Source organism: Hordeum vulgare, chromosome 5H, assembly GCF_904849725.1.
Source record: "Hordeum vulgare subsp. vulgare chromosome 5H, MorexV3_pseudomolecules_assembly, whole genome shotgun sequence".
Taxonomy (NCBI): domain Eukaryota; kingdom Viridiplantae; phylum Streptophyta; class Magnoliopsida; order Poales; family Poaceae; genus Hordeum; species Hordeum vulgare.
In genome coordinates, this window is record NC_058522.1 from 587,517,291 (window position 1) to 587,589,379 (window position 72,089).

Below are 72,089 nucleotides of genomic sequence, written 5' to 3' on the forward strand. Positions count from 1 at the left end.
TTTAAGCATCCTGATAGAAGTGCTGTGATCAGCACTACTAGTGGGGATAGCTTCTGCCCGCTTAGTGACGTAATCATCAGCAACTAGGATATGAGTATACCCATTGGATTTGGGAAAAGGTCCCATATAATCAAAGCCCCAGACATCAAATGGTTCAATGACAAGTGAATAGTTCATAGGCATTTCCTGACGTTTGCTAATATTACCTATTCTTTGACATTCGTCACAAGACAAGCCTAACTTACGGGTATCCTTCAAGAGAGTGGGCCAATAGAACCCTGATTGCAATACCTTGTGTGCAGTTCTATCTCCCGCATGGTGTCCTCCGTAGGCCTCGGAGTGACATTCTGTAGGATATGTCCTTATTCATGTTCAGGTACACAACGTCTAATAACACCATCTACTCCTTCCTTATAAAGGTGAGGATCATCCCAAAAGTAATGTCTCAAGTCAAAGAAGAATTTCTTCTTTTGCTGGTATGTGAAACTAGGTGGTATATATTTGGCAACGATATAGTTTGCATAATCAGCATACCACGGTGCAGTACGTGAAGCATTGATGACATTCAATTGCTCATCGGGAAAGCTATCATCAATAGGTTGTGGGTCATCAAGAACGTTCTCCAACCTAGATAAGTTATCTGCTACTGGGTTATCAACACCCTTCCTATCAACAACGTGCAAATCAAATTCTTGTAGCAAGAGAACCCATCTGATAAGTCTAGGTTTAGCGTCCTTCTTCTCCATGAGGTACTTAATAGCAGCATGATCAGTGTGAATAGTGACTTTGGAATCAACTATGTAAGACCTGAACTTTTCACATGCAAACACGACTGCTAAAAATTCCTTCTCCGTAGTGGCACAGTTTCTCTGGACACTGTCTAGAGTTTTACTAGCATAGTGAATAACATTCAACTTCTTATCGACTCTTTGCCCTAGAACAACACCAACAGCATAATCACTAGCATCACGCATGATTTCAAAAGGTAAGTTCCAATCAGATGGTTGAACAATATGTGCAGTTATCAAAGCCCTCTTAAGTATTTCGAAGGCTTCCTCACAATCATCGTCAAAGACAAAAGGAATATCCTTTTGTAAGAGATTGGTAAGAAGCCTAGAAATCTTAGAGAAGTCTTTAATGAACCTTCTATAGAAACCAGCATGACCAAGGAAACTTCTTATACCTTTGATATCTGTGGGGTATGGTATTTTCTCGATTGCATCAACCTTAGCCTTATCGACTTCAATACCTCTTTCAGAAATTTTATGTCCTAAGACGATGCCTTCATTAACCATAAAGTGGCACTTCTCCCAATTCAAGACAAGATTGGTGTCTTTACATCTCTGCAAGACTCGATCGAGGTTGCTGAGGCAATCATCAAAGGAAGACCCGTAAACGGAGAAGTCATCCATGAAAACCTCGATAATATTTTCAGAAAATTCAGAGAATATAGCCATCATACATTTTTGAAAGGTAGCAGGTGCATTGCATAAGCCAAAAGGCATACGTCTATAAGCAAAGGTACCGAAAGGGCAGGTGAAAGTGGTTTTCTCCTGAGCAGATTGTGCAACTGGTATTTGGGAGAAACCAGAATAACCGTCTAGAAAGCAGAAGTGTGTGTGTTTAGACAGCCTTTCTAGCATTTGGTCGATAAAAGGCAAAGGGTAATGATATTTCCTAGTGGCTTTATTCAATTTCCTAAAATCGATCACCATCCTATAGCCAGTAATAATCCTCTGTGGGATCAATTCATCCTTATCATTAGGGACAACGGTAATGCCTCCCTTCTTAGGGACGCATTGCACCGGACTCACCCAATCGCTATGAGCAACAAGATAGATAATACCCGCTTCCAGGAGCTTTAGTATTTCTTTTCTTACTACTTCTTTCATCTTAGGATTCAATCTCCTTTGATGATCAGCAACTGGTTTGAAGTCAGGATCAGTTTTAATCTTGTGCTGGCATAGAGTAGGACTAATGCCCTTAAGATCATCAAGAGTATATCCAATAGCAGCACGATGCTTCCTCAGAGTTTTTAGCAACTTCTTTTCTTCATGCTCTGAGAGGCTAGCACTAATTATGATAGGATATATATATTTTTCATCAAGATAAGCATACTTAAGAGTATCAGGCGACTGTTTAAGCTCGAACACATGATCACCCTTTGGTGGGGGTGGATCCCCAAGCAGTTCAAGACACAAGTTATTCTTAAGGATAGGATATTATTCTAAGACAACTCTATCTATTTCATCCCTTTCATCCATATGCATATCATTTTCATGCTCAAGCAAGTATTTCTCTAAGGGATCAGTAGGAGGCACGGAAATAGAAGCTAAGGCAATATTTTCATCCCTACTAGGCAACTCTTTTCATGAGGTTGTCTACCAAACTTGGAGAAATTGAACTCATGTGACACACCTTCAAAGCCAACAATGACAGTTTGCTTCTCACAATCAATATGAGCATTGACATTATTGAGGAAGGGTCTGCCAAATATGATGGGACAAAAGCTATCTTGTGCGGTAGAAAGAACGAGGAAATCAGCAGGATACTTCGTTTTACCACACAAGACTTCAACATCCCTAACAATTCCCAGGGGGCAGATAGTATCTCTATTGGCAAGCTGAATAGTGTCATCAATAAGCTCTATCTCAATAGGTGCAATCTCGTCTTTGATTTCATCATATAAGGATTGAGTTATTGCACTAACACTAGCACCCACGTCACATAAACCATGATAGCAATGATCTCCTATCTTAACAGAAACAACAAGCGTGCCAACAACATGCCTATGTTTGTCTCTAGCGTGAGGTTTAGCGATTCTAGCACCATCTTCACAGAAGTGAATATTATGTCCCTCAACATCGTCGGACAGAAGATCTTTGATAATAACAATGCTAGGTTCAACTCTAATTTGCTCAGGGGGTGTAGGTGTTCTAATATAGCCTCTACGTATCACAGTTGAAGCTTTAGAATGATCCTTTATCCTAATAGGGAAAGGTGGTTTCTCAATGTAAGCACTCGGAACCACAGGATCATTATAGGCAATGACTTTCTCTTCAATTGGAGTGGGTTTAACTACATTGACTTCTAAAGGAGGATGATATTTAAACCACTTCTCTTTGGGGAGATCAATATGAGCAGCAAAGGATTCACACAGTGAAGCTACTATCTCAGAGTCAAGTCCATACTTAGCGCTAAAGTCACAAAAAGTATTTGTCTCAACAAAGGATTTAACGCAATCAAATGTGAAATTCATACCTGAATCCTTACCTTCTTCAAGCTCCCAATCTTCAGAGTTGCGTTTAATTCTCTCCAATAAATTCCATTTGAAGTCAATATCTCTCTTCATAAAAGAACCGGTACAAGAAGTGTCAAGCATGGTGCGATCATCATGAGAAAGCCGAGCATAGAAGTTCTGAATGATAATTTCTCTCGAGAGCTCATGATTGGGGCTTGAATATAACATTGATTTAAGCCTCCCCCAAGATTGAGCGATGCTTTCTCTGTCACGAGTCCAAAAATTATAAATATAATTCCGATCACGATGTACTAAATGCATAGGATAAAACTTTTGATGAAATTCCAATTTCAACCGATTGTAGTCCCATGATCCAGTATCATCACATAGCTTATACCATGTCAACGCCTTATCCTTCAAAGATAAAGGAAAGAACTTCTTCTTGACCTCATCCCCGGGCAAACTTGCAAGCTTAAATAAACCACAAACTTCATCTACATAGATTAGATGCAAGTCTGGATGTGATGTTCCATCTCCTGTAAAAGGATTAGCCAGCAATTTCTCAAGCATACCCGAAGGAAATTCAAAGCAAATATTTTTAGTAGGTGCAGCAGGTTGAGGAGCAACTCTTATGCTTCCGTTCGAGGTGAAGATACACCGAACAAACCCTCAAAGGATTAGTATCCATAGTGACAAGTGACAATAAATTTCAGCACACTATATGAGTGTTTCCTTACCAAGTTCCACTTACCAAAGGCGCTTCACTCCCCGGCAATGACGACAGAAAAGAGTCTTGATGACCCACAAGTATAGGGGATCAATCATAGTCCTTTAGATAAGTAAGAGTGTCAAATCCAACGAGGAGCAGAAGGATCTGACAAGTGGTTTTCAGCAAGGTAAAATCTGCAGGCACTGAAATTGTCGGTAACAAGTGATTGTGTGGTGAGACGATTCATAGCAAGCAACAAGTAACAAAAGTAGCAACGGTGCAGCAAAGTGGCCCAATCCCTTTTGTAGCAAGGGACAAGCCTGTACAAAGTCTTATAGGAGGAAAAACGCTCCCGAGGACACACGTGAATTTCTGTCATGCTAGTTTTCATCATGTTCATATGATTTGCGTTCGTTACTTTGATAGTTTGATATGTGGGTGGACCGGCGCTTGAGTACTTTCCTTACTTGGACAAACATCCCACTTATAATTAACCCCTCTCGCAAGCATCTGCAACTACGAAAGAAGAATTAAGACAAAGTCTAACCATAGCATTAAACTAGTGGATCCAAATCAACCCCTTACGAAGAAACACATAAACTAGGGTTTAAGCTTCTGTCACTCTAGCAACCCATCATCTACTTACTACTTCCCAATGCCTTCCTCTAGGCCCAAATAATGGTGAAGTGTTATGTAGTCAACGTTCACATAACACCACTAGAGGAAAAACAACATACAACACATCAAATTACCGAACGAATACCAAATTCACATGACTACTATTAGCATGACTTATCCCATGTCCTCAGGAACAAAAGTAACTACTCACAAAGCATAATCATATTCATGACCAGAGAGGTAATGAGTAGCATCAAGGATCTGAACATAAACTCTTCCACCAAGTAATCCAATTAGCATCAACTACAAAGAGTAATCAACACTACTAGCAACCTTACAAGTACTAATCGGAGTCGCGAGACGGAGATTGGTTACAAGAGATGAACTAGGGTTTGGAGATGAGATGGTGCTGATGAAGATGTTGATGGTGACGAGTCCCCTCCGATGAGAGGAGTGTTGGTGATGACGATGGCGACGATTTCCCCCTCTGGGAGGGAAGTTTCGCCGGCAAGATCATCCTGCCGGAGCTTTAGATTGGTTCTGCTCAAGTTCCGCCTCGTGGCGGCAACGAATCCACGAAAAAGCTCCTCCCTGATTTTTTTTCCTGGACGAAACCCTTCATATAGCAGAAGAGGGGGGCCAGTGGGCCAGCAGGCTGCCCACAAGCCCCCTTGGCGCGGCCAGGGGGTGGCCGCGCTAAGCAGGCTTGTGGCCACCTGCTTGCGCCCCTCTGGCGCTTCTTCGGCCAAGTATTTTTTATAAATCCAAAAAAAATCCTCGTTGATTTTTACGGGGTTTGGAGTTGCGTAGAATAGGTATCTAAATTTTGCTCCTTTTTCAAGCCAGAATTCCAGTTGCCGGGATTCCCCCTCTTCATGTAAACCTTGCAAAATAAGAGAGAAAAGGCATAAGTATTGTACCGTGAAGTGAAATAATAGCCCAAGAAGCGATAGATATCAACATGAAAACATGATGTAAAATGGACGTATCAACATGCAAGTCGTGATTCCTATTACAAGAACATGATCAATCTCATACATCACATATATATCATCACATCCTTTTGGCCACATCACATCACATACCATACCCTGCAAAAACAACTTAGATGTCCTCTGATTGTTGTTGCAAGTTTTATGTGGCTGCTATGGGTTTCTCGCAAGAACGTTCTTACCTACGCCACAACCACAACTGTGATATGCCAATTTCTATTTACCCTTCATAAGGACCCTCTTCATTGAATCCAATCCAACTAAAGTGGGAGAGACTGACCCCTGCTAGCCACCTTATGCAACAAGTGCATGTCGGGCGGTGGAACCAGTCTTACGTAAGAGTACGTGTAAAGTTGGTCCGGGCCGCTTCATCCCACGATGCTGCCGAATCAAGATAAGACTAGTAACGGTAAGCATATTGACCAAATCGTCCCCCACAACTTACTTGTGTTTTACTCGTGCATAGAATCTACGCATAGACCTAGCTCGGATGCCACTGTTGGGGATCCTAGTAATAATTCAATTTTTTTCCTATGTCACACCAAGATCAAACTAGGAGAAACCAGCAACGAGAGAGGTAGAGCATCTTCATACCGTTGAAGATCGCAAAGCGGAAGCGTTACTATGAACAAAGTCGATGGAGTCGTACTCGCGACGATCCGATTAAAACACCGAACGTTCGGTGTCTTCGCGTTTAACACACCTACAGCCCGGGGACGTCTCCTCCTTCTTGATCCAGCAAGGAGGGAGGAGAAATTGAGGGAGAACTCCGGCAACCCGACGGTGTGGTGGCGATGGAGTTTGCAGTTCTCCGGCAGGGCTTTGCAAGCACCGCGGAGGAGGAGAGGTGGAGAGGTAGGGTTGCACCGAGGGAGAGAGATTCGGCTGTGTGCAGACCTCCCAAAACCTCCACTATATATAGGTGGGAGGGAGAGGGGGTACGTCCATCCTAGGGAAACCCTAGGTGGTGCGGCAGCCCTAGAAGGAGGAGGGGGCGGCGCCCTAGGGGGTGGCTTGCCACCCAAGGCAGCCCCCACGCCCTAGGGTTTGACTCCTATGCGCCTTGGGCCTCCTCCCTTGCTCGCACCAGCCCACCAGGGGCTGGTTCCCTTCCCCTTTCAGCCCATGTAGCCCTCCGGGACGGGTGGACCCTCCCGGTGTTCCCCCGGAACCCTTTCGGTGGTCCCGGTACAATACCGATAAACCCCGAAACTTTTCCGGTGGCCGGAAACGTACTTCCCATATATAAATCTTCACCTACGGACTATTTCAGAACTCCTCGTGACGTCCGGGATCTCATCCGGGACTCCGAACAACCTTCCGTAACCACATATATAATTCTCATAACAACTCTAGCGTCACCGAACCTTAAGTGTGTGGATCCTACGGGTTCGGGAACCATGCAAACATGACCGAGACATCTCTCCGATCAATAACCAACAGCGGGATCTGGATACCCATCTTGGCTCCCACATGATCTCATCGGATGAACCACTATGTCGAGGATTCACTCAATCCTGTATGCAATTCCCTTTGTCTACCGGTATGATACTTGCCCGAGATTCGATCGTCAGTATCCCTATACCTTGTTCAATCTCGTTACCAGCAAGTCTCTTTACTTGTTCCGTAAAACATCATCCCGTGGCTAACTCCTTAGTCACATTGATCTCATTACGATGATGCATTACTGGGTGGGCCTAGAGATACCTCTCCGTCACATGAAGTGACAAATCCGAGTCTCGATTCGTACCAACCCAACAGACATTTTCGGAGATACCTGTAGTGCACCTTTATAATCACCCAGTTACGTTGTGATGTTTGATACACCAAAATCACTCCTGCGGTATCTGGGAGTTGCACAGTCTCATGGTCTAAGGAAATGATACTTGACATTACAAAAGCTATAGCAGACGAACTACACGATCTTGTGCTATGCTTAGGATTGGGTCTTGTCCATCACATCATTCTCCTAATGATGTGATCCCGTTATCAATGACATCCAGTGTCCATGATCAGGAAACCATGACCATCTATTGTTCAACGAGCTAGCTGATACGTCTCCATCGTATCTACTTTTCTAAACTATTTTGCCCTTGTTTTGGACTCTAATTTGCATGATTTGAATGGAACTAACCTGGACTCACGCTGTTTTGAGCAGAATTGCCTTGGTGTTATTTTTGTGCAGAAATCAAAGTTCTCCAAACTTCTTGAAAATTTACGGGGAGCATTTTTGGAAAATATGAAAAATACCTGCGCCAAGATCCACCTGAGGGGGTGGGCTAGTGGGCCACAAGCTCTGCCTCCGCCACCCCCTGGTGGCGGTGGGCAAGATTGTGGGGCCCACACGGCTCTGCCGCCCCCAACCTCAGCTCTATAAGTTCACTTTCGTCCCAGAAAAAATAAAAAGAGAATATTTTGTCGCGTTTGCGATACGGAGGCGCCACCACAACCTGTTCTTCATCTGGAAGGCAGATCTGGAGTCCGTTTTGGGCTCCGGAGAGGGGAAATCGTCGCCATCGTCATCATCAACCTTCTTCCCTCTCCAATTCCATGAAGCTCTTCGTCGTTCGTGAGTAATCTATTCGTAGGCTCGCTGGGCGGTGATGAGTAGGATGAGATCTATCATGTAATCGAGTTAGTTTTGATGGGGATTGATCCCTAGTATCCACTATGTTCTGAGATTGATGTTGCTACTACTTTGCCATGCTTAATGCTTGTAACTAGGGCCCGAGTGCCATGATTTCAGATCTGAAATTATTATGTTGTCACCAATATATGTGTGTTTTAGATCCGATCTTGCAAGTTGTAGTTACCTACTATGTGCTATGATCCGGCAACCCCGGAGTGACAATAATCGGAACCACTCCCGGTGATGACCATAGTTTGAGGAGTTCATGTGTTCACCAAGTGCTAATGCGTTGGTCCAGTTCTTTATTAAAAGGAGAACCTTAATATCCCGTAGTTTCCTTTTGGACCCCACTGCCACGGGAGGGATGGACAATAGATGTCATGCAAGTTCTTTTCCCTAAGCACGTATGACGACACACGGAATGCATGCCTACATCACATTGACGAACGGGAGCTAGCCACATATCTCTCCGTGTTATAACTGTTGCATGATGAATATCATCAAAACAAATCACCGACCCATTGCCTACGAGTTTGTCCTACTTCTGCTGTTACTTGTCTTGCTCTGCTGTTACTACTGTTGCTGCTGCTGTTACTTGTCTTGCTCTGCTGCTGTTACTTGTCTTGCTCTGCTGCTGTTACTTGTCTTGCTCTGCTGTTACTACTGTTGCTGCTGCTGTTACTTGTCTTGCTCTGCTGCTACTATTGCTACTACCGTCGCTTGCTACTGTTTCTACTTGCTACTGTTGTTCCTTGCCACTGCCGTTACTTGCTACTTTGCTGTTACTACTTTGCTTGCAGATACTAATCTTTCAGGTGCCGTTGAATCACACAAATTCAGCTGCTAATACTCGAGAGTATTCTCTCACCTCCTGTTTGGCGAATCAACAAATTTGGGTTGAATACTCTACCCTCGAAAACTGCTGCGAACCCACGCGCTGGTGGGCCGTCAACAACATTCTTCTAGTTTCATTGCTGGGGAGTGCTAGTAGCATTCTTCTGGTACCGTTGCAAGGGAAGGTTTGTTGTCACAGAATCAACATTCGTCTAGCTATTGCGAGAGAGTGCCAGTCACTAGCCAACTAGAGGCTCACTAGGGACATGTTGTGGTCTATGTATTCACACATATATTACGGTTTCTGGTTAATACAATTATAGCATGAACAATAAACAATTATAATGAACAAGGAAATATAATAATAACCACTTTATTATTGCCTCTAGGACATATTTCCAATAGTCTGTACATGCTAGGCTCGACAAGTCAATCTAAGTGTTTCACGTGTGTAAATTTGGCTTACACCCATTGTATGCGAACGTTAGAATCTATCACACCCGATCATCACGTGGTGCTTCGAAACAACGATCCTTCACAATGGTGCACACTTAGGAGGACACATTTCTTAAAATTTTAGTGAGGGATCATCTTATTTATGCTACCGTCGTTCTAAGCAAATAAGATGTAAAAACATGATAAACATCACATGCAAATCATAAAGTGATATGATATGGCCAATATCATCTTGCGCCTTTGATCTCCATCTTCGGGGCGCGGCATGATCACCATCGTCACCGGCACGACACCATGATCTCCATCATCATGTCTTCGTGAAGTTGTCTCGCCAACTATTACTTCTACTACTATGGCTAACGGTTAGCAATAAAGTAAAGTAAGCATATGGCGTTTTTGATTGACATGGAGGTCATACAATAAATTAAGACAACTCCTATAGCTCCTGCCGGTTGTCATACTCATCGACATGCAAGTCGTGATTCCTATTACAAGAACATGATCAATCTCATACATCACATATATTTCCTCACATTCTTTTGGCCATATCACATCACATAACATACCCTCCAAAAACAAGTTAGACGTCCTCTAATTGTTGTTGCAAGTTTTACGTGGCTGCTATGGGTGTGACGCCCTCGGTTTAATCGTACGCTAATCATACACGCAAATCCGTACAATCAAACCCAAGGACTCACGGGAAGATATCACAACACAACTCTAGACACAAATAAAATAATACAAGCTGCATATTACAAGCCAGGGGCCTCGAGGGCTAGAATACAGAAGCTCGATAAAAACATGAGTCAGCGAAAGCAACAATATCTGAGTATAGGAATAAAACATGGGGTACCTTAGAGAAGGCTAGCACAAAAGATACAACGATCGAATGAGGTGAGGCCTCCTGCCTGGGAACCTCCTAACTACTCGTGGGCTTCAGCGACCTCCACGAAGAAGACACCATCGGGACGGCAGGCGTCGGCGGGAAAACTCCATCTCCTGGGCTCCATCATCTGGTCGCAGCAACGGATCAAGGGGACAAAGGGGGAGCAAAGCAGCAGTGAGTACTCATCCAAAGTACTCGCAAGACTTACATCAGAACTATGCTAAATGCACCAGTATCAAAGAAAGGGTTTTATATGTGGACTGACTGGAGCAATGCGAGAACAGGGAGAGAAGGTCTAGTCCTATCGAAGACTAGCATCTTCAGGGTCTTGCAGCAATAGATGAGAGTAGAACAGGGGTAAAACATTAATAGTCATATTGTTGCAGCAATATTAAAGTGAGGTCACGCCTAAAGATCCTCCCTCGACTCCCTGCGAGGAAGCAATCCCGAGGCAAACTAAATCCAGTTAAGTAACAATTGTAGTTGTATAAGATCAGGGCACAACTCCAAGTCGTCCTGTAACCGTGGACACGACTATCCGAATAGTTATTTTTCATCCCTGCAGGGGTGCACCACATGTCCCGTCACGCTCGATAACACTCTGGCCGGACATACTTTTCTGGGTCCTGCCCGGCCTCGGAATATCGACACGTCGCAGCCCCACCTAAGACTAATCAGAGAGCTTAGCCCGCCGGTCTAAATCCTAAGCGCAAAGGGTTCATGGGCCCAGTTCCCCTCCGCGCTCCTGCACGATGCGAGGGCGGCCGACGTCAGTCCTAGCATCCCTTAATCACAAGCGCAATGCATCTCGGGACCACTCGGACGCGCGCCACTACGATTGCTGACATCTGAAAAGCTTCGGCTGATACCGCGATGCCGAGTACCCATAATTCTTCCCGCGTAGCCGGTTAGTGCGAAAAGGTCTCCGACCAACCCAGATCAAATACCAAAATCCATTAACATTTGAATTAGGCCAACAACACAGTCTCACGGGAATCCACCCGTCTTACAACTAATCACCAAAGGTCCCAGTAACAAGGTCGAGTAACTGTGTGGTTGTAACATCGGGGGGAATCCGAGGTATCACCCTCGTTGGATTCCGAACGATGTACCCGTCAAGGTGGGCTTAGAGGAATCACCCTCGAGGGTCCCACACTTGAGGGGTTGCACGACAGAGGCGTCATCGGGAATGATGAAAGAGGAATCACCCTCGATAACCACGACCGACTAGCTATACTACAGAGATATCATCAGGAGTACTTAGCGAGGTGTCACCCTCGGTACTCGATAGTATCTCTATAGCGTCGAACAACTAAGGGGGGGTGTATGTGATGTGTAGGGTCTGGCTCGTCGATCAGAGATCGAGATTTGAAAACAAGCGGGGCAACTGAACTACGGGGTCAGAGGGGATGACTACTCCACCTATACTAAGCAGATTAAAAGGTACACGACTGAAAGTAGCAGTTCATCAAAAACAGGCTATGCATCAGATATAGGAGCTAACTATAACAGTAGCAAAAATACCAATGCAAGCAGTAGGAAGGAAGACATAGGCGATATAGGAATGGTCAAGGGGGGTTTGATTGCCTTGCTGCTCTGCGGCAAAGGACTGATCGGCAGGGTCGTAGATGTACCCGGCAACAGCGCCAGTCTCGGGGTCTACCGGTAAGAAGAGGGGGAAGAAACAATAAATAATAGCAACGGTGCAACACAAAACATGACATGGCAAGATGCAAGCTAGACATGAGCTAACGCAGCAACATCCGTCATAGACGGGTCGGAAGAATATCTGACGATATTTTCCGGGTCTCGGGCTACTACCGATCATACTGGAAACGATGGAAAAGTTCTATGTTTGCTAAGCAAGGGACGCGTGACAGACGAACGGGCCGTGTATCCGGGTCCGTCTCGTTCTGCTGATCAACTTTCATGTTGAAAATATTTTGATGTGACTTACGGATTATTTAATATTAACTTTTAAAGTTTTATTCAATAATTAGGAATTAAAAACAGATTTAAATAATTTAATAAAAAGCTATTATGACATCAGCATGATGTCATGCTGACATCAACAGTTGACTGGTCAACTGACCAGCGGGTCCCGAACGTCATAGGCACAAGTTTTAATTAAGATTAAATATTAATTAATCAGATTAATTTAGTGGGGGACCCACGTGTCATACTCTACTTATTCTAATTATCCAATTAATTAATTTAATTAATATATCTATTTTTTTATTTAATAAAAACATTAACATTATTTTTATTTTTATATTTTAATTTTCACTTTTCTTTAAAAGAGGTTGTGGGCCCCCCTGTCATGGACAGCGGGGTGCGTTGGCCCCACCGGTAAGTGGCTTTAGGCCAAAAACATATTTTTATTCACAGATTCATAACCATACAAATATCGTATTCCTCCACATACCTATATACGCAAATACATACATAAATACGGGCATCAAATACATACATACATACATACGGAATACATCACTTGTTTTTATTTCTTTTTTTAACTCTCACAACTCTCACCTCTTTGTTAACACAGAGAACTTCACAGAGAGAGAGAGAGCTACATCTCCACGAACTCCTACATGAACCTAACGGCGCCGGATCGGAGACCCGTTTTCCGGAACGGAACCGGGACAGTGGGGGGAACACGATGGTGGGAGGAGCCCGAGGTAGGGCTCACCAACGTTGATGAGACAGCCGGTGAAGCCGGAGTTCGCGGGAAGGCGGAGGTGACGGTGGTGATGGCGCGGTGGTGACGGTGACGATGAGGACGGTCGGTGAGGAAGAGGCCCTCCCGGAGGGGGGGCGTTGAAGGAGGGGGTCGGCCGAGGTGAGGCCGGTCGGATCCGGCGAGGTTGAGGTCCTCCCTGCCCGGTCCCTCCTGGACCGAGTGGAAGGAAGGCCGACGGGGGGGTTGGGGCCGAGAGGGAGGTGGCCAGCCGGTGGTGAGGGAGGAAGTGGGGATGGCCGGCGGGAGGCCGGTAGGCCGACGGGATGGGATGTGGGGGCGAGGTGGGAGGCAGGGGCGTGGTGGGTCGACAGTTAGCAGGGGAGGGCTGGTCGGCGGGGCTCCCTGCCGATCTGGGAGGCGAGGTGGGGGTGGTGTCGTGGGAGGGTCTCGACCAGGGAGCAGGAGACCCGTGGGGGGGTGGCTGGCCGAGAGGGAACGAGAGGTGGGTTCTGTGTGGAGGGGGAGACGAGAGAGAGAGAGGTGTCGGTGGGGTGGGTGTGCACCGACGGAGAGAGAGAGGAGATCGGTGGGGAGGGGGCCCCACGAGGGGTCTCGCGCGGGGGGGGGGGGGGGGGGGGGGGGCTCGTGGGCGCTGGGTGGGGTGGCGGCGCAAGTGGGAGGGGAGGGAGCGAGGCACGGGGGCTCCCTCGCCCTAGGGTTCTAGCGGCGTGGGGTGGGCTGGCTCGGCTGGGCCACTTTGGCCCACTCGGCCAGGGGGGGTTTCCTTTTCTTTTCTTTTTTTTGTCTTGTTTTGTTTTGTTTTTGTTTTTCTATTATTTCCTTTTTCTAATTTCCTTTTTTTTCTTTTTAATTTCTTTTCTTTTATTTCTTTTATTATTATTATTTTTAATACTTTCTTTCTATACATATCTTCCTTTAATAGTTAATATGAATTTATAAATATACTTTTCTTTTGTTTTCAATTTGTGAATCCGGATAGAAATTCAATGCGGGTCAACGACGGTAATTCTCGATGATGTGGCATCATTAGCGGGTGATCACTGTAACTTAATTACAATATTTACTCTAGCAAAAGTCGAGGATGTCACAATTCTGTTGGAATTATGCCCTAGAGGCAATAATAAATATAGTTATTATTATAATTCCTGTATCAAGATAATCGTTTATTATCCATGCTATAATTGTATTAAATGAAGACTTATATACATGTGTGGATACATAGATAAAACACTGTCCCTAGCAAGCCTCTAGTTGGCTAGCCAGTTGATCAAAGATAGTCAGGGTCTTCTGATTATGGACAAGGTGTTGTTGCTTGATAACTGGATCACGTCATTAGGAGAATCACATGATGGACTAGACCCAAACTAATAGACGTAGCATATTGATCGTGTCATTTTGTTGCTACTGTTTTCTGCGTGTCAAGTATTTGTTCCTATGACCATGAGATCATATAACTCACTGACACCGGAGGGATGCTTTGTGTGTATCAAACGTCGCAACGTAACTGGGTGACTATAAAGATGCTCTACAGGTATCTCCGAAGGTGTTCGTTGAGTTAGTATGGATCGAGACTGGGATTTGTCACTCCGTGTAACGGAGAGGTATCTCGGGGACCACTCGGTAATACAACATCACACACAAGCCTTGCAAGCAATGTGACTTAGTGTAAGTTGCGGGATCTTGTATTACGGAACGAGTAAAGAGACTTGCCGGTAAACGAGATTGAAATAGGTATGCGGATACTGACGATCGAATCTCGGGCAAGTAACATACCGAAGGACAAAGGGAATGACATACGGGATTATATGAATCCTTGGCACTGAGGTTCAAACGATAAGATCTTCGTAGAATATGTAGGATCCAATATGGGCATCCAGGTCCCGCTATTGGATATTGACCGAGGAGTCACTCGGGTCATGTCTACATAGTTCTCGAACCCGCAGGGTCTGCACACTTAAGGTTTGACGTTGTTTTATGCGTATTTGAGTTATATGGTTGGTTACCGAATGTTGTTCGGAGTCCCGGATGAGATCACGGACGTCCCGAGGGTTTCCGGAATGGTCCGGAAATGAAGATTGATATATAGGATTACCTCATTTGATTACCGGAAGGTTTTCGGAGTTACCGGGAATGTACCGGGAATGACGAATGGGTTCCGGGTGTTCACCGGGGGGGGGGGGGGGGGGCAACCCACCCCGGGGAAGCCCATAGGCCTTGGGGGTGGCGCACCAGCCCATAGTGGGCTGGCGGGACAGCCCAAGAAGGCCCTATGCGCCATAGGAAGAAAATCAAAGAGAAAAGAAAAAAAAGGGAGGTGGGAAAAGGGGGAAGGACTCCTCCTTCCAAACCTAGTTGGACTCGGTTTGGAAGGGGAGGGTTGCCCCCCTTGGCTCGGCCGAACCCCTTGGGGGTCCTTGAACCCCAAGGCAAGGCTCCCCCTCTTCCCCCTATATATACGGAAGTTTTAGGGCTGATTTGACACAACTTTGCCACGGCAGCCCGACCACATATCTCCACGGTTTTACCTCTAGATCGCGTTTCTGCGGAGCTCGGGCGGAGCCCTGCTGAGATTAGATCACCACCAACCTCCGGAGCGCCGTCACGCTGCCGGAGAACTCATCTACCTCTCCTTCTCTCTTGCTGGATCAAGAAGGCCGAGATCATCGTCGAGCTGTACGTGTGCTGAACGCGGAGGTGCCGTCCGTTCGGCACTAGATCGTGGGACTGATCGCGGGACGGTTCGCGGGGCGGATCGAGGGACGTGAGGACGTTCCACTACATCAACCGCGTTCACTAATGCTTCTGCTGTGCGATCTACAAGGGTACGTAGATCGAATATCCCCTCTCGTAGATGGACATCATCATGATAGGTCTTCGTATGCGTAGGAAATTTTTTGTTTCCCATGCGACGGTCCCCAACAAATTCTCCCCTACTAACAAGAATTCTCGTCCCGAGAATTAAGGGGTAGAGGGAAAGAGCCCGGGGTATTCATCACGAAGATGATCCTCGCGTTCCCAAGTGGCTTCATCTTCAAAGTGATTTGACCACTGCACCTTAAGGAACTTGTGACCTTGCGACGAGTCTTACGTTCAGCTTGGTCGAGAACGCGGAACGGATGCTCTCTATAAGAGAGGTCTTGTTGTAGCTCAAGCATATCATGATCCACTGCTCGAATAGGGTCCTTGAAGCAGCGACGGAGCTGAGAAACATGGAAGACATCGTGAACCTGAGAAAGGTTCACCGGCAGTTCCAATTGATAAGCCACTCTTCCACGCCTTTCGAGAATAGTGAAAGGACCAATATAACGAGGAGCTAACTTGCCCTTGATTCCGAAACGGTGTGCACCTCTCATTGGTGTGACACGAAGATAAGCCTTTTCGCCAGGTTGATAGACCATATCTTGATGATGACGGTCATACTGCCTCTTCTGACGAGACTGAGCAGCCTTCGGATTCTCATGAATAATGCGGACTTGATCTTCGTGTTGGAAATATGCCCTAGAGGCAATAATAATTAGTTATTATTATATTTATTTGTTCATGATAATCGTTTATTATCCATGCTATAATTGTATTGATTGGAAACACAGTGCATGTGTGGATACATAGACAAAACACTGTCCCTAGTAAGCCTCTAGTTGACTAGCTCGTTGATCAAAGATGATCAAGGTTTGCTGACCATAGGCAAGTGTTGTCACTTGATAACGGGATCACATCATTAGGAGAATCATGTGATGCACTAGACCCAAACTAATAGACGTAGCATGTTGATCATGTCATTTTATTGCTACTGTTTTCTGCGTGTCAAGTATTTGGTCCTATGACCATGAGATCATATAACTCACTGACACCTGAGGAATGCTTTTTGTGTATCAAACGTCGCAATGTAACTGGGTGACTATAAAGATGCTCTACAGGTATCTCCAAAGGTGTTCGTTGAGTTAGTATGGATCGAGACTGGGATTTGTCACTCCGTGTGACAGAGAGGTATCTCGGGGCCCACTCGGTAATACAACATCACACACAAGCCTTGCAAGCAATGTGACTTAGTGTAAGTTGCGGGATCTTGTATTACGGAATGAGTAAAGAGACTTGCCGGTAAACGAGATTGAAATAGGTATGCGGATACTGACGATCGAATCTCGGGCAAGTAACATACCGAAGGACAAAGGGAGTTACATACGGGATTATATGAATCCTTGGCACTGAGGTTCAAACGATAAGATCTTCGTAGAATATGTAGAATCCAATATGGGCATCCAGGTCCCGCTATTGGATATTCACCGAGTCACTCGGGTCATGTCTACATAGTTCTCGAACCCGCAGGGTCTACACACTTAAGGTTCGACGTTGTTTTATGCGTATTTGAGTTATATGGTTGGTTACCGAATGTTGTTTGGAGTCCCGGATGAGGTCACGGACGTCACGAGGGTTTCCGGAATGGTCCGGAAACGAAGATTGATATATAGGATGACCTCATTTGATTACCGGAAGGTTTTCGGAGTTACCGGGAATGTACCGGGAATGACGAATGGGTTCCGGGTGTTCACCGGGGGGGGGGCAACCCACCCCGGGGAAGCCCATAGTCCTTGGGGGTGGCGCACCAGCCCTTGGTGGGCTGGTGGGACAGCCCAAGAAGGCCATATGCGCCATAGGAAGAAAATCAAAGAGAAAAGGAAAAAAAGAGGAGGTGGGAAAAGGGGGAAGGACTCCTCCTTCCAAACCTAGTTGGATTCGGTTTGGAAGGGGAGGACTCCCCCCCTTGGCTCGGCCGACCCCCTTGGGGCCCGTTGATCCCCAAGGCAAGGCTCCCCCTCTTCCCCCTATATATACGGAGGTTTTAGGGCTGATTTGAGACAACTTTGCCACGGCTGCCCGACCACGTATCTCCACGGTTTTACCTCTAGATCGCGTTTCTGCGGAGCTCGGGCGGAGCCCTGCCGAGATAAGATCATCACCAACCTCAGGAGCGCCGTCACACTACCGGAGAACTCATCTACCTCCCCGTCTCTCTTGCTGGATCAAGAAGACCGAGATCATCGTCGAGCTGTACGTGTGCTGAACGCGGAGGTGCGTCCGTTCGGCACTAGATCGTGGGACTGATCGCGGGATGGTTCGCGGGGCGGATCGAGGGACGTGAGGACGTTCCACTACATCAACCGCGTTTCTTAACGCTTCTGCTGTGCGATCTACAAGGGTACGTAGATCGGAAATCCCCTCTCGTAGATGGACGTCACCATGATAGGTCTTCGTGCGCGTAGGAATTTTTTTGTTTCCCATGCGACGTTCCCCAACAGTGGTATCAGAGCCGGGTTCATGCGTAGATGTCTTCTCGAGTAGAACACAATTTTTTTTGTGGGCGGTGATGTGCGTTTTGCTGCCCTCCTTAGTCTTTTCTTGATTCCGCGGTATTGTTGGATTGAAGCGGCTTGGACCGACATTACTCGTACGCTTACGAGAGACTGGTTTCATCGCTACGAGTAACTCCGTTGCTCAAAGATGACTGGCGAGTGTCGGTTTCTCCAACTTTAGTTGAATCAGATTTGACCGAGGAGGTCCTTGGATGAGGTTAAATAGCAATTCATATATCTCCGTTGTGGTGTTTGCGTAAGTAAGATGCGATCCTACTAGATACCCATGGTCACCACGTAAAACATGCAACAACAATTAGAGGACGTCTAACTTGTTTTTGCAGGGTATGCTTGTGATGTGATATGGCCAATGATGTGATGTGATATATTGGATGTATGAGATGATCATGTTGTAATAGTTAATATCGACTTGCATGTCGATGGTACGGCAACCGGCAGGAGCCATAGGGTTTTCTTTAAACTAACATTTGTGCTTGTAGATGCGTTTACTTATTGCTAGGACGTAGCTTTAGTAGTAATAGCATGAGTAGCACGACAACCCCGATGGCGACACGTTGATGGAGATCATGATGATGAAGATCATGGTGTGACGCCGGTGACAAGAAGATCGTGCCGGTGAATTTGGTGATGGAGATCAAGAAGCACATGATGATGGCCATATCATGTCACTTATGAATTGCATGTGATGTTAATCCTTTATGCACCTTATCTTGCTTAGAACGACGGTAGCATTATGAGGTGATCTCTCACTAAAATTTCAAGACAAAATTGTGTTCTCCCCGACTGTGCACCGTTGCGACAGTTCTTCGTTTCGAGACACCACGTGATGATCGGGTGTGATAGACTCAACGTTCACATACAACGGGTGCAAAACAGTTGCACACGCGGAACACTCGGGTTAAGCTTGAAGAGCCTAGCATGTGCAGACGTGGCCTTGGAACACATGAGACCGAAAGGTCGAGCATGAATCGTATAGTTGATATGATTAGCATAGAGATGCTTACCACTGAAACTATTCTCGACTCACGTGATGATCGGACTTGAGATAGTGGATTTGGATCATGTACCACTCAAATGACTAGAGAGATGTACTTTTTGAGTGGGAGTTCTTAAGTAATATGATTAATTGAACTAATTGTCATGAACATAGTCTAATGGTCTTTGCGAATTACGATGTAGCTTGCGCTATAGCTCTACTATTTTTATATGTTCCTAGAGAAAATTTAGTTGAAAGTTGATGGTAGCAAACTTTGCAGACTGAGTCTCTAAAGCCGAGGATTGTCCTCGTTGCTGCGCAGAAGGCTTATGTCCTTAATGCACCACTCGGTGTGCTGCACCTCGAGCGTCGTCTGTGGATGCTGTGAACATCGGACATACACGTTTCTGATGACTACACGATAGTTCAGTGCAAAATACTTAATGGCTTAGAAGCAAGGCGCCGAAGACGTTTTGAAACGTCACGGAACATAAGTGATGTTCTAAAGAGATGAAATTGTGATTTCATGCTTGTGCCCTTGTTAAGAGGTACGAGACCTCCGACAAGATTCTTTGTCCACAAAGTAAAGGAGAAAAGCTCAATCGTTGAGCGTGTGCTCAGATTGTCTGAGTGCGACAATCGCTTGAATCAAGTGGGAGTTAATCTTCCAGATGAGATAGTGATGGTGTTGGAAATATGCCCTAGAGGCAATAATAAATTAGTTATTATTATATTTCTTAGTTCATGATAATCGTTTATTATCCATTCTATAATTGTATTGATTGGAAACACAATACTTGTGTGGATACATAGACAAAACACTGTCCCTAGTAAGCCTCTAGTTGACTAGCTCGTTGATCAAAGATGGTCAAGGTTTCCTGGCCATAGGCAAGTGTTGTCACTTGATAACGGGATCACATCATTAGGAGAATCATGTGATGGACTAGACCCAAACTAATAGACGTAGCATGTTGATCGTGTCATTTTGTTGCTACTGTTTTCTGCGTGTCAAGTATTTGTTCCTATGACCATGAGATCATATAACTCACGAACACCGGAGGAATGCTTTGTGTGTATCAAACGTCGCAACGTAACTGGGTGACTATAAAGATGCTCTACAGGTATCTCCGAAGGTGTTCGTTGAGTTAGTATAGATCGAGACTGGGATTTGTCACTCCGTGTGACGGAGAGGTATCTCGGGGCCCACTCGGTAATACAACATCACACACAAGCCTTGCAAGCAATGTAACTTAATGTAAGTTGCGGGATCTTGTATTACGGAACGAGTAAAGAGACTTGCCGGTAAACGAGATTGAAATAGGTATGCGGATACTAACGATCGAATCTCGGGCAAGTAACATACCGAAGGACAAAGGGAATGACATACGGGATTATATGAATCCTTGGCACTGAGGTTCAAAGGATAAGATCTTCGTAGAATATGTGGGATCCAATATGGGCATCCAGGTCCCGCTATTGGATATTGACCGAGGAGTCACTCGGGTCATGTCTACATAGTTCTCGAACCCGCAGGGTCTGCACACTTAAGGTTCGGCGTTGTTTTATGCGTATTTGAGTTATATGGTTGGTTACCGAATGTTGTTCGGAGTCCTGGATGAGATCACGGACGTCACGAGGGTTTCCGGAATGGTCCGGAAACGAAGATTGATATATAGGATGACCTCATTTGGTTACCGGAAGGTTTTCGTGCATTACCGGAAAAGTTTCGGGCTCATCGGTAGTGTACCGGGAGTGCCGGGAGGGGTGCCGGGGACCATCGGGAGGGGTGTCACGCCCCAATGGGTCTCATGGGCTATGGGAAGAGATAAACCAGCCCCTAGTGGGCTGGAATAAGTTCCCACTAAGGCCCATAAGGTTTGAGAAGGAAAAAACACAAGGTGGAAAGAGTTTCCAAGTGGGAAGGTGGAATCCTACTCCAAGTAGGATTGGAGTAGGACTCCTCCACCTCCAATTTCGGCCAAACCTTGAGGGTTTGAGGCTGCCTCTTCCCTCCCCCTCCCTCCTATATATACTAAGGTATTAGGGCTGATTTGAGACAACTTTTGCCACGGCAGCCCGACCACATACCTCCATAGTTTTTCCTCTAGATCGCGTTTCTGCGGAGCTCGGGCGGAGCCCTGCTGAGACGAGATCATCACCAACCTCCGGAGCGCCGTCACGCTGCCGGAGAACTCTTCTACCTCTCCGTCTCTCTTGCTGGATCAAGAAGGCCGAGATCATCGTCGAGCTGTACGTGTGCTGAACGCGGAGGTGCCGTCCGTTCGGTACTAGATCGTGGGACTGATCGCGGGATTGTTCGCGGGGCGGATCGAGGGACGTGAGGACGTTCCACTACATCAACCGCGTTCTCTAACGCTTCTGCTGTACGATCTACAAGGGTACGTAGATCACTCATCCCCTCTCGTAGATGGACATCACCATGATAGGTCTTCGTGCGCGTAGGAAATTTTTTGTTTCCCATGCGACGTTACCCAAAAGTGGCATCATGAGCTAGGTTCATGCGTAGATGTCTTCTCGAGTAGAACACAAATGTTTTTGTGGGCGGTGATGTGCGTTTTGCTGCCCTCCTTAGTCTTTTCTTGATTCCGCGGTATTGTTGGATTGAAGCGGCTTGGACCGACATTACTCGTACGCTTACGAGAGACTGGTTTCATCGTTACGAGTTACTCGGTTGCTCAAAGATGACTGGCAAGTGTCGGTTTCTCCAACTTTAGTTGAATCGGATTTGACCGAGGAGGTCCTTGGATGAGGTTAAATAGCAACTCATATATCTCCGTTGTGGTGTTTGCGTAAGTAAGATACGATCCTACTAGATACCCATGGTCACCACGTAAAACATGCAACAACAAAATTAGAGGACGTCTAACTTGTTTTTGCAGGGTATGCTTGTGATGTGATATGGCCAACGATGTGATGTGATATATTGGATGTATGAGATGATCATGTTGTAATAGAAATATCGACTTGCACGTCGATGGTACGGCAACCGGCAGGAGCCATAGGGTTGTCTTTATACTAACGTTTGTGCTTGCAGATGCGTTTACTATTTTGCTAGGATGTAGCTTTGGTAGTAATAGCATGAGTAGCACGACAACCCCGATGGCAACACGTTGATGGATGATCATGGTGTGGCGCCGGTGACAAGAAGATCGTGCCGGTGCTTTGGTGATGGAGATCAAGAAGCACGTGATGATGGCCATATCATGTCACTTATGAATTGCATGTGATGTTAATCCTTTTATGCACCTTATTTTGCTTAGAACGACGGTAGCATTATGAGGTGATCTCTCACTAAAATTTCAAGACGAAATTGTGTTCTCCCCGACTGTGCACCGTTGCTACAGTTCGTCGTTTCGAGACACCACGTGATGATCGGGTGTGATAGACTCAACGTTCACATACAACGGGTGCAAAACAGTTGCGCACGCGGAACACTCGGGTTAAGCTTGACGAGCCTAGCATGTGCAGACATGGCCTCGGAACACATGAGACCGAAAGGTCGAGCATGAATCGTATAGTTGATATGATTAGCATAGAGATGCTTACCACTGAAACTATTCTCGACTCACGTGATGATCGGACTTGAGATAGCGGATTTGGATCATGTACCACTCAAATGACTAGAGAGATGTACTTTTTGAGTGGGAGTTCTTAAGTAATATGATTAATTGAACTAATTGTCATGAACATAGTCTAATGGTCTTTGCGAATTACGATGTAGCTTGCGCTATAGCTCTACTGTTTTTATATGTTCCTAGAGAAAATTTAGTTGAAAATTGATAGTAGCAACCTTTGCAGACTGAGTCTGTAAAACCGAGGATTGTCCTCGTTGCTACGCAGAAGGCTTATGTCCTTAATGCACCACTCGGTGTGCTGCACCTCGAGCGTCGTCTGTGGATGCTATGAACATCCGACATACACGTTACTGATGACTACACGATAGTTCAGTGCAAGATACTTAATGGCTTAGAAGCAAGGCGCCGAAAACGTTGTAAAACGTCACGGAACATAATTGATGTTCCGAAGAGATGAAATTGTGATTTCATGCTTGTGCCCTTGTTAAGAGGTACGAGACCTCCAAACAAGATTCTTTGTCCACAAAGTAAAGGAGAAAAGCTCAATCGTTGAGCGTGTGCTCAGATTGTCTGAGTACGACAATCACTTGAATCAGGTGGGAGTTAATCTTCCAGATGAGATAGTGATGGTTCTCCAAAGTCACTGCCACCAAGCTGTGAGAGCTTCGTGATGAACTATAACATATCAAGGATAGATACAATGATCCTTGAGCGATTCGTGATGTTTTGACACTGCGAAAGTAGAAATCAAAAAGGAGCATCAATAGTTGATGGTTAGTAAAACCACTAAGTTTCAAGAAAGGCGAGGGCTAGAAGGGATACTTCGTGAAACAGCAAAACAGTTGCTGCGCTAATGAAGAGACCCAAGACTAAACCCAAACCCGAGACTAAGTGCTTCTCTAATGAGGGGAACAGTCATTGAGGCGGAGCAACTCTAGATACTTGGTAGATAAGAAGGCTGGCAAAAGTCGAGAGGAGTATATTTGATATACATAATGTTGATGTGTACTTTACTAGTACTCCTAGTAGCACGAGGGTATTGAATACCAGTTCGGTTGCTAAGTGATTAGTAACGCGAAATGAAAGCTACGGCGTAAACGGAGACTAGCTAAAGGCGAGGTGACGATACGTGTTGGAAGTGTTTCCAAGGTTGATATGATCAAACGTCGCACGCTCCCTCTACCATCGGGATTGGTGTTAAACCGAAATAATTGTTATTTGGTGCTTGCGTTAAGCATGAACATGATTGGATCGTGTTTGTTGCAATACGATTATTCATTTAAAGAGAATAATGGTTACTCTGTTTGCTTGAATAATCACCTTTAATGGTTTATTGAATCTCGATCGTAGTGTTACACATGTTCATAATATTGGTGCCAAAAGATACGAGGTAATGATGATAGTACCACTTACTTGTGGCACTGCGGCTTGAGTCATGTTAGTATAAATTGCATGAAGAGGCTCCATGCTGATGGATCTTTATACTCACTTGATTTTGAATCACTAGTGACATGCAAATCATACCACATGAGCAAGGCCTTATTTTCATTGAGATGAAACAATATAGTAACTTGTTGGAAGTGATACATTTGATGTATGCAGTCCAATGAGTGCTGAGGCACGCAGTGGATATCATTATGTTCTTACTTCACTGACCACTTGAGTAGATACAGGAGTATTTACTTAATGAATCACAAGTCTGAAATATTGAAAAGTTCAATTCCGTTTCAGAGTGAAGTTCGTCGTAACAAGAGGATGAAGTGTCTACGATATGATCATAGAAATGAATATCTGAGTTACGAGTTTTGGTACGCAGTTAAGACAATGTGGAAATTGTTTTGCAGTTCATGCCACCTGGAACATCATAGTGTGATGATGTGTCTGAACGTCATAGCCACGCACTATTTAGTATGGTGCATACTATGATGTCTCTTATCGAATTACCACTATCGTTTATGGGTTATGCATTAGAGACAACCGCACTCACTTTAAATAGGGCACCGCGTATTTCCGTTGAGATGACACAGTATAGACTGAGGTTTAGAGAAATCTAAACTGTCGTTTCTTGAAAGTTTGGGGTTTTGACACTTATGTGAAAAGGTTTCAGTCTGATAAGCTCGAACCCAAAGCGGATAAATGCTTCTTCATAGGGTATCCAAAACAGTTGGGTACATCTCCTATCTCAGATCCGAAAGCAAAGTGTTTGTTTCTAGAAACGGATCCTTTCTCGAGGAAAGGTTTCTCTCGAAAGAATTGAGTGGGAGGGTAGTAGAACTTGATGAGGTTATTGAACCATCACTTCAACCAGTGTGTAGCAGGGAGCAGGAAGTTGTTCCTGTGGCGCCTACACCAATTGAAGTGGAAGCTGATGATGGTGATCATTGAGCTTCGAATCAAGTTACTACAAACCTCGTAGGTCGACAAGGTCGCGTACTGCTGCAGAGTAGTACGGTAACCCTGTCTTGGAGGTCATGTTGTTGAGCAACAGTGAACCTACGAGTTATGGAGAAAGCGATGGTGGGCCCAGATTCCGACAAATGGCTGGAAGCCATGAAACCCGAGAGGGGATCCATGGATGAAAACAAAGTGTAGACTTTGGTAGAACTACTTGATGGTCATAGGACTATTGAGTAAAAATGGATCTTTAAAAGAAGACAGACAATGATGGTGATAAGTCACTATTAAGAAAAGCTCGACTTGTCGCAAAGATGTTTTCGACAAGATCAAACAGTTGACTATGATGATACTTTCTCACTCGTAGCGATGCTAAAGGTCTGTTGGAATTATGTTAGTAGTTGCTGCATTATTTATGAAATATTGCACGTAGGATGTCAAAACATTGTTTCCTCGACGGTTTCCTTGAGCAAACATTGTATGAGATACAACCATGAGGTTTTGTCGATCCTAAGGATACTAACAAGTATGCAAACTCCAGCGATCCTTCAATGGACTGGTGCAAGCATCTCGGAGTTGGAATAAGCACTTTGATGAGATGATCAAAGATTTTGGGTTTGTACAAGGTTTATGAGAAACTTGTATTTCCAAAGAAGTGAGTGGGAGCACTATAGAATTTCTGATAAGTATATGTGGTTGACATATTGTGGATCAGAAGTAATGTAGAATTTCTGTAAAGCATACAAGGTTGTTTGAAAGGAGTTTTCAAAGGAATACCTGGATTGAGCTACTTGAACGTTGAGCATCAAAGATCTATGGAGATAGATCGAAAGCGCTTAATGGAAGTTTCAACAAGATGCATGCCTTGACAAGTTTTTGAAGGAGTTCAAAATAGATCAGCAAAGAAGGAGTTCTTGGTTGTGTTGTAAGGTGTGAATTTGAGTAAGACTCAAAACCCGACCACGGCAGAATAAAGAGAACAGACGAAGGTCGTCTTCTATGCCTTAGCCGTAGAATCTAAAGTATGCCATGCTGTGTACCGCACCTGATATGTGCCTTGACTCAAAGTCTGTTGAGAGGTACAGAGAGTGATCCATGATTGAATCACTAGCAGCGGTCAAAAATTTATCCTTACTAACTGATGGACTAAGGAATTTTTCTCGATTATGGAGGTGGTTAAAGAGTTTGTCGTAAAAGGTTACGTCGATGCAAGCTTTGACACTAATCCGAATAACTATGAGTAGTGAAACGGATTCGTATAGTAGAGTACATATTTGGAGCATTTCCGAATAGCACGTAGTAGCAGCATCTATAAGATGACATAAAGATTTGTAAAGGACGCACGGATCTGAAAGTTTCAGAACCGTTGACTAAAACCTCTCTCACGAGCAAGACGTGATCAAACCCCAGAATTATATGGGTGTTGGATTCGCTGAAATCACATGGTGATGTGAACTAGATTATTGACTCTAGTGCAAGTGGGAGACTGTTGGAAATATGCCCTAGAGGCAATAATAAATTAGTTATTATTATATTTCTTAGTTCATGACAATCGTTTATTATCCATGCTATAATTGTATTGATTGGAAACACAATACTTGTGTGGATACATAGACAAAACACTGTCCCTAGTAAGCCTCTAGTTGACTAGCTCGTTGATCAAAGATGGTCAAGGTTTCCTGGCCATAGGCAAGTGTTGTCACTTGATAACGGGATCACATCATTAGGAGAATCATGTGATGGACTAGACCCAAACTAATAGACGTAGCATGTTGATCGTGTCATTTTGTTGCTACTGTTTTCTGCGTGTCAAGTATTTGTTCCTATGACCATGAGATCATATAACTCACGAACACCGGAGGAATGCTTTGTGTGTATCAAACGTCGCAACGTAACTGGGTGACTATAAAGATGCTCTACAGGTATCTCCGAAGGTGTTCGTTGAGTTAGTATAGATCGAGACTGGGATTTGTCACTCCGTGTGACGGAGAGGTATCTCGGGGCCCACTCGGTAATACAACATCACACACAAGCCTTGCAAGCAATGTAACTTAATGTAAGTTGCGGGATCTTGTATTACGGAACGAGTAAATAGACTTGCCGGTAAACGAGATTGAAATAGGTATGCGGATACTAACGATCGAATCTCGGGCAAGTAACATACCGAAGGACAAAGGGAATGACATACGGGATTATATGAATCCTTGGCACTGAGGTTCAAACGATAAGATCTTCGTAGAATATGTAGGATCCAATATGGGCATCCAGGTCCCGCTATTGGATATTGACCGAGGAGTCTCTCGGGTCATGTCTACATAGTTCTCGAACCCGCAGGGTCTGCACACTTAAGGTTCGACGTTGTTTTATGCGTATTTGAGTTATATGGTTGGTTACCGAATGTTGTTCGGAGTCCCGGATGAGATCACAGACGTCACGAGGGTTTCTGGAATGGTCCGGAAACGAAGATTGATATATAGGATGACCTCATTTGGTTACCGGAAGGTTTTCGGAGTTACCGGGAATGTACCGGGAATGACGAATGGGTTCCGGGTGTTCACCGGGGGGGGGGGGGGCAACCCATCCCGGGGAAGCCCATAGGCCTTGGGGGTGGCGCACCAGCCCTTGGTGGGCTGGTGGGACAGCCCAAGAAGGCCCTATGCGCCATAGGAAGAAAATCAAAGAGAAAAGGAAAAAAAAAGAGGAGGTGGGAAAAGGGGGAAGGACTCCTCCTTCCAAACCTAGTTGGATTCGGTTTGGAAGGGGAGGACTCCCCCCCTTGGCTCGGCCGACCCCCTTGGGGCCCCTTGATCCCCAAGGCAAGGCTCCACCTCTTCCCCCTATATATACGGAGGTTTTAGGGCTGATTTGAGACAACTTTTCCACGGCAGCCCGACCACATATCTCCACGGTTTTACCTCTAGATCGCGTTTCTGCGGAGCTCGGGCGGAGCCCTGCCGAGATAAGATCATCACCAACCTTCGGAGCACCGTCACACTGCCGGAGAACTCATCTACCTCTCCGTCTCTCTTGCTGGATCAAGAAGGCCGAGATCATCGTCGAGTTGTACGTGTGCTGAACGCGGAGGTGCCGTCCGTTCGGCACTAGATCGTGGGACTGATCGCGGGACGGTTCGCAGGGCGGATCGAGGGACATGAGGACGTTCCACTACATCAACCGCGTTTCTTAACGCTTCTGCTGTGCGATCTACAAGGGTACGTAGATCGGAAATCCCCTCTCGTAGATGGACATCACCATGATAGGTCTTCGTGCGCGTAGGAAATTTTTTGTTTCCCATGCGACGTTCCCCAACACTTTGATATATTGGATAATATCCTGACCGAAGAGTGATCGGTCCACTGAACGGTGGCTCGAGAATTACATACGAGTCAAGTGCAAAGGATACCTTGGAGTCAAATGATGTACAGGAGAGTCAGGTTTCAATCCTGTGGAACTTTGGGTTATGGGTCCACCATGTGGGCCAAGAATAGGTAGAGGGGTGACATATTATATGGTCTTGGTAGAAAAACATGCCAGAGGATAACCTGTCAGTTTGTTGGCAACAACGTCGGTACCAAAGGCGGGAGACGATCAGAACCATTTTCCTGCTCGTTGAAACGAGGCGGACCAATAGGCAAGGTTCTCGTCCACCGGCGGCTACCGAAATGTTATCCACAATAGTAACACGGTCTTACTGACAGAGTTGTACACCAAGGTTTATACCTAAACAAGGAATTAACACTGCTTAGATAAGTTATGCCACAAGAAAGGTCAAAAAGGTCAATGGGAATGAGAATGTGTTCACACACACAAGTATTAAAGTATACCATTCCCCAGGAAAACATAGGGTATGGTATGCATGATAGGTCACCCGGTACATAACCATCTTGATAAAGAGACAAGAAGAATCATGATGTTGACCCATACCATACGGTTTGGATAATTGATCAGGAACAATTTAGCATTGCGCTTCCAATGTTCCTGTTGAAATTTGAAGTACCACATCCGTGCTTCGGGGTAGCATCGACATGGTCATCAGATAAAGGTTGGACTTTGGGTACACAAAGAATTCATCAAAAACAACTTATAAAATAAGCCATATAGTTTCCGCATGGAAGATGGCGAATCTTACATATGGGAGGATTTATAGCAATAGATCATGCGGCCCCGTGTGCCAAACAAAACATCATCGTACCGGGTTACATAAGACCAAAGTTATAATTATTGGGAAAATGTTCCAACCATCATATCTGTCCAAAATTCAGATCTGATTGGTGACGGGACGCCTCGGACTCAAGATGCCTGAGAAGAAAAAATGATGATGCAGGATTCTCAGGATATGAACTAGACAAGTAATCCTTGGATCACGAGTTGGCTTGTAAGACATATGAACACAAGGTCAAGCCATTCATGCCCACATAGAATTCTTACGTCAAAATGCAACTCAGTTCTCATTTGGAAACCATCATCGAGGGTAACATGGTTCTATGTGTAAATCTAGATCAGCTCTTATGAAGGAACTTATTTTCCTTGATCAAATCAGTGAGTGGCTTGCTAAGAGAAGTTATATGAAGTGAAGATAGCAATCCTTCAAAACATATAACACTTCACACATGCGTGAATGACTTGGGATTTCCCGAGAAGAAGCGAAACAAAATTTTCACATATTCATGGCGGAAAGAGTGCACGTGAACTATGGGAAATACACTTCTACCCAACATATTCTTCATGAGTTAGGTACAAAGATAGTGCTTTTAAAAGCTTCATCGTGGAACATAGAGAAGTTTAGGGTGTGGCTGATGGGCTCAACCACAATCCCTCAAAATTTTGACAGGGATAAATTTCCAAAATTATAATATTAAGGAGATAGCATTTGTCAAGTCAAATGATATAACGTCACATGTTCGAGGGATCAACAACAATTAAACATTGGTCAAAGGATGCACCCGGGAATACGGACAGAGTAGTACAACCAATGTCAAAACTGATGAGTCATCACCCAACACACTAAAATTGAAATAATCAGCTGTTAACCTCAAGGCAATAGGGTTGCCAGAAGTATTGGAATCACACATCAGAGTTCACCTGTCGGTATACCGTTAGAAACAACACGGGACCAAGAAATGAATGGTGATGGCGAGAAGTATTACTATGTCAAGGATTCTTAAGAGGTGCAATGATGCTCACAACATTCTTGACAGAAAGGATAGTAATACTCCAAGGTAGAAGGTGACATAAGCTGAATTAGCAAGGAACTCGAAGGACAACACAAAACATGAACATGTTTGTGTAGGAGGGAAGGCAAGAAGGTTGTCGATGATAACACATATCATCGAGGGGCAAGGATGGTATTTCTCATCAGGCATTCGGTCGATACCCTGCAAGAGCTTGGGATGCTGATGATGATCATGATACCTTTGTCGAGAAGCTTCACGAAGATGTAATCGATCGGCGATGGCATCAAGCAATGGAATGATGAAGCAAGAGGTTGTCGGAATCACAGATAGCACTGCTAGCTTAGAATTGAGATCGCCTTTTAAGACAACCAACATGGTGTTGAAAGATTGTTGTAAGCTTAACAGCTTGGAATGACATGATCGAGTACAAACTCGTAAACAAGCAAGATTGATAAAAGTTGTTGAATCGCAATGCATACTCAATTCAGTTATCGATGTACTCGTGTGTCCAACAACTCAAACACGAGGCAACTGGAATTAAGGAATATATCATAGTTGATGAGGAGCTCACAAGAAGTTTCATAGCTCCGCGATATCCTCGATCTACAAGGGATATTACTCGGAGGTCGGTCAACATTAAAGCTCGGACCGATGTATTGATCTGAAGAAGACAAGTACTTTAACTCGTCTGAGAATAAAATCATGGTAGGACAACATGGTCGGAACCACGATTGCAAGGTACCAAATGACAGATACCAGATCAAATCATAGAATTATTGATTATTGTTATGAGGAGTTTGTATGATAGGATCAACTTCGTTTCCATGGGCATGAACACAAAGTTCAAGGTCGACTCCCACTTCATCAATGCATCACCTGCCATTTATTCCTCACCTTTGATCAGGTTGCAGCTTTAAAAGGATATTCGCAAGCGCCAGAAGAGTAAGACTCATGAAAACTTTTCGAGTCATCTTGATTTAGGAAGGCATAGGTTCAACCAGTCGGGGCATCTTAGCAACATATACCATACACTCCAAGAGCAATTAACACATGCTTGAGGGGCATGGCTGACAAAAGCGTAGGGTACAACTCATTAGAGGGAGAAGACACAATTTACCAATGACATTATGTATCAGTGGAACACTATCACAAGAATTTTTGAATGCAAAGGGATGTCGTCGCTTAGTAACCCACCAATGGTCCTAGCAATCCACAAAGGACCTGATGTGAGTATCGGTACTCAATCAGAGGGGGTAAAACGCAAGGCATCGGATTATAGAACATCTGGAAAGGCTGATATTTAATTACCAAAGGAATTCATAATTTCCAGATTGGTGTATCAGATTCAGAGGCTCCGATGAAGGATGAATAAGTTGATTAGAATTATATGGGCAATCAATCAAAGTCGTATTGTTGAGAACCAGCTCTGTCTGGAAGGACGTCTGAGCCGGAAGATAATTCATGAATATCAACAGATGATTGTGTGCATTCACACAAAGGCAGAATCAATAAGATCACAGGAAAATCACAAAGGATTTTAGTGTAGGCTGCTAGACATATGGATTTAACCATAACACCAGCTGGTGAGAAAGGTCAAAAGCAATAGGCTACTGGGGATTCCAAAAGATCAAATAGTAATCCGAAGAACTTTCGAAACCCATGATAACTGATGATGGACGAATCCCTGATAAGATAATTTGTTGCATCTCGTAAAACAAGAGCAATTAGAAAAGAAGGTATGAACGACATTTGCAGGTAGTCATCCATAGTGGTTGACGAAGGAAGGGTAATCGCAAGAGCGATGGGCACAAGTTCTCGAGAGAAAGCATCGGAGAATATCATCGGAGTCTCCTGACGAATCGAGTCATTATCAGGAATGAGGGACTCTTCGGAAGGAAGTATTTACGAGAACCTAATGTTAGAGTTAGTATAATCTTTAACCCGAAAGAGAAGAGAGAGTAGAGCCCAGAGTATAGGAAAGGAGTAAAAGATACTAATACCACCCAATTGAGATGTGGGCCCGTAAGCCACAACATCAGTGTTAGTAAAGTTTTTCAAACACTAGACTCAACTTCGGCCAAGGAGTTGGAAAGGGGGCTACCTACAGGCAGTCGGCTCTGATACCAACTTGTGACACCCTCGGTTTAATCGTCCGCTAATCATACACGCAAATGCGTACAATCAAACCCAAGGACTCACGGGAAGATATCACAACACAACTCTAGACACAAATAAAATAATACAAGCTGCATATTACAAGCCAGGGGCCTCGAGGGCTAGAATACAAAAGCTTGATAAAAACACGAGTCAGTGGAAGCAACAATATCTGAGTACAGACATAAAACATGGGGTGCGTTAGAGAAGGCTAGCACAAAAGATACAATGATCGAACGAGGCGAGGCCTCCTGCCTAGGAACCTCCTAACTACTCCTGGGCTTCAGCGGCCTCCATGAAGAAGACACCATCGGGACGGCAGGCGTCGGCGGGAAAACTCCATCTCCTGGGCTCCATCATCTGGTCGCAGCAACGGATCAAGGGGACAAAGGGGGAGCAAAGCAGCGGTGAGTACTCATCCAAAGTACTCGCAAGACTTACATCAGAAGTATGCTAAATGCACCAGTATCAAAGAAGGGGTTTTATATGTGGACTGACTGCAGCAATGCGAGAACAGAGAGAGAAGGCCTAGTCCTATCGAAGACTAGCATCTTCAGGGTCTTGCAGCAATAGATGAGAGTAGAACAGGGGTAAAACATTAATAGTCATATTGTTGCAGCAATATTAAAGTGAGGTCACGCCTAAAGATCCTCCCTCGACTCCCTGCGAGGAAGCAATCCCGAGGCAAACTAAATCCAGTTAAGTAACAATTGTAGTTGTATAAGATCAGGGCACAACTCCAAGTCGTCCTGTAACCGTGGACACGGCTATCCGAATAGTTAATTTTCATCCGTGCAGGGGTGCACCACATGTCCCGTCACGCTCGATAACACTCTGGCCGGACATACTTTTCTCGGTCCTGCCCGGCCTCGGAATATCGACACGTCGCAGCCCCACCTAAGACTAATCAGAGAGGTCAGCCCGCCGGTCTAAATCCTAAGCGCAAAGGGTTCATGGGCCCAGTTCCCCTCCGCGCTCCTACACGATGCGAGGGCGGCCGACGTCAGTCCTAGCATCCCTTAATCACAAGCGCAATGCATCTCGGGACCACTGGGGCGCGCGCCACTACGATTGCTGACATCTGAAAAGCTTCGGCTGATACCGCGACGCCGAGTACCCATAATTCTTCCCGCGTAGCCGGTTAGTGCGAAAAGGTCTCCAACCAACCCAGATCAAATACCCAAATCCATTAACATTTTAATTAGGCCAACAACACAGTCTCACGGGAATCCACCCGTCTTAGAACTAATCACCCAAGATCCCAGTAACAAGATCGAGTAACTGTGTGGTTGTAACATCGGGGGGAATCCGAGGTATCACCCTCGTTAGATTCCGAACGATGTACCCGTCAAGGTGGGCTTAGAGGAATCACCCTCGAGGGTCCCACACTTGAGGGGTTGCACGACAGAGGCGTCATCAGGAGTACTTAGCGAGGTGTCACCCTCGGTACTCGATAGTATCTGTGTAGCGTCATACAACTAAGGGGGGTGTATGTGATGTGTCGGGTCTGGCTCGTCGATCAGATAACGAGATTTGAAAACAAGCGGGGCAACTGAACTACGGGGTCAGAGGGGATGACTACTCCACCTATACTAAGCACATTAAAAGGTACATGACTGAAAGTAGCAGTTCATCAAAAATAGGTTATGCATCAGATATAGGAGCTAACTATAACAGTAGCAAAAATACTAATGCAAGCAGTAGGAAGGAAGACATAGGCGATATAGGAATGATCAAGGGGGGTTTGCTTGCCTTGCTGCTCTGCGGCAAAGGACTGATCGGCAGGGTCGTAGATGTACCCGGTAGCAGCGTCAGTCTCGGGGTCTACCGGTAAGAAGAGGGGGAAGAAACAATAAATAATAGCAACGGTGCAACACAAAGCATGACATGGCAAGATGCAGGCTAGACATGAGCTAACGCAGCAACATCTGTCATAGACAAGTCGGAAGAATATCTGACGATATTTTTCGGGTCTCGAGCTACTACCGGTCATACTCGAAACGATGGAAAATTTCCATGTTTGCTAAGCTAGGGACCTGTGACACACGAACGGGCCGTGTATCCGGGTTCGTCTCGTTCTGCTGATCAACTTTCATGTTGAAAATATTTTGATCTGACTTACGGATTATTTAATATTAATTTTTAAAGTTTTATTCAATAATTAGGAATTAAAAACAGATTTAAATAATTTAATAAAAAGCTATTATGACATCAGCATGATGTCATGCAGACATCAACAGTTGACTGGTCAACTGACCAGCGGGTCCCGAACGTCATAGGCACAAGTTTTAATTAAGATTAAATATTAATTAATCAAATTAATTTAGTGGGGGACCCACGTGTCATACTCTACTTATTCTAATTATCCAATTAATTAATTTAATTAATATATCTATTTATTTATTTAATAAAAACATTAACATTATTTTTATTTTTATATTTTAATTTTCACTTTTCTTTAAAAGAGGTGGTGGGGCCCCCGTGTCATAGACAACGGGGTGCGTTGGCCCCACCGGTAAGTGGCTTTAGGCCAAAATCATATTTTTATTCACAGATTCATAACCATACAAATATCGTATTCCTCCACATACCTATATACGCAAATACATACATAAATACGGGCATCAAATACATACATACATACATACGGAATACATCACTTGTTTTTATTTCTTTTTTGAACTCTCACAACTCTCACCTCTCTGTTAAGAGAGAGAACTTCTCAGAGAGAGAGCTACATCTCCACGAACTCCTACATGAACCTAACGGCGCCGGATCAGAGTCCCGTTTGCCGGAACGGAACCGGGACGGTGGGGGGAACACGATGGTGGGAGGAGCCCGAGGAGGGGCTCACCAACGTTGATGAGACGGCCCGGTGAAGCCGGAGTTCGCGGGAAGGCGGAGGTGACGGTGGTGATGGCGCGGTGGTGACGGTGACGATGAGGACGGTCGGTGAGGAAGAGGCCCTCACGGAGGGGGGGCGACGTTGAAGGAGGGGGTCGGCCGAGGTGAGTCCGGCCGGATCCGGCGAGGTTGAGTTCCTCCCTGCCCGGTCCCTCCTGGACCGAGTGGAAGGAAGGCCGACGGGGGGGTTGGGGCCGAGAGGGAGGTGGCCGACCGGTGGTGAGGGAGGAAGTGGGGCTGGCCGGCGGGAGGTTGGTAGGCCGACGGGATGGGATCTGGGGGCGTGGTGGGAGGCAGGGGCGTGGTGGGTCGGCAGTTAGCAGGGGAGGGCTGGTCGGCAGGGCTCCCTGCCGATCTGGGAGGCAAGGTGGGGTGGTGTCGTGGGAGGGTCTCGGCCAGGGAGCAGGAGACCCGTGGGGGGGGTGGCTGGCCGAGAGGGAACGAGAGGTGGGTTCTGTGTGGGGGGAGACGAGAGAGAGAGGTGTCGGTGGGGTGGGTGTGCACCAACGGAGAGAGAGAGGAGATCGGTGGGGAGGGGGCCCCACGAGGGGTCTCGCGCGGGGCGGTGGGGGGGCTCGTGGGCGCTGGGTGGGGTGGCGGCGCAAGTGGGAGGGGAGGGAGCGGGGCAGAGGGGCTCCCTCGCCCTAGGGTTCCAGCGGCGTGGGGTGGTCTGGCTCGGCTGGGCCACTTTGGCCTAGTCGGCCAAGGGGGGGTTTCCTTTTCTTTTCTTTTTTTGTCTTGTTTTGTTTTGTTTTGTTTTCTATTATGTCCTCTTTCTAATTTCCTTTTTTTTCTTTTTAATTTCTTTTCTTTTCTTTCTTTTATTATTATTATTTTTAATACTTTCTTTCTATACATATCTTCCTTTAATAGTTAATATGAATTTATAAATATACTTTTCTTTTGTTTTCAATTTCTGAATCCGGATAGAAATTCAATGCGGGTCAACAACGGTAATTCTCGATGATGTGGCATCATTAGCGCGTGATCACTGTAACTTAATTACAATATTTACTATAGCAAAAGTCGAGGATGTCACAATGGGTTTCTAGCTAGAACGTTTCTTACCTACATAACAGCCACAACGTTCTTATTTACCGTTCATAAGGACCCTCTTCATCGAATCCAATCCGACTAATGTGGGAGAGACAGACACCCGCTAGCCACCTTATGCAACAAGTGCATGTCGAGCGGTGGAACCTGTCTCACGTAAGCGTACGTGTAAAGTTGGTCCGGGCCGCTTCATCCCACAATGCCGCCGAATCAAGATAGGACTAGTAACGGTAAGAAAATTGACCAAATCATCGCCCACAACTATTTGTGTTCTACTCGTGCATAGAATCTTTGCATAGACCTAGCACATGATGCCACTGTTGGGGAGCGTAGTAATAATTCAAAAAAAATCCTACGTGTCACCAAGATCAATCTTGGAGATGCTAGCAATGAGAGAGAGGGAGTGCATCTTCATACCTTTGAAGATCACTAAGCGGAAGCATTGCAAAGAACGCGGTTGATGGAGTCATACTCGCGGATATTCAAATCGTGGAAGATCCGATCCAGGCACCAAACGAACGGCACCTCCGCGTTCAACACACGTACAGCCTGGGGACGTCTCCTCCTTCTTGATCCAGCAAGGGGGAAGGAGAAGTTGAGGGAGAGCTCCGACAACACGATGGCATGGTGGCGGTGGAGCTTGTGGTTCTCCGGTAGAGCTTCGCTAAGCACTACGGACGAGGAGGTGTAGGGGGTAGGGCTGTGCCAGGGGGAGAGGGTTCTGTTGGTGCGCATCCCTCTCAGCCCCATCTATTTACAAGGGGAATGGGAGAGGGGCCCGGCCACCCTAGATGCCCTAGGAGGGGGCGGCGGCGGCCAAGGGGGGTGGCTTGCCTGCCAAGTTGATGGGAGGAGCCCCCCACGCCCTAGGGTTCCCAGCTCTAGGCGCCTTGGGCCCTTGGGGAGGGCGCACCAACCCACCACGGAGCTGGTTCCCACCCATCTTCAACCCACATGGTCCTTCGGGACAGGTGGCCTCTCCCGGTGGAACCACAGAACCCTTTCGGTGGTCCCGATACAATACCGATAAACCCCAAAACCTTTCCGGTGACCGAAACTGGACTTCCAATATATAAATCTTCACCTCCGGTCTATTCCGGAACTCCTTGTGATGTCCGGGATATCATCCGGGACTTCGAACAACTTTTGGTAATCACATACAAGTCTCATTACAACTCTAGCGTCACCGAACCTTAAGTGTGTGTTAGAGCATATATCTCCATATGTGGTTTTGGTAATTGATGACAATTCCTATGGACTAATGGTTGCCTTAAGTTATATTTATAGGATTTGTCCATAGGCACTTCTTGAAGTCCATCTGTTGGGTTCAAGGAGTTCATATGATGACCAAGATGGTATTCAAGGTATTATCCAAAGAATGGTCATAGAGACACAAGGTTGATCAAGATCTCAGACAAAGAGTAAATCAAGATGATCAACACACAAAGCGTACAACATGTACCGAGAGGGGTCAAGTGATCCCATGGTATGGTAAGCATTGTCCAATACATGTTTGTGTACAAACCCATGGTCTTTGTGAGAGTTCTATGTGGGGGTTAGGTGTGCTTCCATGGGCTTGCGTCAAAAGGAAGATCTCATACAACCCATGAAGGATGACGTCAAGTGCTGATCGTCATCAAGATTGCGGTGTGCAAGTTCAACTGGATTAGCATGAATATATCATGCTTGATGCTTGCCGTCCATTTGGTGGCAATGGACTTGTGAAGATATGCTAAAGAGCGGCTTACCCATAGTGTGTATGGGGGAGCAATCAACTAGTCTTCATCAAGCCAACGCAATCAAGAAAGGTGGTCCATCTTGAGGAAGCCAAGATCATCGTCATCTAGCTCAATAGGACGAGGTGCAAGGTATAGGTTTGCCCTTGATAGGTTTTCTGTTTTAGATAGATTGTCGTACTGTCAAGGGGGCTCTCAAGTGAGTAGCTTGATCATATCGTTCGTTGAGAGCTCAAACAATTTGCATCCTTGCATCATACTTCTTGGTTTTTGTTTGGTGTTTCTATTTGTGAGTTTTAGACCTTATGTTCATCTTCATGACAAGCTCGAGTTCATCGAAAACGGAGTCCATATGCATCTTCTATGATGTTTTCGATGTTGGGAGTTTTTACCGGTCTTATTCGAAGAAGGGTTCTCACCATTTTCTTATGGGACTTTTCTCACTTGCTTCTTATTGATATTTATATCAATATTGTGTTATCCCATGTCGTTAGCTTTCCAACAAACTTGGTTTCATTGAATTCGGAGTCCGTATGCGAAAGTTATAGCAGTTTCAGTATCCAGCGGTAGTACCGCTCCTCGTGCGAGCGGTAGTACCGCCCCTGGAGAGGTAGTACCGCCCCCGGAGCGGTAGTAATTTTTTACTACCGGTAGTACCGCTCTGGCGGACTGTTTTTTGCATACTTTTTGACATCGGCATGGTTGTTGAACCTACCGAGAGCGGTAGTACCGCTCTGTGCGAGCTGTGAGGCTTAACGGTTGGATTTTTCCCCACCTATAAAAGGGGGTCTTCTTCCCCATTGAACCTTATCTGTTTAGCTCGTGTTCTTCCCCCATTGTTGACCTTCTTCGAGCTTGCTAACTCTCAATCCCTCCAATGATTCTTGCTTGTTCTTGAGGGAAAAGAGAGAGGAGATCTAGATCCACATCTCCACCAATCACTTTCTCCTCTATGTGAGGGGAACCATTTGGATCTTGATCTTGGAGTTCTTTGTGAGCTCCTTGTTCTTCCTCTCATATTTCTTCATAACTTTTGTTGTTGTGGAGAGATTTGAGTGTGAGGGACTTGTCCACTTCTTGTGTTCTTGCCATTGCATTAGTTGCATCGGTTTGAGTTCTCCACGGTGATTCGTGGAAGTGAAGTTTGAGAAGCTTATTACTTTGGTACTTAATACCCTAGATATTGTTCTTCGTGGATGCTTTGGCATCCTAGAAGCTTGGTTGTGTCTCGGAGCTCAATCATTGTGGTGTAAAGCTCCGGGCAAGCATCGGAGTCTCCAATTAGGTTGTGGAGATCGCCCCGAGCAATTTGTACGGGTATCGGTGACCGCCCCCAAGGTTTGCCATTTGTACGGGTTCGGTGACCGCCCTCAAGGGTCCCTTAGTGGAATCACGGCATCTTGCATTGTGCGAGAGCGTGAGGATATTACGGTGGCCTTAGTGGCATCTTGGGGAGCATTGTGCCTCCACACCGCTCCAACGGAGATTAGCATCCGCAAGGGTGTGTACTTCGGGATACATCATCGTCTCCGCGTGCCTCGGTTATCTCTTACCCGAACCCTTTACTTATGCACTTTACTTTGTGATAGCCATATTGTTTATTGTCATATATCTTGCTATCTCTTAGTTGTTTATCTTGCTTAGCATAAGTTGTTGGTGCACATAGGTGAGCCTAGTTGTTGTAGGTTTTGTGCTTGACAAATTAAACGTTAGTTTTATTCCGCATTTGTTCAAGCCTAAACCGTAATTATTTTAAAGCGCCTATTCACACCCCCCTCTAGGCGACATCCACGTCCTTTCAGTGTGTATACCCTACGGGTTTGGGAGCCATGCAGGCATGACCGAGACACCTCTCCGGCCAATAACCAATAGCGGGATCTGGATACCCATATTGGATCCCACATGTTCCACGATGATCTAATGGGATGAACCACGATGTCGGGGATTTGATCAGTATCGTATACAATTCCCTTTGTCCATCGGTATGTTACTTGCCCGAGATTCGATCGTCGGTATCCCCATACCTTGTTCAATCTCGTTACTGGCAAGTCTATTTACTCGTTCCGTAACACATGATCTCGTGTCTAACTCGTTAGTCATATTGAGCTCATTATGATGATGTATTACCGAGTGGACCGAGAGATACCTCTCTGTCACATGGAGTGACAAATCCGAGTCTCGATTCGTACCAGCCTAACAGACACTTTCGGAGATACCTGTACTGCACCTTTATAGCCACCCAGTTACGTTGTGACGTTTGATACACCCAAAGCATTCCTACTGTTTCCGGGAGTTGCACAATCTCATGATCTAAGGAAATGATACTTGACATTAGAAAAGCTCTAGTAGACGAACTACACGATCTTGTGCTATGCTTAGGATTGGGTCTTGTCCATCACATCATTCTCCTAATGATGTGATCCCGTTATCAACGACATCCAATGTCCATGGTCAGGAAACCATGACCATCTATTGATCAACGAGCTAGTCAACTAGAGGCTCACTAGGGACATGGTGTGGTCTATGTATTCACACATGTATTACGGTTTCTGGTTAATACTATTATAGGAAGATCTCATACAACCCATGAAGGATGACGTCAAGTGCTGATCGTCATCAAGATTGCGGTGTGCAAGTTCAAGTGGATCAGCATGAATATATCATGCTTGATGCTTGCCGTCCATTGTGGTGGCAATGGACTTGTGAAGATATGCTGAAGAGCGGCTCACCCATAGTGTGTATGGGGGAGCAATCAACTAGTCTTCATCAAGCCAACGCAATCAAGAAAGGTGGTCCATCTTGAGGAAGCCAAGATCATCGTCACCTAGCTCAATAGGACGAGGTGCAAGGTATAGGTTTGCCCTTGATAGGTTTTCTGTTTTAGATAGATTGTCGTAATGTCAAGGGGGGCTCTCAAGTGAGTAGCTTGATCGTATCGTTCGTTGAGAGCTCAAACCATTTGCATCCTTGCATCATACTTCTTGGTTCTTGTTTGGTGTTTCTATTTGTGCGTTTTAGAGCTTATGTTCATCTTCATGACAAGCTCTAGTTCATCGAAAACGGAGTCCATATGCATCTTCTATGATGTTTTTGATGTTGGGAGTTTTTACCGGTCTTATTCGAAGAAGGGTTCTCACCATTTTCTTATGAGACTTTTCTCACTTGCTTATTATTGATATTTCTATCAGGATTGTGTTAGCCCATGTCGTTAGCTTTCCAACAAACTTGGTTTCGTTGAATTCGGAGTCCGTATGCGAAAGTTACAACAATTTCAGTATCCAGCGGTAGTACCGCTCCTCGTGCCAGCGGTAGTACCGCCCCCGGAGAGGTAGTACCGCCCTCGGAGCGGTAGCAATTTTTTTACTACCGCTCCAGGAGCGGTAGTACCGCTCCGGCGGACTGTTTTTTGCATACTTTTTGGCCTCGGCATGGTTGCTGAACCTACCGAGCGGTAGTACCGCTCCATGAGCGGTAGTACCGCTCTGTGCGGGCTGTGAGGCTTAACGGTTAGATTTTTCCCTACCTATAAAACGGGGTCTTCTTCCCCATTGAACCTTATCTCTTTAGCTCGTGTTCTTCCCCCATTGTTGACCTTGTTGGAGCTTGCTAACTCTCAATCCCTCCAATGATTCTTGCTTGTTCTTGAGGGAAAAGAGAGAGGAGATCTAGATCCACATCTCCACCAATCACTTTCTCCTCTATGTGAGGGGAACCATTTGGATCTTGATCTTGGAGTTCTTTGTGAGCTCCTTGTTCTTCCTCTCATATTTCTCCATAGCTTTTGTTGTTGTGTAGAGATTTGAGTGTGAGGGACTTGTCCACTTCGTGTGTTCTTGCCATTGCCTTAGTTGCATCGGTTTGAATTCTCCACGGTGATTCGTGGAAGTGAAGTTTGAGAAGCTTATTACCTTTGGTACTTAGTACCCTAGATATTGTTCTTCGTGGATGCTTTGGCATCCTACAAGCTTGGTGGTGTCTCGGAGCTCAATCATTGTGGTGTAAAGCTCCGGGCAAGCATCGGGGTCTCCAATTAGGTTGTGGAGATCGCCCCGAGCAATTTGTACGGGTATCGGTGACCGCCCCAAGGTTTGCCATTTGTACGGGTTCGGTGACTCCCCTCAAGGGTCCCTTAGTGGAATCACGACATCTTGCATTGTGTGAGAGCGTGAGGAGATTACGGTGGCCTTAGTGGCATCTTGGGGAGCATTGTGCGTCCACACCGCTCCAACAGAGATTAGCATCCACAAGGGTGTGAACTTCGGGATACATCATCGTCTCCGCGTGCCTCGGTTATCTCTTACCCGAACCCTTTACTTATGCACTTCACTTTGTGATAGCCATATTGTTTATTGTCATATATCTTGCTATCTCTTAGTTGTTTATCTTGCTTAGCATAATTTGTTGGTGCACATAGGTGAGCCTAGTTGTTGTAGGTTTTGTGCTTGACAAATTAAACGTTAGTTTTATTCCGCATTTGTTCAAGCCTAAACCGTAATTATTTTAAAGCGCCTATTCACCCCCCCTCTAGGCGACATCCACGTCCTTTCAATTCGTATCTGAGCTAGGTCTCTCTTTATTAGGTTTAACCACCTAGAGATTAAGGATGTCGGCTAGGGGTTTAGGATTCACTGACACTCTTAGTTTTGATGGCACAAATTTTGATGTTTGGGTAATTCGCATGCTTAATTACTTTCTGGTCTTGGACCCAAGTTTAGAGCTAATTGTAGATATGGGTTTTTCTCCTCCAAAGGATTCTCAAAACATATCTTTAGAGGATGAGAAAAACTCTTATCTCAATGCTCAAGCTTCTAATGTGTTTTTTGATGCTTTGAGCAATGTAGTTATATTTCAACTCATGCCATTCCGGGATGCTCATGAGTTGTGGACAAAGCTTCAAGATAAATATGGTATGTCCAAGATTTGTGGGAATGATTGTTCTCCCTCCACCTCCGGTCGTGTGTGTTGGGGAACGTCGCATGGGAAACAAAAAATTTCCTACGCGCACGAAGACCTATCATGGTGATGTCCATCTACGAGAGGGGATTTCCGATCTACGTACCCTTGTAGATCGCACAGCAGAAGCGTTAGTGAACACGGTTGATGTAGTGGAACGTCCTCACGTCCCTCGATCCGCCCCACGAATCGTCTCGCGATCCGTCCCACGATCTAGTGCCAAACGGACGGCACCTCCGCGTTCAGCACACGTACAGCTCGACGATGATCTCGGCCTTCTTGATCCAGCAAGAGAGACGGAGAGGTAGATGAGTTCTCCGGCAGCGTGACGGCGCTCCGGAGGTTGGTGGTGATCTAATCTCAGCAGGGCTCCGCCCGAGCTCCGCAGAAACGCGATCTAGAGGAAAAACCGTGGAGGTATGTGGTCGGGCTGCCGTGGCAAAAGTTATCTCAAATCAGCCCTAATACCTCTGTATATATAGGTGGGAGGGGAGGGGCCTTGCCTTGAGGCTCAAGGAGCCCCAAGGGGGTCGGCCGAGCCAAGGGGGGAAGTCCTCCCCTTCCAAACCGAATCCAACTTGGATTGGAAGGTGGAGTCCTTCTCTCCTTTCCCACCTCCCCTTTTTTTTCTTTCTCTTTGATTTCTTATCCTTTGGCGCATAGGGCCTTCTTGGGCTGTCCCACCAGCCCACCAAGGGCTGGTGCGCCATCCCCAAGGCCTATGGGCTTCCCCGGGGTGGGTTGCCCCCCCGGTGAACACCCGGAACCCATTCGTCATTCCCGGTACATTCCCGGTAACTCCGAAAACCTTCCGGTAATCAAATGAGGTCATCCTATATATCAATCTTTGTTTCCGGACCATTCCGGAAACCCTCGTGACGTCCGTGATCTCATCCGGCACTCCGAACAACATTCGGTAACCAACCATATAACTCAAATACGCATAAAACAACGTCGAACCTTAAGTGTGCAGACCCTGCGGGTTCGAGAACTATGTAGACATGACCCGAGTGACTCCTCGGTCAATATCCAATAGCGGGACCTGGATGCCCATATTGGATCCCACATATTCTACGAAGATCTTATCATTTGAACCTCAGTGCCAAGGATTCATATAATCTCGTATGTCATTCCCTTTGTCCTTCGGTATGTTACTTGCCCGAGATTTGATCGTCAGTATCCGCATACCTATTTCAATCTCGTTTACCGGCAAGTCTCTTTACTTGTTCCGTAATACAAGATCCCGCAACTTACACTAAGTCACATTGCTCGCAAGGCTTGTGTGTGATGTTGTATTACCGAGTTGGCCCCGAGATACCTCTCCGTCACACGGAGTGACAAATCCCAGTCTTGATCCATACTAACTCAACGAAAACCTTCGGAGATACCTGTAGAGCATCTTTATAGTGACCCAGTTACGTTGCGACGTTTGATACACACAAAGCATTCCTCCGGTGTCAGTGAGTTATATGATCTCATGGTCATAGGAACAAATACTTGACACGCAGAAAACAGTAGCAACAAAATGACACGATCAACATGCTACGTCTATTAGTTTGGGTCTAGTCCATCACATGATTCTCCTAATGATGTGATCCCGTTATCAAGTGACAACACTTGCCTATGGTCCGGAAACCTTGACCATCTTTGATCAACGAGCTAGTCAACTAGAGGCTTACTAGGGACAATGTTTTGTCTATGTATCCACACATGCACTGTGTTTCCAATCAATACAATTATAGCATTGATAATAAACGATTATCATGAACAAAGAAATATAATAATAACTAATTATTATTGCCTCTAGGGCATATTTCCAACACTAGGAGTACTAGTAAAGTACACATCAACATCATGTATATCAAATATACTTCTTTTGACTTTTGCGAGCCTTCTTATCTACCAAGTATCTAGAGTTGCTCCGCCTCAGTGACTGTTCCCCTCATAACAGAAGCACTCAGTCCCGGGCTTGGGTTTAATCTGGGTCTCTTCATTAGTGCAGCAACTGCTTTGCCGTTTCACGAAGTATCCCTTCTAGCCCTTGCCTTTCTCGAAACTTAGTGGTTTTACTAACCATCAACTATTGATGCTCCTTCTTGATTTCTACTTTCGCAGTGTCAAACATCGCGAATCGCTCAAGGAGCATTGTATCTATCCTTGATATGTTATAGTTCATCACGAAGCTCTCACAGCTTGGTGGCAGTGACTTTGGAGAACCATCACTATCTTATCTAGAAGATCAACTCCCACTTGATTCAAGCGATTGTCGTACTCGGATAATCTGAGCACATGCTCAACGATTGAGCTTTTCTCCTTTACTTCGTGGACAAAGAATCTTTTTGGAGGTATCATACCTCTTAACAAGCGCACAAGCATGAAATCACAATTTCATCTCTTTAGAACATCTCTTATGTTCCGTGACGTTTCAAAACGTCTTCGGTGCCTTGCTTCTAAGCCATTAAGTATTTTGTACTGAACTATCGTGTAGTCATCAGAAACGTGTATGTCAGATGTTCACAACATCTACAGACGACGCTCGAGGTGCAGCACACCGAGTGGTGCATTAAGGACATAAGCCTTCTGCGTAGCAACGAGGACAATCCTCGGTTTTACAGACTCAGTCTGCAAAGTTTGCTACTATCAACTTTCAACTAAATTTTCTCTAGGAACATATAAAAACAGTAGAGCTATAGCGCAAGCTACATCGTAATTCGCAAAGACCATTAGACTATGTTCATGACAATTAGTTCAATTAATCATATTACTTAAGAACTCCCACTCAAAAAGTACATCTCTCTAGTCATTTCAGTGGTACATGATCCAAATCCACTATCTCAAGTCCGATCATCACGTGAGTCGAGAATAGTTTCAGTGGTAAGCATCTCTATGCTAATCATATCAACTATACGATTCATGCTCGACCTTTCGGTATCATATGTTCTGAGGCCATGTCTACACATGCTAGGTTCGTCAAGCTTAACCCGAGTGTTCCGCGTGTGCAACTGTTTTGCACCCGTTGTATGTGAACGTTGAGTCTATCACACCCGATCATCACGTGGTGTCTCGAAACGAAGAACTGTCGCAACGGTGCACAGTCAGGGAGAACACAATTTCTTCTTGAAATTTTAGTGAGAGATCACCTCATAATGCTACCGTCGTTCTAAGCAAGATAAGGTGCATAATGGATTAACATCACACGCAATTCATAAGTGACATGATATGGCCATCATCATGCTTCTTGATCTCCATCACCAAAGCACTGGCACGATCTTCTTGTCACCGGCGTCACACCATGATCTCCATCATCATGATCTCCATCAACGTGTCGCCATCGGGGTTGTCGTGCTACTCATGCTATTACTACTAAAGCTACGTCCTAGCAATATAGTAAACGCATCTGCAAGCACAAACGTTAGTTTAAAGACAACCCAATGGCTCCTGCCGGTTGCCGTACCATCGACGTGCAAGTCGATATTAACTATTACAACATGATCATCTCATACATCCAATATACCACATCACATCGTTGTCCATATCACATCACAAGCATACCCTGCAAAAACAAGTTAGACGTCCTCTAATTGTTGTTGCATGTTTTACGTGGTGACCATGGGTATCTAGTAGGATCGCATCTTACTTACGCAAACACCACAACGGAGATATATGAATTGCTATTTAACCTCATCCAAGGACCTCCTCGGTCAATTTCGATTCAACTAAAGTTGGAGAAACCGACACCCGCCAGTCATCTTTGAGCAACGGAGTTACTCGTAGCGATGAAACCAGTCTCTCGTAAGCGTACAAGTAAAGTCGGTCCGAGCCGCTTCGATCCAACAATACCGCGGAATCAAGAAAAGACTAAGGACGGCAGCAAAACGCACATCACCGCCCACAAAAACTTTTGTGTTCTACTCGAGAAGACATCTACGCATGAACCTAGATCATGATGCCACTGTTGGGGAACGTCGCATGGGAAACAAAAAATTTCCTACGCGCACGAAGACCTATCATGGTGATGTCCATCTACGAGAGGGGATTTCTGATCTACGTACCCTTGTAGATCGCAAAGCAGAAGCGTTAGTGAACGCGGTTGATGTAGCGGAACGTCCTCACGTCCCTCGATCTGCCCCACGAACCGTCCCGCGATCCGTCCCACGATCTAGTGTCGAACGGACGGCACCTCCGCGTTCAGCACACGTACAGCTCGACGATGATCTCGGCCTTCTTGATCCAGCAAGAGAGACGTAGAGGTAGATGAGTACTCCGGCAGCGTGACGGTGCTCCGGAGGTTGGTGGTGATCTAATCTCAGCAGGGCTCCGCCCGAGCTCCGCAGAAACGCGATCTAGAGGAAAAACCGTGGAGGTATGTGGTCGGGCTGCCGTGGCAAAAGTTGTCTCAAATCAGCCCTAATACCTCTGTATATATAGGTGGGAGGGGAGGTGCCTTGCCTTGAGGCTCAAGGAGCCCCAAGGGGGTCGGCCGAGCCAAGGGGGGAAGTCCTCCCCTTCCAAACCGAATCCAACTTGGATTGGAAGGTGGAGTCCTTCTCTCCTTTCCCACCTCCCCTTTTTTTTCTTTCTCTTTGATTTCTTATCCTTTGGCGCATATGGCCTTCTTGGGCTGTCCCACCAGCCCACCAAGGGCTGGTGCACCATCCCCAAGGCCTATGGGCTTCCCCGGGGTGGGTTCCCCCCCCCGGTGAACACCCGGAACCCTTTCGTCATTCCCGGTACATTCCCGGTAACTCCGAAAACCTTCCGGTAATCAAATGAGGTCATCCTGTATATCAATCTTCGTTTCCGGACCATTCCGAAAACCCTCGTGACGTCCGTGATCTCATCCAGGACTCCGAACAACATTCGGTAACCAACCATATAACTCAAATACGCATAAAACAACGCCGAACCTTAAGTGTGCAGACCCTGCGGGTTCGAGAACTATGTAGACATGACCCGAGTGACTCCTCGGTCAATATCCAATAGCGGGACCTGGATGCCCATATTGGATCCCACATATTCTACGAAGATCTTATCATTTGAACCTCAGTGCCAAGGATTCATATAATCCCGTATGTCATTCCCTTTGTCCTTCGGTATGTTACTTGCCCGAGATTTGATCGTCACTATCCGCATACCTATTTCAATCTCGTTTACCGGCAAGTCTCTTTACTCGTTCCGTAATACAAGATCCCGCAACTTACACTAAGTCACATTGCTTGCAAGGCTTGTGTGTGATGTTGTATTACCGAGTTGGCCTCGAGATACCTCTCCATCACACGGAGTGACAAATCCCAGTCTTGATCCATACTAACTCAACGAACACCTTCGGAGATACCTGTAGAGCATCTTTATAGTCACCCAGTTACGTTGCGACGTTTGATACACACAAAGCATTCCTCCGGTGTTAGTGAGTTATATGATCTCATGGTCATAGGAACAAATACTTGACACGCAGAAAATAGTAGCAACAAAATGACACAATGAACATGCTACGTATATTAGTTTGGGTCTAGTCCATCACATGATTCTCCTAATGATGTGATCCCATTATCAAGTGACAACACTTGCCTATGGTCAGGAAACCTTGACCATCTCTAATCAACGAGCTAGTCAACTAGAGGCTTACTAGGGACAGTGTTTTGTCTATGTATCCACACATGCACTGTGTTTCCAATCAATATAATTATAGCATGGATAATAAACGATTATCATGAACAAATAAATATAATAATAACTAATTTATTATTGCCTCTAGGGCATATTTCCAACAGTGTGGTCTTCTCAACTTCATCTACTTCACCTACATGTGGATTGCCACAAGGTAATGATATGGTGAGTAGTGGTGATCATTGCAATGATGATAGTGGGTTTATTGTTGATGATCCTTCAACACTATATTATTGCAATGCGTCATATTTGGGCATTAACACTTCGAGCACTCTAAATGTTTTACATGCTTGTGTTGATAGTCCTTGCATATCATGTAAAAACTGCTTGACTAAATCTCATGATGATATGCTTCCTATATCTTGTTGCCATGATAAAAATGTATATATTTCCTCGAGTTGTTGTGCTAACAATGTAGAGGAAATTCATCACTCCATGGAACTAGATGTGGCCTTGAATGATGCTTCAAGGGATCCTACATCATCATCTATTGTGACTCACTTTTGCCTTATGGCTAAGGCTTCAAAGGTATCTCCTACTTTGAATCCCAATATATCTCATGATGATGATGTTGATGATAATGGCGATGAGAATAATGATGAAGAGAGTGATAATATTGCATCCTTAAAAATTAAGGGTGAAATGATTTTTAAATCTATTTATAAGAATAAACTTGCTTGTTCCAACTTCTTGGAAATCATGTCTATTGCCACTGAGGGCAAGAAATACATTGAGGAGTTGGAAGCTCATCTCGAGGAGCATGAGGCCATCATTGAGACAATGGAAGGTCATGAGCGTGAATACGCTAACGAGATCGCGGAGATATCTCAAGCTCTTGAAAATGAACAAACAACCAAGGAATCTCTTGAGGAAACCTTTGCTATAGAATTATCTAGATTAAAGGAATCCCATGATAGAGCTCTCGAGGTGGCTAATGATTTTAGAACTAAAAACGATAAGCTTAAAGTTGCACATGCTAAACTCGTTGAGGACTATGAGCACCTCGAAAATGGCTCAAAGGCTATTAAGAGTTTGCTCATCGAACTCACCGAGTCTCATGCTCAACTTGAAGCTTCATATGCTAAAGAGCTTGCCAAGTTGCATTCTCCTCTTATTGTTAATAATGATGCTTGTGCTACTAATTCTACTTCTTGTGAAGCATCCATTTTGAAGGAGAATGTTGAGCTAAGGTCTCAACTCGAGTTGCTATCTAGCAATTATGGGAAATTGCAAGAAAGTCATGTAATGCTCACAAGCTCTCATGATGATCTTCGAGTATCCCATAATGTGCTAAAATTAGCTTATGAGGCTATTACTACCAAGGTAACATCGAGTGAGCCTCATGTGGACATTAGCACTACTTCTAGTCAAAAAGCTATATTGCCATGTGCTAGTCTTCGTAATTCATCTACTCACAATGTTGCTACATCTTGTGATGAATTACTTTCCACGCCTTGTTTCTCTAACAATGAAGCTTATACTTCCTCTAGTACTTGTGTTGATACTAACCATGTAGAGGAAATCAAAGAGCTCAAGGCCCAAGTCACTTCCTTGAAGAAAGACTTGGAAAAGAGTCATGAAGGAATGTCCACACTCAACAATGTCTTGTGTGGGCAAAAATCCCCAAATGACAAGTATGGACTTGGATTCAACTCCAACAAGAAGAATAAGTCCAAAAGCTTCAAGAAGAAGGGCCAAGAACAAGTCAAGAATTCGTCCAAGATTATTTTCTTCAAGTGCAAAATTGAAGGGCAGCATGTTAGATCTTGCCCACTAAAGAAGAAGCCCCAAAGTCACAAGCAACAAGGGAAGAGGCCACAAGTGCACTCACATACTCAACTACAAGTTGAAGAAAGGCCCCTTCCCAAGAAGACCCAAGCCAACACTCCTCATGTTGAGGAATCAATAGGGAAGAAATTAAAGGGTAGATGTTGCTACTTATGTCCTGAGAAGGGTCACTTCGCTTCTTCTTGCACGAGAGGTAATTTATCCAACCCAATCATTATTGATGATATCTATTCACTTGGGAAGGATAAGGCTGGCAATGTGTTTGCCAAGTTTGTTGGTACTCAAAGTGGTGTCAAGAAAAGTACCATTTGGGTTGCCAAGCCTATTGTGACTAACCTCTTAGGACCCAACGTGGTTGGGGACCAACAAGCTCAAACTTGATCAATAGGTGTTTGTGGAGGACATTAGAGACTTGGATACATAATGAAGAATTAAGGGGTCTTCATCATTCATATTTTCTCAAGCCAAGTCATTTGGATTATCGAGTTTCTATCTTATATCCAATGTGCCTCCTTACGGTAACTTGTACTTAAACTATTTACATTGTTAGTTGCTTGCCTCTTTGCATGTTGTGGTTTTGTACCTTGCATGTGTTTGTACATGTTGTGCTTCCAACTTGCTTATGTTGAGTAATCGAGTATGTGTATGTTGGTTTGCATATCATGTACATGTGAGTCTTGTATTGAGCCTTTTTGCATCTTGTTTGTATCTTTGTTGGCTCTTGTGAGATATTAATGGATTATCCCATTGTGGGGGAGTGATGTGCTTTGCACACCTCACAATCCTATAAATGTGTATACATGGGGAATACCACTTAGGATTGATATTTCAAGATTATCTCGTTTCTATGTGGTATGTCTTACTCATGAGAAATTCAAATTCTATATGGTCCATTAATTCTCTCTTGTTGGTTTTAATTTTCCACTTGTTAATATTGTTGGGTTATCACATTATGGGGGAGTAATATGCTATGTGCATATTACAAGCCTAGAGAATGTGTACATTTGAGGTATTGCCACTTAGTGTTGATATTGTAAATTATCTTGTTCCTAGGTGGCATGTTTGCTGTGCAAGTGTCATTTGCTTGCGTTTTATGGGTAAAGATGATCTTGGATATATTTGCAATCTACCAATGAGTATCATTTCCAAAATACTTCTTGTCCTTGACAGTTGGTATTCCCATCATGTGGTAGGAATTGTTAATCGTCTTTACATTGGATTTTGTGTTTCGTTTGTCTTCCTTGCCTCTTGTGGATCTATTTTAACATGTCTAGTGTTTTATAGATATAGAGAAAGTGATGATCCCATCTTGTGCATTTTGTATTTAAATGCAAATTCTATATAATTTACATCCCTTGGGGGAGCTATCCTATTTTGTTTAGAACACTCTCTTTATTCGCCATCATAAAATCTTTTGATCCTCATCAAGTGTGTGTTGATGGGAGGCAAGTCTTGCTCTTTATGATGCTTTGTGCCATCATGAAAATTTGTCGAGGGTTTGGTTTGTTGCAACCTATCTCTCTTTTGGAAACTAGATACCTCGTGTTTGTTTTCCTTCAATTGGTATCTTGTTTCCTTTTATTTGGCATGTGTCAATGGATATCTCATTCCTTGAGGTATCTTATAATTGATATCCTTCAAGTGATAGGTTTTCTTTTGGTATGTTATTATCACTTGATACCTTGTCTTTTTGTGTATTATCAACTTTGTGTTGAGTTGATTCTTCAAATCTTTGAGCATGCATATTTACTATATATAGCTTCTTTTGCTTGCTTTCTTTCTTTGACCCAATATATAGGGGAAACTCCACCTTGTCATAAATTGGCTAAAGTGTGCATGAAATTCAAATCCATATCCTTGTGCACATATGTATGTGGAGTTTGTCCTATGTATTGTTGGATTTCTAACTCTTTGGTCCCAATGAGCTTGGGCACCATTTTGTTTGTTTTGTTGTTCCAGGAAAAGTTGGAGATGCGTTGGATGCTCTGTTCACCTACAAGGAAGGTATTGAGACCATGTGATTATTGGAGCCAAGTTAGGATGATCAACGAACAACTATCTACTACATCAATCCATTGTTGTCTCGGTAACAAGTATCTACTTCATGCATTCATTTCTTGCAAAGGCCCAAACCTGTCTTTTTTTTTCAGGTTGCATCATGGCATGAATCTCTTGATTCGTTCTTGTAGTACTTGTTTCCTTTCTCAAAGCATCCAAACGATGATGTCTTATTGCTAGTTGGGATGTCTTTGATATTCGTATGTTGGAATTTCATATTGTACAATAAGAAAATATTAGGCCATGTGTTATGCTTCCAAGCAAAGATCTTATTGATATATTTATGACTTCCTTTTGGATATCTTGTTTGTTCCTTCTTGTAACCATTTCGTGTGTACATCCTTCTTTGTGGATATATATCATCATGATTGTCTTCTACTTAGAATCTTTTACACATGAGAGAAGTTACATCTCTAATTGATATCCTCTTTTCTTTCACGTCCACCGTTGCATTTCCTTTTTTAGTTTTGGTGGCTTCGTGAAAGGATTTGTCTTGAGTGCGTATCTTATTTTCCTACATCTTGATGCACTCTTTGGCCTTGAAGATTATTTTTCCTCATGCTTGTCTTGATGAGGGTTTTGCCATTTCGATTGGTATTCCTCCTCTTGACAAGGTTCTTATTTCCTATCTTCACCATGGGTTGTCACACGCATTGGTTCTTATTTTGTTTATTAGTAAGCTTGTGAACCCATTTTCGAGTATGTGTGTGTGGGAATGATATGTCTTGCACTTTGTTTCTCATTTCACCAAGACTATGTTGATGAGTAATGCTCATCCTTATCTTAGTCTTCTCAAGTGCTTTGCCATGACTCACACACATTATTTTGGTTGAGCCTATTCTTACGTTGCTTCTTTTACATGTTGCTCAACCATTTGTTTTGTGCAAGTGATATGCTTATTGTCCCATCTATCTTCTTGCACTCGTTGTGTGTCTTTATTGATTTTGGGGGAGCAACGATCCTATTTTGTGCACTTGTATCAAATACAAAAATCTCTTATTAGTGCACAAATCATGGGGAGCTTCTCTAGTTTTGATAAAACACTCCTTTGCCTTTATCATAGTATCTTTTATTCATGTGGTTCGAAGGACCATGTGATTGTTTGTTCCATATGGTATCTTTTGATTGCTTGCTTCTATTATGTATGTCTTTGTGCCATACGATACTTCTTTTTGCAATCTTTGGGTCCTCAATATAGTTTGTTTTCCTCTAACTACTTATCATTGTATTTGTGTATTTCTTTGCACTCATTTGCTGAGAAGTACACACTTTTTGGATGACCACCTACTATATTGGCTTTCTAAACTTTTCGTCTATTTTGGCAATCGATGCCAATGGGGGAGAAGTTTAGAGAGTTTACTTTGGATATGTTTAGAGGGTTTTGCTTTTATTGCGTAAGCATTTACATCTTGCACGCATGCATTATTGCTTTGTATGTGTGCGCTTGGTTATGCTTATTTCCTTATATAAACTCTCTTGAAGTGGTTGTCATCAATTACCAAAATGGGGGAGATTGTTAGAGCATATATCTCCATATGTGGTTTTGGTAATTGATGACAATTCCTATGGACTAATGGTTGCCTTAAGTTATATTTATAGGATTTGTCCATAGGCACTTCTTGAAGTCCATCTGTTGGGTTCAAGGAGTTCATATGATGACCAAGATGGTATTCGAGGTATTATCCAAAGAATGGTCATAGAGACACAAGGTTGATCAAGATCTCAGACAAAGAGTAAATCAAGATGATCAACACACAAAGCGTACAACATGTACCGAGAGGGGTCAAGTGATCCCATGGTATGGTAAGCATTGTCCAATACATGTTTGTGTACAAACCCATGGTCTTTGTGAGAGTTCTATGTGGGGGTTAGGTGTGCTTCCATGGGCTTGCGTCAAAAGGAAGATCTCATACAACCCATGAAGGATGACGTCAAGTGCTGATCGTCATCAAGATTGCGGTGTGCAAGTTCAAGTGGATTAGCATGAATATATCATGCTTGATGCTTGCCGTCCATTTGGTGGCAATGGAGTTGTGAAGATATGCTAAAGAGCGGCTTACCCATAGTGTGTATGGGGGAGCAATCAACTAGTCTTCATCAAGCCAACGCAATCAAGAAAGGTGGTCCATCTTGAGGAAGCCAAGAAGTTATCACTGACAGAATCCTTCAATCACTGCCGCCAAGCTATAAAGGCTTTGTGTTAAACTACAACATGCAAGGGATGAACAAGTCTCCCGGCGAGTTGTTTGCGATGCTGAAAGTCGCAGAGTCTGAACTCCGTAAAGAGCATCAAGTGTTGATGGTGAGCAAGACCACTAGTTTCAAGAGAAACGACAAAGGCAAGAAGGGCAATTCGAAGAAGAACGGCAAGCCTGTTGCCAATCTGCCGAAGAAACCCAAGGCTGGACCTAAGCCTGAAACAGAGTGCTTCTATTGCAAGGGTATGGGTCACTGGAAGCGCAATTGCCCCAAGTATCTGGCAGATAAGAAGGCGGGCAAAGAAAAATCAGGTATATTTGATATACATGTTATTGATGTGTACTTAACCGGCTCTCGTAGTAGTGCCTGGGTATTCGATACCGGTTCTGTTGCTCACATTTGCAACTCGAAACAGGAACTGTGGAATAGACGAAGGCTGGCGAAAGACGAAGTGACGATGCGCGTAGGAAATGGTTCCAAGGTTGATGCAATCGCCGTCGGCACAGTGTCACTTCAGCTACCATCGGGATTAGTGATGAACTTAAATCATTGTTATTTAGTGCCTGCGTTGAGCATGAACATTATATCTGGATCTTGTTTATTGCGAGACGGTTACTCTTTTAAGTCTGAGAATAATGGTTGTTCTATTTCTATGAGTAACATCTTTTATGGTCATGCACCGAATGTGAGAGGATTGTTCATATTGAATCTTGATAGCGATACGCATGTACATAACATTGAGACCAAAAGAGTTAGAGTAAACAATGATAGCGCCATATTTTTGTGGCACTGCCGCTTGGGTCATATTGGTGTAAAGCGCATGAAGAAACTCCATGCTGATGGACTTTTGGAGTCACTTGACTTTGATTCACTTGACACGTGCGAACCATGCCTCATGGGCAAGATGACTAAGACTCCGTTCTCCGGAACAATGGAGCGTGCAAGTGACTTGTTGGAAATCATACATACCGATGTGTGTGGTCCAATGAGCGTAGAGGCACGTGGCGGATATCGTTATTTCCTCACCTTCACTGACGATTTAAGTAGATATGGTTATGTCTACTTGATGAAGCACAAGTCTGAAACATTTGAAAAGTTCAAGCAATTTCAGAGTGAAGTGGAAAATCATCGTAACAAGAAGATCAAGTTCCTACGGTCTGATCGTGGGGGTGAATATCTGAGTTTCGAGTTTGGTGCTCACTTAAGACAATGTGGAATTGTTTCGCATTTAACACCGCCTGGAACACCACAGCGTAATGGTGTGTCCGAACGTCGTAATCGTACTTTGTTAGAGATGGTGCGATCTATGATGTCTCTTACTGATTTGCCGTTATCTTTTTGGGGTTATGCATTAGAAACAGCTGCATTCACTTTAAATAGGGCACCATCAAAATCCGTTGAGACGACACCATACGAACTGTGGTATGGCAAAAGGCCAAAGTTGTCGTTTCTTAAAGTTTGGGGATGTGATGCTTATGTCAAAAAGCTTCAGCCTGAAAAGCTGGAACCCAAAGCGGAAAAATGCGTCTTCATAGGTTACCCAAAAGAGACAGTTGGGTACACCTTCTATCTCAAATCCGAAGGCAAAGTATTTGTTGCTAAGAACGGAACTTTTCTCGAGAAGGAGTTTCTCTCGAGAGAATTGAGTGGGAGGAAGATAGAACTTGACGAGGTTGTCGAACCTCTCATCCCTCTGGATGGTGGCGCAGGGCAAGGGGAAACCTTTGTCATTGCGACGCCGGTTGAGGAGGAAGTTAATGATGATGATCAAGAAACTCCAGTTCAAGTTTCTGTTGAACCACGCAGGTCGACGAGATCACGTGCTGCTCCAGAGTGGTACGGTAATCCCGTCTTATCAATCATGTTGTCAGACAACAATGAACCTGCGAATTATGAAGAAGCAATGGTGGGCCCAGATTCCAACAAATGGCTAGAAGCCATGAAATCCGAGATAGGATCCATGTATGAGAACAAAGTGTGGACTTTGGAGATACTACCTGAGGGCCGCAAGGCTATTCAGAACAAATGGAGCTTTAAGAAGAAGACGGACGCTGACGGTAATGTGATCGTTTATAAAGCTCGACTTGTGGCAAAGGGTTTTTCACAAGTTCCAGGAGTTGACTACGATGAGACCTTCTCACCCGTAGCGATGCTTAAGTCCGTCAGAATCATGTTAGCAATAGCTGCATTTTTCGATTATGAAATCTGGCAGATGGATGTCAAAACGGCGTTCCTTAACGGTTTCCTTAAGGAAGAGTTGTATATGATGCAACCCGAAGGTTTTGTCGATCCTAAAAATGCTGACAAAGTGTGCAAGCTCCAGCGATCCATTTATGGATTGGTGCAAGCATCTCGGAGTTGGAACAAACGCTTTGATGAGGTGATCAAAGCATTTGGGTTTATACAAGTGGTTGGAGAATCTTGTATTTACAAGAAAGTGAGTGGGAGCTCTGTGGCGTTTCTAATATTATATGTGGATGACATATTACTGATTGGAAACAACGTAGAGCTTTTGGAGAGCATAAAAGGTTACTTGCATAAAAGTTTCTCTATGAAGGACCTAGGAGAAGCTGCTTACATTCTAGGCATTAAGATCTATAGGGATAGATCAAAACGCCTGATGGGACTTTCACAAAGCACATACCTTGATAAAGTTTTGAAAAGGTTCAAAATGGAACAGTCCAAGAAAGGGTTCTTGCCAGTTTTACAAGGTACGAGATTGAGTAAGACTCAGTGCCCAGCAACTGATGAAGATAGAGAGCATATGCGCTCCGTACCCTATGCTTCAGCCATAGGTTCTATCATGTATGCGATGCTGTGCACTAGACCGGATGTTAGCCTGGCCATAAGTATGGCAGGTAGGTTCCAGAGTAATCCAGGAGTGGATCACTGGACAACGGTCAAGAATATCCTGAAGTACCTGAAAAGGACTAAGGAGATGTTTCTCGTGTATGGAGGTGACGAAGAGCTCGCCGTAAAAGGTTACGTCGATGCAAGCTTTGACACAGATCCGGACGACTCTAAGTCGCAAACCGGATACGTATTTATTCTTAATGGGGGTGCAGTAAGCTGGTGCAGTTCCAAGCAAAGCGTCGTAGCAGATTCTACATGTGAAGCAGAGTACATGGCTGCCTCGGAGGCGGCTAAGGAGGGTGTCTGGATGAATCAGTTCATGACGGATCTTGGAGTGGTGCCAAGTGCACTGGATCCAATAACCTTGTTCTGTGACAATACTGGTGCCATTGCCTTAGCAAAGGAACCAAGGTTTCACAAGAAGACCAGACACATCAAACGACGCTTCAACCTCATCCGCGACTACGGCGAGGAGGAGGACGTAAATATATGCAAAGTGCACACGGATCTGAATGTAGCAGACCCGCTGACTAAACCTCTTCCACGGCCAAAACATGATCGACACCACAACTGTATGGGTGTTAGATTATTACAATGTAATTCACATGGTGATGTGAGGGCTAGATTATTGACTCTAGTGCAAGTGGGAGACTGTTGGAATTATGCCCTAGAGGCAATAATAAATGTATAGTTATTATTATAATTCCTGTATCAAGATAATAGTTTATTATCCATGCTATAATTGTATTGAATGAAGACTCATTTACATGTGTGGATACATAGACGAAACACCGTCCCTAGCATGCCTCTAGTTGGCTAGCCAGTTGATCGATGATAGTCAGTGTCTTCTGATTATGAACAAGGTGTTGTTGCTTGATAACTGGATCACGTCATTGGGAGAATCACGTGATGGACTAGACCCAAACTAATAGACGTAGCATGTTGATCGTGTCATTTTGTTGCTACTGTTTTCTGCGTGTCAAGTATTTGTTCCTATGACCATGAGATCATATAACTCACTGACACCGAAGGAATGCTTTGTGTGTATCAAACGTCGCAACGTAACTGGGTGACTATAAAGATGCTTTACAGGTATCTCCGAAGGTGTTAGTTGAGTTACTATGGATCAAGACTGGGATTTGTCACTCCGTATGACGGAGAGGTATCTCGGGGCCCACTCGGTAATACAACATCACACACAAGCCTTGCAAGCAATGTAACTTAGTGTAAGTTGCTGGATCTTGTATTACGGAATGAGTAAAGAGACTTGCCGGTAAACGAGATTGAAATAGGTATGCGGATACTGACGATCGAATCTCGGGCAAGTAACATACCGAAGGACAAAGGGAATGACATACGGGATTATACGAATCCTTGGCACTGAGGTTCAAACGATAAGATCTTCGTAGAATATGTAGGATCCAATATGGGCATCCAGGTCCCGCTATTGGATATTGACCGAGGAGTCTCTCGGGTCATGTCTACATAGTTCTCGAACCCGCAGGGTCTGCACACTTAAGGTTCGACGTTGTTTTATGCGTATTTGAGTTATATAGTTGGTTACCGAATGTTGTTCGGAGTCCCGGATGAGATCACGGACGTCACGAGGGTTTCCGGAATGGTCCGGAAACGAAGATTGATATATAGGATGACCTCATTTGATTACCGGAAGGTTTTCGGAGTTACCGGGAATGTACTGGGAATGACGAATGGGTTCCGGGAGTTCACCGGGGGGGGCAACCCACCCCGGGGAAGCCCATAGGCTTTGGGGAGACACACCAGCCCTTAGTGGGCTGGTGGGACAGCCCCAAGGGGGCCTATGCGCCAAGAATAAAGAATCAAAGGAAAAGAAAAGAAAAAAGAGGGAGGAAGTGGGAAGGGAGGGGGACTCCTCCCACCAAACCAAGTCCAACTCGATTTGGGGGGGGAGTCCTCCCCCCCCCCTTGGCTCGGCCGACCCCTTGAGGGTTCCTTGGACCCCAAGGCAAGGTCCCCCTCCCTCCTCCTATATATATGGAGCAATTAGGGCTGATTTGAGACGACTTTCTCACGGCTGTCCGACCACATACCTCCATAGTTTTTCCTCTAGATCGCGTTTCTGCGGAGCTCGGGCGGAGCCCTGCTGAGACAAGATCATCACCAACCTCCGGAGCGCCGTCACGCTGCCGGAGAACTCTTCTACCTCTCCGTCTCTCTTGCTGGATCAAGAAGGCCGAGATCATCGTCGAGCTGTACGTGTGCTGAACGCGGAGGTGTCGTCCGTTCGGTACTAGATCGTGGGACTGATCGCGGGATTGTTCGCGGGGCGGATCGAGGGACGTGAGGACGTTCCACTACATCAACCGTGTTCTCTAACGCTTCTGCTGTACGATCTACAAGGGTACGTAGATCACTCATCCCCTCTCGTAGATGGACATCACCATGATAGGTCTTCGTGCGCGTAGGAAAATTTTTGTTTCCCATGCGACGTTCCCCAACAGTTTGTCCTATGTATTGTTGGATTTATAACTCTTTGGTCCCAATGAGCTTGGGCACCATTTTGTTTGTTTTGTTGTTCCAGGAAAAGTTGGAGATGCGTTGGATGCTCTGTTCACCTACAAGGAAGGTGTTGAGACCATGTGATTATTGGAGCCAAGTTAGGATGATCAACGAACAACTATCTACTACATCAATCCATTGTTGTCTCGGTAACAAGTATCTACTTCATGCATTCATTTCTTGCAAAGGCCCAAACCTGTCTTTTTTTCAGGTTGCATCATGGCATGAATCTCTTGATTCGTTCTTGTAGTACTTGTTTCCTTTCTCAAAGCATCCAAACGATGATGTCTTATTGCTAGTTGGGATGTCTTTGATATTCGTATGTTGGAATTTCATATTGTACAACAAGAAAATATTAGGCCATGTGTTATGCTTCCAAGCAAAGATCTTATTGATATATTTATGACTTCCTTTTGGATATCTTGTTTGTTCCTTCTTGTAACCATTTCGTGTGTACATCCTTCTTTGTGGATATATATCATCATGATTGTCTTCTACTTAGAATCTTTTACACATGAGAGAAGTTACATCTCTAATTGATATCCTCTTTTCTTTCACGTCCACCGTTGCATTTCCTTTTTTAGTTTTGGTGGCTTCGTGAAAGGATTTGTCTTGAGTGCGTATCTTATTTTCCTACATCTTGATGCACTCTTTGGCCTTGAAGATTATTTTTCCTCATGCTTGTCTTGATGAGGGTTTTGCCATTTCGATTGGTATTCCTCCTCTTGACAAGGTTCTTATTTCCTATCTTCACCATGGGTTGTCACACGCATTGGTTCTTATTTTGTTTATTAGTAAGCTTGTGAACCCATTTTCGAGTATGTGTGTGTGGGAATGATATGTCTTGCACTTTGTTTCTCATTTCACCAAGACTATGTTGATGAGTAATGCTCATCCTTATCTTAGTCTTCTCAAGTGCTTTGCCATGACTCACACACATTATTTTGGTTGAGCCTATTCTTACGTTGCTTCTTTTACATGTTGCTCAACCATTTGTTTTGTGCAAGTGATATGCTTATTGTCCCATCTATCTTCTTGCACTCGTTGTGTGTCTTTATTGATTTTGGGGGAGCAACGATCCTATTTTGTGCACTTGTATCAAATACAAAAATCTCTTATTAGTGCACAAATCATGGGGAGCTTCTCTAGTTTTGATAAAACACTCCTTTGCCTTTATCATAGTATCTTTTATTCATGTGGTTCGAAGGACCATGTGATTGTTTGTTCCATATGGTATCTTTTGATTGCTTGCTTCTATTATGTATGTCTTTGTGCCATACGATACTTCTTTTTGCAATCTTTGGGTCCTCAATATAGTTTGTTTTCCTCTAACTACTTATCATTGTATTTGTGTATTTCTTTGCACTCATTTGCTGAGAAGTACACACTTTTTGGATGACCACCTACTATATTGGCTTTCTAAACTTTTCGTCTATTTTGGCAATCGATGCCAATGGGGGAGAAGTTTAGAGAGTTTACTTTGGATATGTTTAGAGGGTTTTGCTTTTATTGCGTAAGCATTTACATCTTGCACGCATGCATTATTGCTTTGTATGTGTGCGCTTGGTTATGCTTATTTCCTTATATAAACTCTCTTGAAGTGGTTGTCATCAATTACCAAAATGGGGGAGATTGTTAGAGCATATATCTCCATATGTGGTTTTGGTAATTGATGACAATTCCTATGGACTAATGGTTGCCTTAAGTTATATTTATAGGATTTGTCCATAGGCACTTCTTGAAGTCCATCTGTTGGGTTCAAGGAGTTCATATGATGACCAAGATGGTATTCGAGGTATTATCCAAAGAATGGTCATAGAGACACAAGGTTGATCAAGATCTCAGACAAAGAGTAAATCAAGATGATCAACACACAAAGCGTACAACATGTACCGAGAGGGGTCAAGTGATCCCATGGTATGGTAAGCATTGTCCAATACATGTTTGTGTACAAACCCATGGTCTTTGTGAGAGTTCTATGTGGGGGTTAGGTGTGCTTCCATGGGCTTGCGTCAAAAGGAAGATCTCATACAACCCATGAAGGATGACGTCAAGTGCTGATCGTCATCAAGATTGCGGTGTGCAAGTTCAACTGGATTAGCATGAATATATCATGCTTGATGCTTGCCGTCCATTTGGTGGCAATGGACTTGTGAAGATATGCTAAAGAGCGGCTTACCCATAGTGTGTATGGGGGAGCAATCAACTAGTCTTCATCAAGCCAACGCAATCAAGAAAGGTGGTCCATCTTGAGGAAGCCAAGATCATCGTCATCTAGCTCAATAGGACGAGGTGCAAGGTATAGGTTTGCCCTTGATAGGTTTTCTGTTTTAGATAGATTGTCGTACTGTCAAGGGGGCTCTCAAGTGAGTAGCTTGATCATATCGTTCGTTGAGAGCTCAAACAATTTGCATCCTTGCATCATACTTCTTGGTTTTTGTTTGGTGTTTCTATTTGTGAGTTTTAGACCTTATGTTCATCTTCATGACAAGCTCGAGTTCATCGAAAACGGAGTCCATATGCATCTTCTATGATGTTTTCGATGTTGGGAGTTTTTACCGGTCTTATTCGAAGAAGGGTTCTCACCATTTTCTTATGGGACTTTTCTCACTTGCTTCTTATTGATATTTATATCAATATTGTGTTATCCCATGTCGTTAGCTTTCCAACAAACTTGGTTTCGTTGAATTCGGAGTCCGTATGCGAAAGTTATAGCAGTTTCAGTATCCAGCGGTAGTACCGCTCCTCGTGCGAGCGGTAGTACCGCCCCCGGAGAGGTAGTACCGCCCCCGGAGCGGTAGTAATTTTTTACTACCGGTAGTACCGCTCTGGCGGACTGTTTTTTGCATACTTTTTGACATCGGCATGGTTGTTGAACCTACCGAGAGCGGTAGTACCGCTCTGTGCGAGCTGTGAGGCTTAACGGTTGGATTTTTCCCCACCTATAAAAGGGGGTCTTCTTCCCCATTGAACCTTATCTGTTTAGCTCGTGTTCTTCCCCCATTGTTGACCTTCTTCGAGCTTGCTAACTCTCAATCCCTCCAATGATTCTTGCTTGTTCTTGAGGGAAAAGAGAGAGGAGATCTAGATCCACATCTCCACCAATCACTTTCTCCTCTATGTGAGGGGAACCATTTGGATCTTGATCTTGGAGTTCTTTGTGAGCTCCTTGTTCTTCCTCTCATATTTCTTCATAACTTTTGTTGTTGTGGAGAGATTTGAGTGTGAGGGACTTGTCCACTTCTTGTGTTCTTGCCATTGCATTAGTTGCATCGGTTTGAGTTCTCCACGGTGATTCGTGGAAGTGAAGTTTGAGAAGCTTATTACTTTGGTACTTAATACCCTAGATATTGTTCTTCGTGGATGCTTTGGCATCCTAGAAGCTTGGTTGTGTCTCGGAGCTCAATCATTGTGGTGTAAAGCTCCGGGCAAGCATCGGAGTCTCCAATTAGGTTGTGGAGATCGCCCCGAGCAATTTCTACGGGTATCGGTGACCGCCCCCAAGGTTTGCCATTTGTACGGGTTCGGTGACCGCCCTCAAGGGTCCCTTAGTGGAATCACGGCATCTTGCATTGTGCGAGAGCGTGAAGAGATTACGGTGGCCTTAGTGGCATCTTGGGGAGCATTGTGCCTCCACACCGCTCCAACGGAGATTAGCATCCGCAAGGGTGTGTACTTCGGGATACATCATCGTCTCCGCGTGCCTCGGTTATCTCTTACCCGAACCCTTTACTTATGCACTTTACTTTGTGATAGCCATATTGTTTATTGTCATATATCTTGCTATCTCTTAGTTGTTTATCTTGCTTAGCATAAGTTGTTGGTGCACATAGGTGAGCCTAGTTGTTGTAGGTTTTGTGCTTGACAAATTAAACCTTAGTTTTATTCCGCATTTGTTCAAGCCTAAACCGTAATTATTTTAAAGCGCCTATTCACACCCCCCCTCTAGGCGACATCCACGTCCTTTCAGTGTGTATACCCTACGGGTTTGGGAGCCATGCAGGCATGACCGAGACACCTCTCCGGCCAATAACCAATAGCGGGATCTGGATACCCATATTGGATCCCACATGTTCCACGATGATCTAATGGGATGAACCACGATGTCGGGGATTTGATCAATATCGTATACAATTCCCTTTGTCCATCGGTATGTTACTTGCCCGAGATTCGATCGTCGGTATCCCCATACCTTGTTCAATCTCGTTACTGGCAAGTCTATTTACTCGTTCCGTAACACATGATCTCGTGTCTAACTCGTTAGTCATATTGAGCTCATTATGATGATGTATTACCGAGTGGACCGAGAGATACCTCTCTGTCACATGGAGTGACAAATCCGAGTCTCGATTCGTACCAGCCTAACAGACACTTTCGGAGATACCTGTACTGCACCTTTATAGCCACCCAGTTACGTTGTGACGTTTGATACACCCAAAGCATTCCTACTGTTTCCGGGAGTTGCACAATCTCATGATCTAAGGAAATGATACTTGACATTAGAAAAGCTCTAGTAGACGAACTACACGATCTTGTGCTATGCTTAGGATTGGGTCTTGTCCATCACATCATTCTCCTAATGATGTGATCCCATTATCAACGACATCCAATGTCCATGGTCAGGAAACCATGACCATCTATTGATCAACGAGCTAGTCAACTAGAGGCTCACTAGGGACATGGTGTGGTCTATGTATTCACACATGTATTACGATTTCTGGTTAATACTATTATAGCATGAACAATAGACAATTATCATGAACACGGAAATATAGTAATAACCATTTTATTATTGCCTCTAGGGCATATTTCCAACGGTCTCCATGTCTTGGGCAGCGCAGAGCACGACCTCTGCTCCCGCCGTGCACACGGAGGACCGCACCGTCGACCCGCTTCTTGCGCCGATGGTTGATCGACCTTTGACCGAAAATGGAACCCCTTTGTTGAGTAGGTACTAACCCGACCACCTAACCATCTGATTAAGACCCAGAATCACCGGAATTGTAAGCCAGAGTTAAGCTCCGCGGCACCCTTGTCAGGCCTCTATAAATATAACCCCTCCTTTGCTACCGAACCCCTCATCCACTCCACCTCCTTCCCTCCTCACTCTGAAGCCTTGCCCAAGCGAGAGAAGGGCCTCGGAGAGGCCTTCTTATCCGACTCCGGCCACTTCGATCCGCTCCTGGTATCGACGTCATTCGAGCAAGGTGAGCGGAGAGGTGAGCCCCACAGCCTCTCAGTAGCTTCCTAGTGAGCTCCTCCTCCTAAGCCAACCTCCAATTTGGTCGTAGGCCAGCTCTTCGGTGAGATTCGGTGGTGCCCGACACCGTCGTCCGTCGGAGCAAGGCCGCCGTCAACGTAGAGCATCCCCTTCAACCCAATCCACCTCCCATCGACGCACAGGAACTCGGTGAGTGTGCAGATGCCCTCAGCTTGCTCTTTCCCTTCGTCTATCGCCGCCGGCGACCACCACACGCCTCTGGCATCGGTGAGATTCGAACATGACAGGGTGGGGACCCCCTGTCAGAGTTCTTTTCTTTTGTGAATCGTTTTCTTTGAATGCGCTTTTTGCAGAAGTCGTCTTCGCTGCGGGTTGACGCATACCCCTTCTGGCGCTTTGAGTTTTCTTAGGCTAGCCCCTAGCCAGATTCTGTTTTATTACAGAATGGTCCCTGATTTTGTTTTGCAAATAACTTTTAATCTATAAAAGCTTTTCAATTGATTCTTTTTCCAAAATCTTTCTCTGATGGTCTAGTTTATTTTCAGATTTATTTAAAAATTGTTTGGAGACAGTAGCTAGGCTTTAGCTCTTACAATGATATATGTTGTATAACGTAGATTCCAACGAAGGAAACACCGACGTTAACTTCACCGAGCTCGATCCTGACTACGTGGAACCAGGCAAGCATGTTTGAACTTTTGATGTGTTGCTTGCTCACTAACAAATTTAAATTCATACATTGCATTAATCAAGCATACTACATCTCTCATAAACAAAGTTGATATATGACTATGGCAAGTTATGATTGTGAGAGGCCGCGGATAAACTAGTCACGCAGAACGTGATAGGTTGTGGCCTGGTCATGGCGAGTGCATGACAATGATGGAAAGAAAGTGATAACTCTAGTATTGACCTAGATCGAGTCTTGTCAGTGTCTTACCTTTATTATCGTGGTGCCACCGTTTCCTGAAAGAGGATTTGGTATAGTCGGTCGTAGGCCTATTCTCAGTTACACACCAAGTAGAGGGGTCGGGATGAAGGTATCCATGGCCCTAGACTAAATCCAGTCATCCGGTCAGGGGGCATGTGTTGGAATTATGCCCTAGAGGCAATAATAAATATAGTTATTATTATAATTCCTGTATCAAGATAATCGTTTATTATCCATGCTATAATTGTATTGAATGAAGACTTAAATACATGTGTGGATACATAGACGAAACACTGTCCCTAGCAAGCCTCTAGTTGGCTAGCCAGTTGATCAAAGATAGTCAGTGTCTTCTGATTATGAACAAGGTGTTGTTGCATGATAACTGGATCACGTCATTAGGAGAATCACGTGATGGACTAGACCCAAACTAATAGACGTAGCATGTTGATCGTGTCATTTTGTCGCTACTGTTTTCTGCGTGTCAAGTATTTGTTCCTATGACCATGAGATCATATAACTCACTGACACCGGAGGAATACTTTGTGTGTATCAAACATCGCAACGTAACTGGGTGACTATAAAGATGCTCTACAGGTATCTCCGAAGGTGTTCGTTGAGTTAGTATGGATCGATACTGGGATTTGTCACTCCGTGTGACGGAGAGGTACCTCGGGGCCCACTCGGTAATACAACATCACACACAAGCCTTGCAAGCAATGTGACTTAATGTAAGTTGCGGGATCTTGTATTACGGAACGAGTAAAGAGACTTGCCGGTAAACGAGATTGAAATAGGTATACGGATACTGACGGTCGAATCTCGGGCAAGTAACATACCGAAGGACAAAGGGAATGACATACGGGATTATATGAATCCTTGGCACTGAGGTTCAAACGATAAGATCTTCGTAGAATATGTAGGATCCAATATGGGCATCCAGGTCCCGCTATTGGATATTGACCGAGGAGTCTCTCGGGTCATGTCTACATAGTTCTCGAACCCGCAGGGTCTGCACACTTAAGGTTCGACGTTGTTTTATGCGTATTTGAGTTATATGGTTGGTTACCGAATGTTGTTCGGAGTCCCGGATGAGATCACGGACGTCACGAGGGTTTCCGGAAAGGTCCGGAAACGAAGATTGATATATAGGATGACCTCATTTGATTACCGGAAGGTTTTCGGAGTTACCGGGAATGTACCGGGAATGACGAATGGGTTCCGGGAGTTCACCGGGGGGGCAACCCACCCCGGGGAAGCCCATAGGCCTTGGGAGTGGCGCACCAGCCCTTAGTGGGCTGGTGGGACAGCCCAAGAAGGCCCTATGCGCCATAGGAAGAAAATCAAAGAGAAAAGAAGAAAAAAAAAGAGGAGGTGGGAAAAGGGGGAAGGACTCCTCCTTCCAAACCTAGTTGGACTCGGTTTGGAAGGGGAGGGTTCCCCCCTTAGGCTCGGCCGACCCCCTTGGGAGTCCTTGGACCCCAAGGCAAGGCTCCCCCTCCTCCCCCTATATATACGGAGGTTTTAGGGCTGATTTGAGACGACTTTTCCACGGCAGCCCGACCACATACCTCCACGGTTTTTCCTCTAGATCGCGTTTCTGCGGAGCTCGGGCAGAGCCCTGCTGAGATAAGATCACCACCAACCTCCGGAGCGCCGTCACGCTGTCGGAGAACTCTTCTACCTCTCCGTCTCTCTTGCTGGATCAAGAAGGCCGAGATCATCGTTGAGTTGTACGTGTGCTGAACGCGGAGGTGCCGTCCGTTCGGCACTAGATCGTGGGACTGATCGCGGGACGGTTCGCGGGGCGGATCGAGGGACGTGAGGACGTTCCACTACATCAACCGCGTTCACTAACGCTTCTGCTGTACGGTCTACAAGGGTACGTAGATCACACATCCCCTCTCGTAGATGAACATCACCATGATAGGTCTTCGTGCGCGTAGGAAAATTTTTGTTTCCCATGCGACGTTCCCCAACAGCATGGGTGTTTCCGGTCTCGGACCGAGATGGAGGGCACTCCCTTGTAGCACGTGGTATAAATTTGATCCCATGCTAGTCGAGGTTGGAGCCTCCCCGTCTTATGGTTTTCCCTAGTCGCGTAGTCCGGGTGAAGCTGGTCTTCGCGGGGGTAAAATGGGTGTTTGCTGATTTTGAGCGTCTGCTTCTAAAATACCGTATGCGGGATTAGTCATATTGACCATCGGAACCCATGAGCTATGGGTAAAGAGTACACCCTCTGCAGAGTCAAAACTATTCGAGTAGCCATGTCCACGGTCAAGGACAGTCATTTGACAGGTCAAGTGTCGGTCTCTGGAGCACAAGTATGGTTTAATGGTGATGGTTATGGACATCTAACGGTGTTGTGAAAAACTTACTATTAATATCCTGGTTCTAAGATTATCCTTAAGGTTGGTTGTACCACCCGATAATCCTTTATTTATTTTATGTCCTTTGTGTGGTGTCGCTAAGACGCCTGACTGCGGCTTGTTATTCATTTTATGCCCTTTCTGTGGTGTCGCTAAGACGCCCGACTACGGCTTGTTATTTATTTTATGCCATTTTTGTGGTGTCGCTAAGATGTCCGACTGCGGCTTGTTATTTATTTTATGCCCTTTCTGCGATGTCGCTAAGACGCCCGACTGCGTCTTGTTATTTATTTTGTGCCCTTTCTTCGGTGTAGCTAAGACGTCCGACTGTGGCTTTTTATTTATTTGATGCTCTGTATGAGGTGTCGCTTAGACACCCGACGGTGTTGATTTATTTACCTGTTAAGCTTTCAAGCCGTCGCTCCAGACACCCGATTGGTGCATTTTATTTTTTGTTTGGATATTTCAAAAGGATTACCGTCTGACTTATCCACTAACTTAACTGCTACTAACACCTCTATTATGATAAATTGTGATCTGAATCATGCATATTAAAAATTTGCTACATGCATCTCATCTTTTGTGCAAACTGTTTGTGAGTACTTTTCGAAGTACTCACTCGCTTGTTGATATGGCCAGATATGGATGAAGGAGACCTCATAAATGAAGAGTTTGATAGTGAGTCCGACGTCTAGAGGAGTCCCAGTCAGTCTTGCGATCTGAGAGTCCGCCGCTATATTATTTCACCGCTTCCACGACCACGAATAAATCGTCAAGCCTCACTCTGATGCTTGGCGCGTAGTACTACTTGTCATGTCACATTACTCTGATGTGACGTGCCCCTTTTGTTACGAGCAGTAGGGTTATTTATCCCTTTACCAATGTAACATATCCGTCCGTGTGAGACTTAAACATGTTGTAATAATTTGTAGAGCGAACTTCACTTTACTCTATTTAATATTAAGTACTACTGATTTTCTGTATCAAGATGAGTCTATCAATGAAAAATATTTTACTATACTCGTAACATTCATGACTGATTTTTAATAAATTATTTTATTTGAAAACCGGTCCTGGCAGATCGTGGTATCGGTCAACTAATAAACCCAGCTAGTGCAGTACTCTGTTTGGAGAGTTTTGCCCAATCCCTACAGACTGAGATTTAGTGACTTGCCTCTAGGAAGTCACGTTGTAACTGGCCCCCTCATATCTGCCATTGAAACTACATCCAAGGGACACTTGTGAAGCAAAGCAAAAAGGCTCTACATTTCTTCTTCTTCTACCTAGTCTTCTTCTTCTTGTTGTTGACAGGGAAGCACTGCGGTTGGGGTGGTCGCCGGACATGAAGGAGGGAGATGCACGGAGTGGCGTTGTACGTGCGTGTGGTGGTGGATTCTGGCTGGTGCATGCGATGCATGGTGGGGTGGCTGCCACGTCATCGATCCAGCAGAAGTTAGTCTCATCCAATAAGAAACCGACAAGCTTTTTGTGCTTGTTTACCCTATTAATTATATTGACAAAATAAATAACTGAAAATTTAGTAAATTTTCTTAAACTTTTTATACATCTTCTAGGAATCATAAAGCAATACCACGCCAAATTTCAAATAATTTAGACCTTGTTTGCATTAAAAATAACTCAATAATATTATTTTGCCTACAATTGTTTGAAACTGAGGGCAAACAATTGTCTTATATTTGGCTCTTTGTCGTTTGCTAGCAGACGATAAAGAATGGAAAATCTTTGTCATATGCTATTTGGCTTTTTATCGTTTTCTAGCAGACAATAACATATGGAAAATCTTTGGCATCTGTTATTTGGCTTTTTGTCATCTGCTAATAGATGATAAAGAATAGACTGACGTTAAAAAACCATCTTTGCCATGAGGATTCTCTTTGCCGTCTGCTTTTGGAAACGGACGGCAACAAATCATCTGTGTCGTCCGCCAGCAGACAACAAAGAGTGGACTAACGTTAAAAAACCATCTTTGCCGTGAGGATTTTCTTTTGTCATCTACTTTTCGGAAGCGGACGATGACAAGTCATCTGTGTCGTCCGCCAGCACACGGCAAAGAATGAAATAACGTTAAAAAAACCATCTTTGCCATGAGGCTTATCTTTGCCGTCTGCTTTTTGAAAATGGACAACAATAAATCATCTGTGTCGTCCGCGAGCAGACGACAAAGAGTAGACTACGTTAAAAAACCATCTTTGCCGTGAGGATTTTCTTTGTCGTCTGCTTTTTGGAAGCGGACGACAACAAATCATCTGTGTCGTCTGCCAGCAGACGGCAAAGAATGGACTAACGTTAAAAGACCATCTTTGCCATGAGGCTTTTTCTTGCCATCTGTTTTTGGAAGCGGACGGCAACAAATCATCTGTGTCGTCTGCCAGCAGACGGCAAAGAGTGGACTACGTTAAAAAACCATCTTTGCCGTGAGGATTTTCTTTGTCGTCTGCTTTTTGGAAGCGGACGACAACAAATCATCTGTGTCGTCTGCCAGCAGACGGCAAAGAATGGACTAACGTTAAAAGACCATCTTTGCCATGAGGCTTTTTCTTGCCATCTGTTTTTGGAAGCGGACGGCAACAAATCATCTGTGTCGTCTGCCAGCAGACGGCAAAGAGTGGACTACGTTAAAAAACCATCTTTGCCGTGAGGATTTTCTTTGTCGTCTGCTTTTTGGAAGCGGACGACAACAAATCATCTGTGTCGTCTGCCAGCAGACGGCAAAGAATGGACTAACGTTAAAAGACCATCTTTGCCATGAGGCTTTTTCTTGCCATCTGTTTTTGGAAGCGGACGGCAACAAATCATCTGTGTCGTCTGCCAGCAGACGGCAAAGAGTGGACTACGTTAAAAAACCATCTTTGCCGTGAGGATTTTCTTTGTCGTCTGCTTTTTGGAAGCGGACGACAACAAATCATCTGTGTCGTCTGCCAGCAGACGGCAAAGAATGGACTAACGTTAAAAGACCATCTTTGCCATGAGGCTTTTGTTTGCCATTTGTTTTTGAAAGCGGACGGCAACAAATCATCTGTGTCGTCTGCCAGCAGACGGCAAAGAATGGACTAACGTTAAAAGACC